Source organism: Chionomys nivalis, chromosome 3, assembly GCF_950005125.1.
Source record: "Chionomys nivalis chromosome 3, mChiNiv1.1, whole genome shotgun sequence".
NCBI classification, from domain to species: Eukaryota; Metazoa; Chordata; class Mammalia; order Rodentia; family Cricetidae; genus Chionomys; species Chionomys nivalis.
In genome coordinates this window covers 107265584-107337672 of record NC_080088.1, presented here as the reverse complement: position 1 = coordinate 107337672, position 72089 = coordinate 107265584, and positions in this window count along the sequence as shown.

Below are 72089 nucleotides of genomic sequence, written 5' to 3'. Positions count from 1 at the left end.
GTGAGTCCTGGCTCACCCTCACTCCGGGCTCCCTGGATGTCAGGCGTCAGTCAGATCATCAGGGCCATGGCGCAGAGAGATGCAGCCACATCTTCCAGCCTAGGGCTGCTGAGATCAGAGAGCTGGGGTGGATGTGGAATATAACTCCAGAAGGTGGAGTATCATCTGTCTTGCATGTATTTCAGTATCAAGTGCCCAAACTTTCATCACCGACTATTAAGCAAAAGCACACATGCCCCTCCATCCAGCAGGTAGGGATGTGGGCCTTCTTACCCTGTGACCTGACGCTAACTCCCATCTTCGTATTCCATTGTGTTTGTTCATAGGCGTGACCACTAACACCAGAGGTTTCTGGAGTTCCCTGAGAAGGGACACACCTCTGTGGGAGATTCTCCAGGGCTAATGGATGAGAAGTGTATGATACGGGGTATGTGGTTAGAGGACAACTTTCAGGAGCTGGGTCTCTTTCCATTTGTGTTTTGGGGATCACTCTGGGTCCCCAGGCTTGCATAATAGGTGCTTTTGCCTGCTGAACATTTTGCCAGTCCTACTCTGGACTCCTCTCTCTCTCTCTCTCTCTCTCTCTCTCTCTCTCTCTCTCTCTCTCTCTCTCTCTCTCCTTTTAGTTTTAACATCTTAAACATTTATGTGTCAGTTAAAACAAATTTAAATATCATTGTGTCTTTACACAAGCCTATATTTTCTACCTAGTTATAATGATACATAATCTAAGACTTAACTTTTCAAAGATACATTGTTTCCATGCATAAGTAGCACTTAGTATCAATTCACTACTTATACAATTTTCTTTGGATCATTTGGATTTTTTTAAACCTATGTATTTTTATTACATTGTTAATTATTTTAAAGTAATTAAAAATTATTATTTTTTGCATGCAGTATATTTGACCATATTCTTCCCCTCCCTTAAATCCTCCTAGATTCTCCCATTTCCCTATCCCAGTAACTTAATATTCTTTCTCTCAAAAAAAAAACCCTAAAAATAAACAACAAAAAAATCCATAAAAACAACCAAAAAAAAAAAAAAAACCCAAAATGATTTTCAGAAAATCAGCAAGCATAGCAACAACAGAAAGCACATAAAAAAACACAGCATCCATTTTATGGTGGCTAACTACTTTTGAACATGGGGCCTGCCCCACAGTATGCTTTATGTACCCAGTGAGACTCCACTGGAGAGAACTCATTTTTCCTTTGCAGTCAGGGAATAGTTGCTAAGAGCTTTTTGGTTAGGAGTGGGACCCCGTGTCCACTTCCCCCTCTCAGTGCTGGAACTCCATGGTTGAATTTGTGCAGGTCATCTGCATACAGTCACTGTCTCATTTGAGTCCATATTTGTACCAGCTGTAATGGTCGGTCCTGTCTCTTTAAGAGACAAGCCATGCCCACTCCCTCCCCTGTCTACTGAGGCAGGCTGATCTTCAGCTTCCAGCCTGAGTTCCTTCCCTTTTCCATTTCCCTCTCAAAGAGGCAGCTTCTGCCTCTCCCCACTTATCCCATTTCCCCACTTTTGTCTCTCCCTTCTCTCTCCCTCGCTGTCTCTCTCTTCTCTCTCTTTTCTCTCTCTCCCTCCCCCTCCTCTTCTCTCCTTCTCTCTTCCCCCTCCATAACCCACTGAATAATATCCAACCTCATTCTGCATGGTGTGCCTCTCCATGTCTCTGTCTCTTGCCCACCACTACCTGTCTCCCTGCCCTGGATCAGTTACCGCTTGGGGACCTGCAGCCATCCTGCCTGGGACTGGCTGCTCTCAGGGCCCACTGCCTGCAGCCACATGGCATGCTGCCACCGCTTAGGGATCTACAACATTTCTGCTGCCTGCCACCGATGAGGATCCGTAGCATTTTTATTAATCCATTTCACCAGCTATGCCCTGTCTGGAAGACCCTGTTTCTATGGTGTCATTGTTAGAACCTCCACATTCAAGAACGAGGTTCTCCCCATCCCCCACCCCACCTTCTATCACGCTCATCAATACAGGCCAATATGACAAGTCATTCTAAAGGCCTTTGCAACACATTTCTAAGTCACCATTGTTAACATATTTTCCCTATGCATATCTTCCAGACCCTTACCCCATAAAGTTCACACCATCACAGCCTGCTGTCTCCCTTGGTCCTTATGTCCTTCCCTTCCTCCCTCCCTCCCTCCCTTCTTCCTCTGCCCCAGTCTATCTCTCTATTCCCCCTTAGAGGAGCCCTTTCATGTCATCCCCCCCCCCACACACACAATAAATCTTTCCTTGAAGTCTGTTGTGTGGAGTGATTTTCGTGGCATTCCTTCACCTTCCTGTTGCCAGGATAGATTCCCTTTCACTGCAAAACACAGTTACCCACCACCCCTGGCTCTGACATTATTTCTGCCCCCTTTTCAAGTAGATTTCTGAGCCTTGATGGGAGGGAGGTGTTCAATGGTGACACCCCACTTAGGACTGAGTGCTCCAAGCCCTCTCACTCTCTGCCCACTGTCCAGTGTGCTGTGGGTCTCTGTGTTGATGATCAGCGGGGTCTCACCATGTAGCTCTGGCTGGCCCAGAACTGGCCATGTGGATCAGGTTAGGTTGGCCTTACACTCAGAGAATTCTGCCTGCTCCTGCCCCCTGAGCACTGAGGGTAAAGGTGTGCGCAATCATGCCCAGCCACTCTGGATTATTGATACTTATGACAAAGATCATGTCTATTTTTACAGCCAAGTTCTTAAACAGTGGGGAAAGGATGAACATTTCTCTCCAAAGGTGGCTTTTCTGAGGCTCAAAAGTTGCTTCAAGATGGGTGTTTGAAATGTTCTCTTTGGCTAGTGATATTAGCCAACCAGAAAACAGATACAAACCTCAGGGCTCTGTCTGCTGTGTCCAGACAGTCATCAAATTCTCATAAGTGAAGAACACTGACATAGAAACATCACCGTTGCTTTCTCATGGGGTGGGAGAGTGCCCTACAGTTAAGCGGTAGCAGCTTCATGTTATTTAACAAAATTAGCAGTTGCCCCTTGTGCTGGAGACTGATTACTAGATGGAGTGTGGGGCTAATCCTCTTTCAGGCTGATGTGTGAATGGACTCTGGGGTTCATGTGCAGGGCTCATGTGACTGAATATGAGCTTAGATGGGTGACAGTGAGTGTGGGGAACACTGCTGAGGATGAGTAAGGTGGCTCAGACTGGTTTTACCCTCAGAGCCAGACCAGTGACTCTGCAGTGACCATCACCTATTCTTCCCGCCGTGGAAATCCGCGTGGATACAAGGATGCCACAGTTCCTGACCTGAGATGTTCGCGAGCCCACATAAAGGCATTACTAAGATGCACAGTTGCAACACCCCATTTACATTACCCAGGGGCTGCTGAAACTAGTCACTGTTTAAAGCTGGGTGAGCACACCCAGAAGCCACCGTGGATCCTTCCTGTCCATCCTCCAACCCAAAAACTAAAGGCAGAGAAACCTGGGACCATACAGCAGCTGCCTGACACAGCAACAGTCAGAGTCAGCCTCAGGCTACTTGATGTGATGCTCTTCTGGAGCAGATATGACCCTGCTGAAGGTCAGCTGACTCTAATTAGCAATCAGCTTTGGGGCAGTCCTTCAAGTGACTGCTGGATGTGAGTGGGAACTGGTCTGGGTCCAGAAGGAACAAGATGCATTGTCTTCAGGAGTGTGTTGCTAAGTTTGTTCCTCTGTGCTTTCGCGGTCAGTCTGAGACTCCAAGATTTCCTGTTGAATGAGAGAGTGTGAAACTCTGAGGCCACTGCAGAGGGACCTGATTTTTCTCATTAATTTCCCTGCAAATGCACAGTCATGGTTTTCCAAAGACCATCTAGCCCAAGCAATCATAATCCTAAATAGAGAAAAATGCAACAGAAATGAAAAATTGATTTTATAAATCAGAAATATCAAAAGTTCTCCACATGAAGAGGGAGAAATCTATAAACAACTAACGGTGCATATCACATAAATAGAAAGAAGGCTTTTGATTCTGAAACTGCACACCACACTGCGAATAGACCCCATTACCATCCATTCCTATCGAATCGATATAAAGATGCGGGAAGTCTGTGCGAATTCCCACCCCAGGCTCAAGGGGATGGCCGGTTAATGGAAGGCTATGATCATCAGGTTTTAAAAATATCTTGTCACTAATGAAAACGCATTTGCTTCATGAGTAGGATTTGGATAAAGTGGGTTGGGTCAGGAGAGCATTGGAAGTATCAAGTAGAGGCTTTATTGAGCTCAAGAGGAGTAGTTCAATTGCTTTCAGCGTGCTTCATATTTAAGAGATAAATCTTTATAGTGCAGCCTTCCTGCTTGATGGAAGTTTCATTCAGCCAGGGACCAGCTACCGAAAGAGAGAGGCTTCTTTTGTGGGTCCCCGACTGGAACCCTAAACTGAGCTGGTCTCATTAGCCCGGGTCTGTAGCATGAGGTGTTGAGCAAGAATTACCTACAAAATAATAAAATGAAGCAAAAACAGATACCTAGACAGTGGTCTGCAGCGGTTATCGGTTGAGTGTATCTGTCCTACAGAACTTTTCTGTTGATGCTCTTACCTCCCAGTGTGAAATTGAAGATGAAACTGAATGAGGGTGCTGGGGGGCGGGGCTCAGCTGGTAAGAGCCCTTGTTACTCTTACAGCAGACCCTGGTTTTAGTTTGCAGCACCTACATGGCTACTTAGAAGCGTCTCTAACCGGAGTTCTAGAGGATCTAGCACCTTCTCTGGCCTCTGTGGGCACCAGGTGTGTACATGTATACATGCAGACACAACACTCAGACACACCTTGGGCACAAGTAAAGGCCACATGGATCAGAGTTCAATGGGAAAGGATTATTCAGACGAGGCCAGGTCTTGGAGAGTGAGGGAGATTGCTACAGGCAGAAGGCAGAGGAGTGCTCTGAGGGACACAGACCAAGGACAAACACTCCTCCATCTCATCCACCCTTCCCTTGTGAGCACACGGAAGGGAAGCGTCCATTTAACTCCCCACCAGCATGGAGAAGGGGCAAGGAGCAATCAACCTGACTACAAGACACTGAAGTCAGCAGAGTGCAATGAAGAAGGATTAGGTAGACACAGCAGAGCTCAGAAGTGGAAGCCTTAGGATGGAACTCCACTTCCAGCAGAGAAGAAAGCAGGAGTGCGAAGCTCCTTTGGCGAATGGAGGACTCCTTACAACAGTTCTCAGAAAAGCTTTGAACTGGCATGAAGATGTGATTTTATAGCTCTCCCTGGTGCTTATCAAAGCCAACACAGAAAAATTAGAGATTCTTCTTCAAACATAGACCTCTGTCTTCTCTTGAGACTAGAAGGTGAGCAACCCTGTCTCAACAAACCTCTGTGATAACCAGAGGCTCGTCTGAGGCTGTCCTCAGCTAGACAGGTAAAGGCTATGGATCATGACGGGGCCACCATGGCTCATGTCCTGTCATGGCTGGCTCCAGGCTTCCTGCTGTCAATCCACCTGCAGCCAGCATGGGGGTGTCTGACCGTGACTGAGACAAGCAGTTTTTTCCAACAGACTCATAGGCTTCAAAGAGAGCACTAGGCTCAAAGGGAGATCTACAGCCCTCTTGCAGAAAGCAGGAGGAAGCCTCAGGGCTTCAGCTGTCATGGGTGTGGCTGATACCTTCCCTGATAGGGACTCTGGTCCAACTTGTATATTATTCTTCACCAAGATCACCTTCCTGGACACCTTAATTACTCAGATGTGTCAGGAAGCTCCATTCCATAAACAATCTCATAATTCAGATTATCCAGTCAGGGAGAGGAGTCACACCCCCTTGTTACATTAATGAGGAGCACAAGACATACAGGGAGATTTGTCTTACCCACACAAAAGCAAATGAGACAGGTAAGATTCTTAAAGACTTAGAAAGAAAGTAAGCATTCTTTCAGATGCCCTTCGGAATGGTCAGGCTTATAAAATTACAGGGAGTGGCTCAGGTTAGAATTTGTGAGAGTAACCTTTAGGGTCATTGTCTTGAAGATGAATATCCCACACTGGAGTCTTGAAAAGAAACGCTCTTCAGATCCAGGGCCAATGGCGGCCATTAATGAAGTTGGTTCTAAATGTAATTAGCGACTTTTAAATTCATCTGTATTGTGCTGGGCTTCTCAATGGGAACAAAAGAAATTTCTCCCTCCAAAAAAACACTAACCATACACGATGGTGCAGGCCTTCAACCTCAGCACCCCGGAGACAGAGCTGGCAAATCTCTGAGTCTGAGTTGTCAGCTTAGCCTACATCGTGAGTTCTAGGTCAGCCAGGGCTGTAGAGTGAGACCCTGTCTCAAAGACGGGTAGGTATTTGGGTGACAAGAGTGACAGCTCTTTCCGTTCTCAGAAATCTCAGAGTGGGTGTTAGTCTCCAAGGCCTGGGGGTGAGACGATAGTGGAAGCTGCAGAATAAACACTGCCATCCCGCAGGGGCAACTTGTGTGCCCATAACAGAGCCAGATCTTCCTAGGGGTCTTGAAGAGTCACTCCCCCTGCTAGGAGCAAGCCTCATTACCAGTGCCAGTCCTGTCTGGTGTTAATGAGACCCCTGTTTGTGGCCAGGTTAGAAGGGAGCCTTCAGAACCTTGGGTGAACCCTCAGCACAAGGCTGGCAGGGTTGAGATTGGACAAACAGTGCCATCATTTGAAGATGCCCCTGGGACCTAGGACAAGACACCTGCTATGTTCCTTCTTGATACCACGTTGTGTGTGCAGATAACATTTAGGAATGCACATGGCAGTGTCTGCAATTAAAATTAGGGCTGTGGGTCAAGTGGCACTGTTGGGTAGTCATGAAAACATGACTCTGCCTACTATGCCCCCTATCCAGTGCTGATCCTCAGTATCTCCTCAGTCTGGTATGACAGAAAGTACCTATCCCCATGGTTTTTTGTTGTTGTTGTTGTTTTCCATCCTGAATATCTTTAGATGCAGTTACCACAGACATAGATTTCATGGAAGTGGCTCTCATCTCCAGGACATCCTCTTGATTCAATGTGTAGCCCAGTCTCTACTCAGTTGTTATAAACGAAGCCACCCCAACCCTGGGGGGCCTTCAGGGATTGACATACAAGGTCCTACCTACCCCTACAGACTCCTGTTGTGCAGGCTGTAACTTCCTTTGCTTTGTTTCCTTCTACGGGATTCTGACCTGGGCAGCCTGATCACTGTCTCAGTGCGGATGCTTCCCGACTCCTGCCCAGTCTCTTCTTGTTTAGAGCATGAAGGGCAAAGCCCGTGGACTGCCCTTTAAATAAACCCCTGTGGCCAGGACTTGGGCCTTCGGCGCCATTCAGCCTTCCAGTCTCAGTCCCAGGGGCACCTCTCTTCTCACTCCCTACTGCTCTTCACTCCGCTTGTGTCCCACGTGGACTCTGAGTCCTGCCAGCTCCAGCCACACTGGTCTCTTGACTCTCTGACCTCCTCCTTCCACAAGTCAATGTCTTCGACTTGCTGTACAACAGGCCTCTGCCTCCTGCTCTTCACACCACCTCCAGGGGACCTTCCTCACATGCACTCCACGGAGCCCAAGCCCTGGTCAGCCCCACACCTACCCCCGTGCAAATAGCAACTGGGCTTTCCATAAGAGGTCACTGGGTCACCTTGTCATCACCCACCTATGAAAGCCTGGTTATCTGACACTCCCATTACATCCCTGATATGTACATCTGTAGGATTTCATCATGCTCACTTGGACAGGTGTACCTGCGTGTCTTTGTACAATGCTCATCTAGACCTGCATACCTGTAGACTTATCTGCAATGCTCACCTGGACACACACACACACACACACATTCCTGCATACTTCTGTGCAATGCTCAAGTGGACCTACACAACTGCAGACTTCTTGTGCAATGCTTTCCTGGACCCACACACACACATGTGCAGACTTCTGTATGTTATGCTCACATGGACATAAATACACACACTGGCAGATTTCTATGCAATGTTTACCTGGACCTACACACCTCCAGACTTCTTGTCTGGACACACTTACACACCTGCAGACTTCTGTGCAATGCTTTCCTGGACACACACACACATGCAGACTTCTGTATAATGTTCATCTGGATACACACACACACACATACACACTGACACACACATATCTGCAGACTTCTGAGCAATGCTCACCTGGACCTACCCACCTGCACTCTTCTGTGCTATGCTTACATGGACACACACACACACATATGCAGACTTCTGTGCTATGCTTACATGGACGGACACACACACACTTGCACACTTCTGTGCTATGCCTACATGGATACACACACATGCTGGCAGACTTTTATGTAATGCTTACCTGTACCTGCACACCTACAGACTTCTTTGCAATGTTTTCCTGGATCTACACCCTGGCAGGCTTCTGTGTCATGTTCACCTGGATACACCACACATACACACACACACACACACACACACAGTGGCAGACGTCTGTGCAATGCTCAACTGGATTTGCATACCTCTGGACCTTTACAGTAGGCTCATGCAGCACTTGCCTGCCCGTGTGACTTCTCTCTAGACTTTGCTCTGCCTGGAGATGCTCTCCTTCAGTCCCCATCTCCTTGCTGTTTCTTTTGCATACTTACAGTCCTCTCCAACTCAAACCTATTGCTCTCTCATCTCTCCAAATTTCTCCTCGTGCACAGAGCTCCCGAAGAGAACAGCATTTGCGTTTTTTTTATTTCCCCAGGACCCAGCAGTGATCACTCTGTACTAACTGCCACTCTTTGACTGAGCTGAGCTGAATGACACCCAGGCGGATACAAGAGCAACTTGAACTAACAGAGTGCTGAGCCCTGTGCTGACTGGGCACAGGACAACAATCCCACTAGGCTAAATTAGCAACGTGAAAAAGAGTGTTGATGGGAAACTGGAGTCCCTGAGAAAAGCATGCAGAGGAATGGGTGGCAGGAGACACATTTCCTCAGCCACCCCAGCCGGTCCTTGTCACTAAGTCTCCATGTAGCTTTGTCATCAGAACAAGGGACTTACAAGCCCCCATTGACCACAGAATGGCTTGTTCTTCAGAAGGGGGTGCTTGCAAAAGACAGAGGTGTCAACTGGAGGTCTCCCAATCAACTCTTCCCATAAGTTGGGGGAGTGGCTCTGGCCCCATAGGAGGTTTGGGGGTCCCCAAGATGAAAGAAAGGCAGATACAAAGGAGATGGGATAGTGAATTCAGACAGGAGCCTCCATCTGAAAGAGAATGGAAAATTTCAATTTAAAAGGGATAGGGGATGTCACCTGAAGACAGGTGGCCACAATGAGACATTATTGACCTAGCACAAAACTGTCATTACCTCAAAACCAGACTATATTACCACTGTGAGGAAGGCTAACTACAGCCCAAACTGGCATTGAAAAGCTGCCTAACTCCCTGAATAGACCCATCCACCTCCTTGGAGGCCTGGGTTCAGTCTCTCTACTGTCTTGCCAGCTATGACATTGCCACTCTGCCTTCTTCATCTGCTTCATCTTCCCCCTCTGCCTATTTTACCAGGGTGTCACCACAGTTTTCTGGTCTGTCAAAAAACAAAAATGAAGGCCGGGCGGTGGTGGCGCACGCCTTTAATCCCAGCACTCGGGAGGCAGAGGCAGGCGGATCTCTGGGAGTTCGAGGCCAGCCTGGTCTACAAGAGCTAGTTCCAGAACAGGCACCAAAGCTACAGAGAAACCCTGTCTCGAAAAACAAAACAAAACAACAACAACAAAACAAAACAAAACAAAAAATGAACAAGCATAGTTTGCTGTAAAAGCCACAAATAAAACTCACTGTTTGAAGGTGAGGTTGTGTGGGTCTCTGCGGTTCCAAAGATCCCACTGTGTGTCATCCTCAGCGGGACCCAAAGGCAAACATGTCTCAGCCTTTGACTCCAGTAGTGCAGAGGGAAAGCAAAGCAGACCTTGAATTCTAGATCGGTGGCCGCGAGGGTGAGGGGACACAGAGTGACTCATAGGAAAAAATCTGAATAAGACAATTCAAACACAGTCTTGAGGACTTCTTCCCAGGGGCTGAAGTTTCTTTATACTACAACAAAGCCTTCTGTATGAGGTCGGGGTGGAGCAAGGAAGAGTGAGTCCTGCAGAGACAAGGCCCCTACTGCCCCTGCTTTCCAGGTTGTGCAGGGATACCTGTGTGAAAAGCTCCCGGGGCGGGGGAGGGGGGTAGTTTTAGGAAAAATCAACAAAGTGCTGAGTTAGGAGTACACAGCTGGAGGTCAATACAAGCAGGGTTAAATGGAGGGATCTGGGGATTACGGGGATTCGTCCTGACCACCTTCCCAAGACAGAGGCCTTATCTAAAGAAGAGAGGTACATTGGTTCCTTTCAGCCTTGCATGGCAGAGAGAGAGAGAGAGAGAGAGAGAGAGAGAGAGAGAGAGAAGAGAAAGCATGAAATTGGGGTGGGGCAGTAAGGGAAGAACTGGAGAGGAGAGAAAGGGGTGGGTGGGTTTGATTAAATGTATTATACACATGCATGAAATTTCCAAACCATAGAAGTAAATATCATGGTTTTATAACCCAGTTGTCTCAAGCATCCAGGCACACCTTTCCAAGTAACTAACTTTATTGTGCCTGCAGGGCTAACGGATTGGTTTACAGGACAGGGTTGGAGAGTTCAACAGTTACCTCTGTACACTGGAGAGGCAGAGAACCCAGTAGTTGCTTAGCACACACAGGTGTTTTCCTCTTCCTGGAATAAATGGCCAAGTGTAGGATTTGGGGGCTGTATGACACCCTGCATTGATTCTTAAAATTTTTCTTTTATTTATTGTGTGTGTGTGGTATGCATATGTATGTGGATATGTGAATGCAGAGGTCAATGAAGGCCAGAAGAGGGTGTCAGGTCCTGGATCTGGAGTCACAGGTGGTTGTGAGCTGCCTGATGTGGGTGCTGAGAACTGAGCCCAGGTCTTCTACTGCAAGAGCAGCAAGTGCTCTTAACCTCTGAGTCATCTCTCCAGCATCCCTTCCCCCGTAATGAGTTTTTAAATCACACGAATAAAAGAATGAACACTAATTCCAAAATCAAAGCATGGGCAAGAGCGAGGTTTCATTTGAGTAACCAGGATTACGCTATACAGTTACAGATTAGAGCCTTGTGCATATACTATGTATGAGCCATTACCCAATCTCTTCTTTAAGGAAAAAAAAATGAGGAGAGGGTATTTTTAGCAAAGAAGAGATTTTTCTCCAAATTGGAAAACAGCACAAGTATAGGGAACATTTCCCAAGTGATGAGAAGACAACTTCAATGCATTTCCAGGAGGCGGGAGGCGAACACGTTCCATGAACCCTGCTCTCGCCAATTCAGCTCAATTTCGCAGTGTGTGATCATCTTCTATTCTATTGTCACCGAGGCACCAGAGAAAAACAAATGAAACAAAGGCAGCCGTTATCAACACATAATAGATATTTTTCTTGCAGCTTCAGGGGTGCATCACACGGCCGGCCGTGGCAGCTGTTTCCCGTGATAGATGGAACCAGGTTTGTGATAAATACACTTTAATTGAACATCCTTAACTGTAATTTATTGCCGTTTAGATTTAAAATAAATCCACTCTCCATCTTTTTTTTTTGATAGTCCATTTCTTTTTTTTATTAATTAATTAATTTAATTATTAAAGATTTCTGCCTCTTCCCCGCCACCACCTCCCATTCCCTCCCCCTCCCCCAATCAAGTCTTCCTTCCTCCTCAGCCCAAAGAGCAAGCAGGTTTCTCTGCCCTGTGGGAGGTCCAAGGACCACCCACCTCCATCCAGGTCTATTAAGGTGAGCATCCAAACTACCTGGGCTCCCACAAAGCCATTACATGCAATAGGATCAAGAACCCATTGCCATTGTTCTTGAGTTCTCAGTAGTCCTCATTGTCCATTATGTTCAGCGAGACCGGTTTTGTCCCATGCTTTTTCAGTCTCCACTCTCCATCTTAAAAGAGAACTATTACCCAAATGCTGAGTGGAAAAGTACACAAAGGGGGGCATGATCTAGCTCCCTAAAGCCCCTTAGAGGAGAGCGTCATCAGCTCTTCCCAGCCAACACCCATCGCTGTCATTTAAAACTGTTTCAGAGACTTAACATTTAATCACAGAAGAGACCAGATCAGCACACTGCCCTCCCTCCAGGCCCTCTGCCCCACTGCAAGTTCTCCAGCTGAGCTCACAAAGGAAGAGACCATACTGCAGGCCCTTTGCTGTGCCAAATCTTGTTCCCAGTGAAAGCTTTTGTTCAAGGTGTTCTGTTCACAGACCTGAACTTTATACCCTTGCCTGGCTGCTCCCCCAGCCCCTTCCACAGCAGATAACAAACTAATCTTCTCTGAAACCACAGGGGGCCTCTCTGTGTGGCATGCTTAGGCCTAGCATCATGGACAAACCAATGGAAAGTCAACCAAAACCCACGTTCTGCCTCTGGGAGTAGAAAATGTGAGAAGCGCCCCAGGAGACATCATTCAAGGCTGTTACTGCCCTGAGAAGCAGTTCAGCAGCTCCCAGGCTGCAGAATGAGACTGTCAGGAAGACAACACCCTACTTCAGGTACTGAATAGCAAGCAGGTAAGGGAAGCCTCACAAGTTACAGGAAGATCTGACAGAGTCCTGGGTGAGGAGGTACTGGGAGCCTCGTCCACTACATACCCGGCTCAGATTTTAGAGCTCACAAGTCTTAGGGTTGCTGCTTCCTTATGCCCCCTAATCAGGCCATAGCTCCCTGCAGTCTCTCTCCCTGGGTAATTTGCTCAGTTCTCTCCCTCCATTTCACAGCTGCCAGACAACCTTGAATGACAACTTCATGCTTTGTTTTAAATTATTTATTTTGTCATTTGAGAGTATAATGTAATTACATCATTTCTTTTGCCAGCTGACTTTCAGCCTAGAGGCTAGGTCAATACGGTGTGGAACGTAGCCTGCTCAGTCCACTGGAATCCTGAAAGAGTGAGAGAGTTTCTCTGTCCTACATAACTGAAGGGCTTGTCTCTTTCCCTGTAGGGTGCCCATCAGACTCTCTTCTAAAAGTCTACCGCATCAGACACGCCATCATGGCTGGCTGTAACCACAAGCCCATCTAACTCTCCCAATTTCATCTTAGTTTTCCTCTCTATAAACCTGCCTTCTCCTGTAATTTATAACAAGATTTGGGTAGGCAGGCTGCAAAGTTGAGAGACAAAGTCAAGTTTAAGAAGCGCATAGACACAGACCCACACAAAACCACATTCAGCGATGACGTTAACTGTAAGTTCAGGGGTCCCCCAAACTACCTTATATGCAAAGACTTTCCTAGAGAACTCAATGCTCCCCAGAGCTCTGTGATCCATTGTTAAAGTTGTCAAACATGAAGTGACGCCAATTAAAATCGCCTAAGGGAAGGTGAGTAGGTTAAAAAAACCAGGAAGGGCCCGGCAGACTTCTGTGGATGGAGGATGTGTGTCCTTCTCATATCAATACTTAACAGTGTGCACAGAGGACATGCAAAGGAGAAATCTCTTCTGAGCCTCAGTGGTTAGAACTCTGACCAGAACTTCTTCATGGAGTCATGATTTGCCCAATTCAGTCTCTATGGTAGCTGCTGCCCGTGGGCTGGTCTTTCTGTAGGATGAGTCTGTACCCTAATTACCATCAGCTATTGCTGATCTTACTCTAAGATACAAGATGGTCAACCTTGCCCCAGGTCAAGATATTCCTCTTCAGCAGATCCTGGCTACCTCCCAGAAACTAGGAACAATGGACAGACATCTTTCTGGGAATATTAATGGCTAGATTCTCAGTTTTTCAAATGTTTATTTTTTAACTTTTATTTTATGTGTAAGAGTTTTGCATGTATGTCACCACTACCATGTATGTACACCTCCTCCATTCAGAACCCTCAAAGGTCAGAAGAGGGCAGCAGGTATCTAGAACTGGAGTTAGAGATGGTTGTGAGTGACCATATGGGCGCAGGGAACTGAACCCTGGTCTTCTCCAAAAGAAGCCAGTGCCCTTTCTTTACCACTGAGTAATCCCTCCAGCTTTAGTAGCTAGATCCTTCACCATATACTGTCTGTCTGTTTGCAGCATGACTGGATTGACTAGTAGAGATGCCATTTCTACTCATTGATAAGATCTGTCAAATAGAGACAATAGTTACTTTAAAAGAATAACTGGTCATGTATGTGCCAAATCTTAAATGCTAGGTGCCATTTGAAGGCATAACTGTGTAGCTGTGTCCTCAGGACTAGAATATTGTAGGGAGATAGCCCCACCCATTGGGGGCGTGTTCGCCTCGGGCTAATGTTTACGGATAAATCTGCCGGGCGGGAGCCCAGCAGCCCTTTTTGTCTTTAGCTCCGCCGCGGGAACCTGTGGTCCTGTAAGTCTATTTCCTTATTAAAGCTGTATATATCTATAAAAAAAAAAAAAAAAAAAAAAAAAAAAAGAGAGAAGAGGAAGAAGAAGGGGGATTAACTGGTTTTTTGGGATGATTGGTATTTGTGAATTACTGTTTATAGAAAATTGTACTGGTACTGTTTCTTGTATACTGATATGTTGAATATTGAATGTGAGTGTTCCTACCTCTATTTTTGTATGAGTATGCTTATAACTTTGTCTATATTGTATTGATACTTCTACCATATTACATTGTACATTTCTACCTCTGATACTATGACATTGTTTACAGTTGAAGATCATTGTCTTCATATATTGCACAGTTGTTTATTCTTTTAGTCTTCAAAGTTAGATAGGTATTGAGAATTATATGTTTGTCATATTTATTTTTAAGTTTATCAGGTCTTTTAGTTACATAGAGATTATATTTAGTATAGATAGTATGATCTTCAGCCTCTTCGAAGAGCTGTAGAAAATGGCCTTTAATCTAACCTAAAATTTCTATGCCAAAGAGACACAATTACTCCTGGCAACACCACTCTACTCCCGAGAGAACGTTGAGCACCAAAGACACTCCACTGGGAGTTTGACTTCTTGGCAGAACTGGCCTTTGGGTCAAGAAAAGCCCATACCTCAACTTCTGACAAAGATACAGAATATCCCTAAGTGGATGAAACAGGATTGTCTTATCTTGCCAAGACAGGGTAGGATAGTCCTAAGAAAGTTCCTTGCCTTTAATAATGGTATGCCAGTTATGTTAGGCCTTAGCCAAATTTGGTTGACTCAACATTGCAAACGAGACTTTGGGTGATTGCCCAGGTAGTCAGTTGTCTCTGTCAATTGTTGCACATTTTGGATATCTCTCGATTGTTAAGTAATCTTTATTCCCTTCTCAGATCTTTGACGGAGTTGAAGATTATATAATTGTAGTTACTCTCTATGTTATTTAGACTCCTTGAGATAGAATGTTTAGCAAAAGTTTTGTTCTCAATATTGTTTGTTATATTTATTATTTGTTATTATTGTATATAGTTGTATTTGGTTTGGTTCTATCTTATTTAGACAAAAGGGGGAGATGTAGGGAGATAGCCCCACCCATTGGGGGCGTGTTCGCCTCGGGCTAATGTTTACGGATAAATCTGCCGGGCGGGAGCCCAGCAGCCCTTTTTGTCTTTAGCTCCGCCGCGGGAACCTGTGGTCCTGTAAGTCTATTTCCTTATTAAAGCTGTATATATCTATATAATCTGTCTACATTCATTTGCTCCGCCACAGAATATTCTCTCCTGGAGAGTAAGGGGCTCACAAGACGGAGAGTAAGGGGCTCACAAGACTCAGAGGGCTCCTCCCCGAGGCTAGATAGGCAACAATGACTGCTGGACAAATGAGGCTCTGTAGTGGATCTGCCGATAAGCTGCGCAGGGAGGTCCCTGAGTTTTTGTGAGTGGTCACTCACTCTGGGGTGAGCTTTTGGGGAATGCGGCTGCCTCTGAGATAACCATGTTCCTGAGAGCCACACCAATAAACCCAGGGCTTCACTAAGCAGCCATTTCCTCCGCCTGTCATCAGTGCTGTATGTTGGGCAGAGATGTTTGTCCGCACATCCTCAGGAAAAGTTACACAGGGGAACTGCATTGCTATCTTTTTATAAACTCTGTTCTGCTTTGCAAACACTGCTAGGATTTGATACATGGTCATCTTAGAGGCCCACAGGAAAGCACCCTGTGGGGCTGGACCCGGCAGTAGAAGAGCCTCAGTGTGATGGACAAGCAATGACTTTGTTTGTGGTTCTTCTGCAGCAGGTACAATTAGATCTAAAAGGGGTTCTGGGAAGCGAATCAAAACACTGCATGTGACTTTCTCCGAGAAGCTACTTCTACTCATGGGACACCTTGCCTTCAGTTAAAACTATCAGCTTGCCTGTATGGCCAGGTGAGAAGTTGAAGCCATGAGTCACTAGGGTGGAAGAAGGGGAACAGGAAAAATCCAGTTTGAATTTTATATGGCCTTTGCCCCAGAGAAAGGCAGTTTAATTTCCATTTCTTTGTGGTCGTTGTTCCCAGCAGTAAGTTTGTGTCTCTGAAATGTGTCCACTTCCTCTTGTACCACAGAGAGTGGTGGAGGTTAGGGTGCCCACCCTTACCCCAGCCAGGGAACACTTCAGGCATTTCCATGCTTGTGGATAGACAGAGGCCCAACCCCTGCTATAGAAGGGTGCATAGACACCTAAAGGCCACTGGGAAGAGGGAAGGAAGACAATAGCCCTAAAGCCAAATGAAAATGCAAGCCCCTTAGAGTCCCGGGATCTCCTCAGCTCTGGGGGTCCCTTATAAACCTAGGAAGACTGTAACATTTACCAGTAGACATCTTTCCTTGGCCCTTTTCCTATCTTTTCATTCATAATTGACAAGGAAAAAAAAAGAGACAGAACCCATCTGCTAGCTGGCATCAAAATTAAATAAAAATATAACACATTGTACTTGAAACCAAGTCCTTTTCAAGTCTTTAGTCTGGATTTTTGCTGAGGAAAAAAGCGAATAAGAACAATTCATTTAGGTTCAAGGGAGTATGCAATATTTCTCCTCATGTATCTGGCTGCAGGCCTTGCCCCTCCGTGCCCCAGGTTCAACTATGCTGCCACAAATGACAGAAGTTTCCTTTCTGTTAAGGTGGAAGAGTGTTGTGTTGTCTTTATAGCTCACATTGTCTTTATTCTTTCAACAATCAGGCAGAGTCTGTAACTTCACCACAACAAACTCAGAAGGATAGAATGGAGGTCACCAGGGACTGGGAGAGTGGACCATGATCAATAGAAGCAATGTTTGGGAGAAACGATAGACATTAGAGAGGAGAGATTAGCTTGATGTGGTTATTCTACAGTGAGTACATTAACGTCATTTCTTATCCTCTAAATATATGTGATGATACTTTCCGATGTTTAATAGCATTATTCAAAAAGCAGCTTTTTGAAAAATTACCTTTAGTGCTGGAGAGATTGCTGAGGGGTTAAGAGCACTGGCTGCTCTTGCAGAAGACCCAAGTTCAGTTCCCAGCACCCACATGGTGACTCGTTAACATCCGTAACTCCAGTTTCATAGGTTTTGGCTCCCTGTTTTGGCCTCCCTGTGTACTGCCCATGTACAGAAACACATATCCATGAATAAGCAATAAAATCAACCCTAAAAGAGCTGGTCTTCTTTTTAATTTATTAATTCATTTCACATGCATGAGTCTGCAGCTAAATCCAGCGTTTACAGAAGCACTTTGGAGGTAGTTTTTCACGTGACTCAAGTCTCATTACTTGTCAGAGATTCCATCAGTGAATCCAGTTGTCTGTCTATGGATCCCAGGCTATACCTGCTTCTTAAAAAGTTCTCCTCCTCGTGGTTCCAAAAAGAGTCCAGATCACACTGATCTTATTCCATTCTATCCTACTATGAGGCCAGAGGTACCATGATCCAAGCACACGAGGGGGCCAGTAGATGTCTTCAGTAGCAGGATTGACTGTCCAGAGGAGCTACCACTGCATGTGCACAAAGTAGTGCCCACCTCACTCAAGTGTGCATTTTTTTTAATTCTAATCCTATTGTCATCTGATTATGTCTCTTTATCAAACCCTTTCTCTATGCATTTTCACAGTGGTAGAGAAGTCCATTTCAATTGTTCCTTCCGTGGGAAAGCCTTACAGATACATCTCAACAGTATTATGCTTTGTTATGTAGACATGTTCCTTCTTATTTATCTTAAGCTAGATAAGCCTCTCATGTGTTATGTTTTGAGCAGAACTGTTACCATCTGAATGGGAAATCATCCCCCACAGGCATAGTTGAACACTTATTCTCCAGTAGGTGGCGCTGTTTGAGGGGGCAGGTATGGAACCTTGGGGGGCATCAAGCCTTGCTGGAGGAAGTATGTCACTGGGGGTGTGCTTTGAGGATTTGTAGCCTTGGCCCACTTTCTGTTCACTTTCTCTGCCTTCTGCTGGTAATGGAAGATGTGAGCTCTTTACTGCCTGGTCTGGCTGCCATGCCTTCCTACCATGACGGACTCTTATTCCTCTGAAACTGTCAACCAAACAAACTCTTGTCTATACAAGGTGCTTTTGGTCATTTCATTTGTTTCTGTACTTGTTTTTTGGTTGTTTGGTTTTCGGTTTTTGTTTTCATCACAACAGAAAAGCAAATGATACAGGTGTGGAAGATAACACCGAGTTTCTCAACACACATGATTTACTTATTCTTTCCCAGACATCACTGAGCACTCATGAAGATGAGCAAGTGTGGTCCCTACAACAGCTCTATTGAGAGGTACGGTAGGCCGAGAGAGGACCCCCAGCGTATTCTAATCCCAGAAACATCAGTGCGCCTTTCTTTAGGAATAGGCCCTAGAGATGTTTTCTTATGAAATTGTTTACTAGGTGAAGCCTCAACCCAGTGAGTGGGCTCATAATGAAAGGAGAAGGCTGTGAAGGGAGGGGCAGCCCCAGGAAGGTGCAGGTAGAGATCAGAGTAATACAGCTATGGAGGATTTGGACAGCTTTCAAAATCAGGAGAGGCAAAGAAAGATCCTTCATAGTCTTTCATGAAAGCATGACCCATCACAGCCTGATTGTACTTCTGGCCATTGGAACTATAAGGGAAGAAATTCACTTTGCTTGAGCCTCCATGCTTCTGACATTTTGATTGGCAGTCACCTGTTCTTGGATTTGGAACACCCTACAAAGGCTTGGAAGGGTGCCCATGGTGCTGTTGGAAGCTCATCATTGGGAGCATGCCCTTGAAGGGGCTTCTGGGACCCTCGTCTCTATCATTTTATTTGCTTTCCATTCACAGAGAGGTCAAAAAACTATATACAATGCTCTCCCTGTACAGTGTATCAGCCTGTTGCAGGGGCAACTAACAGGACCACCCATAGCCCAAAACTTCCAAGACTGAGGGCCACAGCACTCTTATTCTTTTTGAGTCTGTTATTTTAGGTATTTTATTGCAACAATAGAAAGCTAACTCAGTCGCAGGACAACATACATCCCTTGACGCTATCACAAATGTCTTTAGGAGGGGGATAGAGAGAGTAGATAGTAGAAATGGAGGCAGTGTAGTGCTATCAGCATATAACACAATACACACACATGCACACACACATGCACACACACACACAAGAACACACAGGTAAAGTGGTTGTCAAAAAGAACACTATAAGTAAAACACATAAACCCCTTATGCTTCAAGATAATAGTTAACAAATGCCCGCTCTGTTCTTGAGGGGTCAATAGGAGGAGGCTATGGGGTGAGGGGAGAAGGTTGTATTTGTCTCACATGGCTGCATGTAGCTCCAAAGTGATGGTGATCACAGATACTCACCCTGTCTGAGACCCTCTCAAGTCTTAGCACTTCAGGCATGTACATGATTTCAGCCTCCTGGCTTCCAAACGCTGAGCCTGACCACAACAGCAGCAGTGGGTAGGCATGCTGCAACAGGTTCACAGCTTCCAGCTCATCCACTGAATAACATGGCCAGTTCTACCACATACGCTTCCACAGCCAGGGAGAGGGAGAGAAGATGATGTCACTGCCTCACGGCTCCAGAAGCAAAGCACCAATCAGGTTGTTTTTAGGCTGGTTTCTTTTAAAGCCTCTCTTCTTGGCTTGCAGATGACTACCTTCCCTGTGTCCTCAAATGTGCCCAATATGTATGTGAGCATGAATATGTATGTGCATGTGTGCATGGTGTGTATATGAGTTGATGATGTACGTGTGGGATGCATGTGTGTATGCATATGAGTAGTAGGTGTATATGCATATGTGCATGTGCATTTATGAGTATATGTAATTATGTCTGTACAATATATATGTGTGTGCAGTACATATGAGTGTATGTAATGGTATGTGTGCACCATATGCATACATGTGTGCAGTACAGAATACATATACTTGTGTATGTGTGTGTATATGTGTACAAGTGTGGTAATTGGAATTTGTATGTGTAAGTATGCATGAGCATGTATGTACATGGTGTATGTGCACATATACATGGAATATGCATATATGGTAAATACATGCATATGTGTAAATATGTTGGTATGCTGGTATGTATACAGGTGTATGTTATGTGGTTGTGTGTGGTGTGTGAATGTTTAGCATGTGTATATGTTTATGTATGTGTGTGGAGTATGTGATGGATGTGTATATGTACATGCATGCTACATGTTTTCATGTGTATGTGTGTAGGATTGTATAAGTATGTGTATTATGTGTGCACTGTATATATGTATGGTATGTGTATACATTTATATTTGTATATGATGTGTGTATGTGTATGATGTGTATGCATGCTTTATGCGTGTATGGTGTATGCATATGTGGTATATGTATATATCTGTATATGTGTATGTATGTGTGGTGTGCTGTATGTGTATGTTTATGGTATCTATACACATTTTTATGTGTTTGCCTATATAGTATATGAATATCATGTGTGTATATATACATATATATGGCATATGTATAATCTCTGTGTGGGTGTGGCATGTGTGTATCTGCATTGTGTGTGTGTCTGCATATGGTGTGTGTGTATATAGTGGTCATGTCCTAACCTCTATCAAGATTGGGTTGGGACTACCATACCGGCCTTATTTAACTTTAATTACCTCCTTGAACTCTTCTCCAAATTCAGTCCCATTCCCGGCTGTTTGAGGCTGGCAGTTCATGTGGCTGGCAATACTTCCTACATCTCAGCCTTGCGAGAGGCTTGCCCTGCACTGCCCTTTTTATTCTCTCTATTAACTGGAAAATAACAATTTGCAATAACGAGTCACTCAGAGTCCAAGCTCACCAAATCCATCAACGCTGTTTTTATTTTTTGCAAATGATTAAATATCACTTTCTTTCCATTTATAGCATAATCTGAGTGACAGCCGATCCATCAGTTCATCTGCTGATGTTTAACTACAGTGCTTTGCATTCATTATTCCCCACTTACATCATTCTTTTAAAAAGAGGGATAACTTAATCCTGCCTTTTGACAGCAACGAAATTAAACAGTGGGCCATAAAGAGGGGAGTTACTCTGAAAAACAAGACACCCACTGCAGAGCTATAAAACCCAGGCGGAGTGTGTCACCCCTAACTAAGACGCACAAGGACATATTGCTGCTAGAATATTCTTGGGTTGCAAGAAGTTGAGAAACTTCCTAACCAGGTATAACACACAAGTGGCATAGCAATTTGGCAACAGAGAAACTTCAAGGTTCCCCAGGGAGGCATTCCTACCTATGGAAGTCAGGGATTGTAGTATCACATTTCCAACTGTACCTGACACTCATTGGTTTTACATGTATAAAGGTACATGGCTGGAAACACATGTGTTCATACACACACACACACATGTTTTTGTCATCAGGTAAAGTAGACAACTATACTCATTTATAGTATTGGCTTGAGGGGAGGGTAATGCATCCCACAGTCTAAAGATATCCTCACATCATGAGTTTCTCATGGAATTGGCCAAGACTGCATTGAGTCAACGGAATCATTCCAACAGGAGGCATGGACATAGAACTATGAGAGGCCATGTCAGGTGGCTTACAGCTACCTGTAACTCCAGTTTCATGGGATCTAATGACCTCTTTTGACTTATGCAGATACCTGCCCCCCAACACAGATACACAGACACACAGACACACACACACACACACTCAACAAAAACATACATAAGCAAACACATACATAAAGAGCACTAAGCGTAAGGGTGTCTTTCCCAACACTGCACAGATGATAAAAACCTATGGAAGAACAAACCTGCTGTGATTTTAAACACATAATTTTATTTATTTTTTCAATAAATGTATTTAATTTTATTTGCCATTATCATGAGTATATGCATGCAATATGAGTATGTGAGTGGAGTGTGAGCACAAGCATACAACAACATTTGGAACTCAGTGAGCTACTTTCTGGGGTCAATCATTCCACCCACAGTGGATTCTGGGGAGCACATGCAAGGCTTCAGGCTTGCCAAGCAAGCTCTTCCACCCACTGAGATCTCTTGCCACCTCTCAATAAATACGTTATAGAAACTCAGAATTCATTATTTAAACAAATCATTTTAAAACATTCATTTTATTAAACATACAAAATCTTCACCCTGAGTGTTTATATGAACAGATGTATTATAGGGCGGGGGTGAGGGACGACAGGCACACACGCCATAGAACATGTGTGGAGCTAAAAGTACAGTGTGGGGCACTGATCCTCACCATGTCTGAGACAGGGGCTCTTATTAGCCGCATTTGGAGATTCTCCTGTCTCTTCCTTCCTTCTCGCAGTAGGAACATTGACCTTACAGACGGGGGCCAACACTCCTAGCCTACTTGGGGTCTAGGGACTGCAGCTCAGGTCCTTATTCGTACACAGCGAGCACTTTCACCACAGCCCCTAAGTACTTTTATTTACGTCTTTGTTTGGCTTTCACCCACTCTCCTCTGTCTTTAGTCCTTTTTCCCAGTTTCTTTTTCTGTCAGATAGTCTGAATGTTTGCTGACCTTTTGGATGACGCATCGTACAATCTAGCTCAGGAAATCTCACACACGGCCTCTTGCTAGAACTCCTGATGGCATTTTAAAGTACAGACCGACTCGCTGCTTATTGCTGGCTGCCATGGCGCATCCATCAGGCAGCTGTCACCTCTCCCTCACAATATTGCAAGGTGAGCTCTATTCTTTCAGTTCTCTGAGGCTGACCACGTGGTACCCAGAAACCCAATTAAATTTATTTTAAAATGATTTTCACCCAGACTCATATTCATAGAGTGCCAGCTGCCTCTCTGAGGTAGATGCAAATCCTCATATGTGAGGGCTTAGGGACACCTGGTATCATTCATGTTGTAAAGCAAGGCTTCTCCACCATTTAACTGAAACTATTTCTGCCAAAGGCTCTCGGCTCCTGGTCTCTCTTAGGTGTTGGCTCCCATCATCCTGTCTCCCTCCCATCCACATATCCATTACACTCTATCCCAATAAATGCACCATGTTTCTAACCCATTATTTGACTACCTCCTCCTCCTCCTCCTCCTCCTCCTCCTCCTCCTCTTCTCCTCCTTCTTTTATTTACATTTTTAATTTTGGGGGTTTTGTTGTTGTTTCTGTGATTTCCTTATCAAAGTGAAATTTTAACTCTTGCCATGCTGATCTTGGTCCACATTATCCATAGCTGCTCTACTGGTTCAACCCAAGCAACATGATGGCACTATCACCATCTAATAATCGATCCCCTCAATCCATTGTGCAAGGGAACCGAGTACACAGAACCCTGATGCCACCACTAGTCACCCCTCCTCCAGGCCCAGCTGGCCCAGGCTGCAGAGAATTGAACATTCCCAGCCTTCCCTGTGCCATGAAGAGCAAAGGGCCAGGCTCCTTCAGTCACTGCTTTTACCCCATTTATTAAAGCAATGCTGAAGAAAAATCGCTTCAGTACGTCACAGTTCTTAATTCAAGCAAGTCGGTGACAAAGAGGCCAGCAGCAGCTGAGTATTTCTTCCCAATGACCCCCAAAAGTTCTTGTGGCTGCTGGACTTCATACTACCACTTTGATTTGCTTGTAGCATTAGCATAGGACACAACCTTTACCAGGGGACCTGTACTGTTTTGTATTTTCTTTGTGGTAACTTCTAGCGCTTAACACAGAGAGTTTAAGGAGACGCATTTGTCCTCTGCAAGGCAACTACATGGAGCAGTTATCTCGAGTGGTAGTAAGGAAAAGGCTATTATCTCATGGTAAGTGCCAAACCACACAGTTTGATCAAAAATTTCCTTTAAGTCAGTACTTTTAAATTCTTAATTTTAAAGTAATTCTTAGAGAATTCCATATAATATATTTTGGTATTTATTTCCAATCTTCTTCATAACTCCACTCAGATACCCCCCACCCCTCTACCCCCTCAACTCACATCCTCTCTGTTGCAGGGAGGGGCTGCTTGTTTGTCTGGGCCACCTGGCTAGCTTAGACCCGAAGTAACCACACTGAAATTGTATTAATTAAAACACTGCTTGGCCCATTTGCTTTAGCCTCTTATTGGCTAACTCTTACATCTTGATTTAACTCATTTCTATTCATCTATATATTGCCACGTGGCAGTGGCTTACTGGGAAAGACTCAGCATGTCTGACTCTGGAGACTCCATGGTGGCTCTCTGACTCTGCCTTCTTCCTCCCAGCATTCTGTTTAATTTCCCCCACCTACCTAAGTTCTGCCCTATCAAGGCCAAGGCAGTTTCTTTGTTCATTAACCAATATAAGCAACACACAGAGGGGACTCCCACACCACCTCTCCTCTTTTTTTTTTTTTATTACATTTAAGAGTCACTATTTTTCTGTATTAATTTTTATTTTGTGTGTGTGTGTGTGTGTGTGGATGGTTTGCTTGCATGTGTATCTGTGCACCATGTGTGTGTCTTGTGCCCTCAGAAGCCAGAGAGGTGTTAGTGTCGGTGTAACTCCCTGAAACTGGAGTTACAGATGGCTGTGAACTGTCATGCGGATGCTAGGAATTGAACTGAGGTCCTCTGCAAGAGTACCCTGTGGTTTTAACCCCTGAGCCATCTCTTCACACACACTTAAAAGTTAACATCCTACAATCTCCAATTTGTGCCCACCCAATACTTCTGAGTATGAGGTCATACAACTACAGCATAATTGAGTTAGCAGGAACCACACCCTTAATGAAAACTGACCCTCCCTCCCATAGAATACATCAACTGTCCATAGTTCTCTAACTGGATTTAAGGCTTTCTACACAGGAAGAAAATCACACCAGGTACCATACATCTGGTCAAGAATCCAACGCTGAGGTGTTCACAGGCACCAAGTCTAAATCTATTACTATTATTTTGCTAAATGTGCATTGTATCAAATTACTTTAAATTTGTATCTCTAGCTGGGCCATGTTGGCACATGCCTTTAATCCCAGCACTTGAGAGGCAGAGGCAGTTGCATCTCTGTGAGTTCAAGCCCAGCCTGACCTATAAGAGCTAGTTTCAGGACAGTCAGGGCTGTTACACAGAGAAACCTCATCTTAAAAAAACAAAAACAAACAAAAACTGTATCTCTATGTGTGGTACAACTGTCACTTACGTCACAAAACACAATGGTGTTGTTTGAAGATGATGGCTTACATTCCGCCTGGGCTGGTCTTAGCTAAAAACCAAAAACTTAAACCCCAACATTTCTCAGAAGTCCTCCACAGGTGGCTATCTGTTTATAACCACAAATGTCACCCACGCCTGAAAGTCACCATGCTAACCCCTTGGCTGTTCCAGCCCTCTAGCTGCCCCCTCTCCTTTACCCATATAAAACCCAGCAGGCTTTTGTGCCCAGCTGCTGCTTTCTATTCTCTGAGGCATTCCAGCAGGTTATCTTTGATAAACTACTTTTCTCTCCACGGAGTGGCCTTGTTCTGTGGTTTCTTGCTGTGCCTGCTTACACAGAGTTTATCGAGAAGTTTCTTTGGGCAGTGGACAATGGTTAACACAGGAACAACTGGCCAAAGTGCAGAGAATAAGTGTGTGTTTAACGTTTGGCCCTAAGTAGGATATCTGTATTACACATACACGCGCATGCGCGCGCACACACACGCATCACACAAATACACCTCATCCTTCCCACACCATACAAACACACATCACACACACACGTGCATGTGCACACACACACACAGACACACTCACACTGCAGAAACATGGCTCAGGGAACAGCACAGAAGAAGGGAATACAAAGTTTGGGTGACCAGAGCAAAAGAGTATCTTTGGGACATGGCCGCTGTGGCTGCCTGCATAAGGTCAGTTAACGCGAACATGAAGTAAGAAGAGATTCATGGGCAGCCACTCTTCACTGAGGTGCACCATCCTTTAAAAACAATGATCACAGAGCAGCAAAGGTGTAGACAGGGACAGTGGGCCTAGCAATGAGACCGCTGTTAGCCATCTCCATGGCCAGAGCCTGAGAGAAGTGGGGCTATTCACATGCATATCGGTTCCCTCTTGCTGCTCTTTCAAGTTACTACAAGCTAGGTGACTGAAAACAAGGAGAATTTATTATGATTACCATCCCAAGTGGTGCCTTATTGAGCCAAGTCCCAGAGGTCAGCAGGATTGGCCTTTCTGATAGCTTCCTGACCTCTCCAAGGTCCTTCAGGTTACCTTTATTCCTTGGCTCACTGTCCCTTTCATCTTGGAATGCATTGGTGGGCTGTCTCAACCCATAGCCAGCTTTCCTTGGTCTTTCATTCATAGGGACACTGGTGAAGGCATGTTTTATTGACAGTCTGGTCAGGAGTTAAGGTCAAGTAATTAATACAGCAACTGCTTAGAGGCTTCCAAAGGAAGAGACTATTCTTATTGTTGTTGTGTGACACTTTCCATGGTCACATGAACAAATGCCTACTCACCCCAGATAGGGAACAGTGACAGATGGAAGCATGGATACCACCCAAATCTACCTAAGTGAGCCAATGAGCTTATCAAGGTTATTTACAAGAACATTGGTGAGGGGTAACTTACAGGAGCAGAAATGACTCAAAGATAGCTTTATCATCATAGTCCACCCCAGCATGGGTGACAGATCACAAAAGCCAGGTACCTGGAGCACAGTGCACAGCCTGTAGGCAGCTTGACAAATTGACAAGTATCCTTTCCTGAAGGTTCAGTTGCTGAGGCTCTCCCGGGTAGCTCAGCTGATGTCTGTTTCTTCCAGGTGGTGTAGCTTGCCTAAGACGGCCTCTCATCAATCTTTATGCCTTACATATACCTGGGGACAGAAGAGGTTAGTGAATCTGGTTTCAGGAACTTCTTCAAGGCTTTGAGTTGTTTATCTCCTGGGTGGAAGAAACTTCCCTGTAGAGTGGAATGTTTACATTTTGGAGAAAACTGCTACACAATTATTTAAGAGAACAAAGCCACTCTGGATCTTTACTCTGATCTGATCCCTCAAACCAAGTCCACACCAGCCAAAGGAAGTGACTAACTGGAATACTTGCCTTGGAGTTCCTTTCCAGAATCAAAAGCACACCACTGCCCAGTCCTATGGGAGACACTGTGTGAGAGGTACTGTTTTGATTTATGCTGAGGGAAGGAATTCAGGTCAGTCTGAGGGTTCCCTTCCCTGCAGGGTTCTAGATTCCCACCTTTAGAATTTCACACAGGGAATTCTGGAAGGGAGGGGCCAGAATCCCATTCACGAGAAGAGACAGCCAACTCCAGTGACAGAGAGCTTAGAAATATCAGTGGGTGGCGAGAGGACATCAGAGGGCAGTGCTGGGAGAGGCAGGGATTGGTGGTGGGTAGGGAGGACACCGGATTTTTCCTGTCTGATTATGCACAGAAAGGGGACCAACCTGTTAGTGTGGTGTTTAACTTTCCTGACTATGCTGTGCATACATACCGAGAAATAAGACAGGACAGAATGCTCGTGGATTAATAAATATGAATAACACCATAACAAAAGTAAACCAAACCTCCTGCTTTATGGTCTAGTTTTCCCAAGGGCATTGATGATAACTTTTAATATGGAATATGCACTAGTGTTTATTTTTCCCAGCCCCATTTCTCCCACTTTAAAATCGAGTTAGATCTCTCCATAAGAAGCTGCTTGGCTCTTTTCTTCTCCTGTCCCTAGCAACATGTGGCCTAAAGATGGGTTCATAGTGCTGGACATCAGACCCCTAGGGATCCTGGCTGGTAAAAGTGTAGATGATATAAGAGAGTCTCTAGCCTGCCTGTCATTGCGGTTTTTGATTGGGAGGCGGGGGTATCTTTAAGGCTGTGGGAACCTCCTGCTTCACCTGGAAAGATGCTCAGTCCGGTTATACTTTATGCACAGCATGTTATTGTGGTGTGTGTGTGTGTGTGTGTGTGTGTGTGGCGGGCGGCAGGCGGTCAGGTGAGGGGACTGAGTCTCCAGAACCGGTTGCTGGAACCACAAGGAGCAGTGAACTTCAGGGAGGATACATGGTGAGAGGGCTGGAATGGACGGAACCCTGAGAGCCAGAGCTCAGAAGAGGCTTGGAAAGTTGTCTGGATGTATCCTGGCATCAAGGCTGCCCAGGGAACTGCAGTGTGAGGTGTAGGCAGGGTGAGTGCAGGGACAGGGTCGGCTCAGGACCTTAGGGATTGTCTTTCTTTCTGCAAAAAGAAAATCTGGTTGCCTCATTTTTGGAAATGTGTCGGGCTCTACAGATGTGTTCTAGGTGCAGACTGGAAATCGACAGGCGGGGGTTGGGGTGAGACAGCAGCCGGGGAAGCTGGTCACATCCTTTCTCTTTACTGGGATGATTCACTCAAAGGTGAGTCCCTGCGTAACATGGCTGCTTCAGCATCATGAGGTGTGGCTAAGGAAAAGCCTCGTTTATCCATTTTATCCATTTGGCTTCCTGACCCAAAGTCAGACACATTGTAACTCTGGGAAGGGGAAGGATCTAACCCCAGGCTCCCGTTCATAGAACCTGGGCCCTGGCCCCACCCATCTCTGTCCACCTGGGCAGGTGAAGAAGGAACTGAACTTCCCACATAGTCCTATTCCCGGAAGCCTGTTACTCCATCCCATCTTCTTACCAGAGTGTTATGGGAAATTAAGGGTCTGACTGCAGACAGGGCACTGCCACTGGCCATTCTAAGCTAGACTGGCTGTCTGCCATTCTAGTCTTTATGAGGTACACAGGTGACTCTAACAAGCAGGGGCTGGAGTCCCAGGCAGGTGGCCTGGGGAACTCTTTTCTGCCTCACGCATGCTCCCTTCAGGTTCAGGACAAAGAACCACATCCTCTGCCTTCCAAATCATTCTGTGTCGATTCCTGAAGAAAAGTTTTAAATGCCTTGAGAAGTCTAGTGATGCTGAAAAGTTGCTTTGACTCAGTAAAGTCAATAGGCACGCCCGAGAATTCTCCTTTAGGTTGAAGGTTTGCAGATTGGACTCTTCTGCTCCCTCTCTCCTCCATCTCCCTCTCTTCCTTTCTCCCTCCCTCCCTTTCTCCCTTCCTTCCTTTCTTCCCCCCTTTTGAAGAAAGATTTCTCTGAGCTCATGAAGAATAAAGCGATATGAACGAATAGCACACTGAAAGGGCTGAACACACAAGGCTGAAGTTAGAGCAGAGAGTCCTACCCAGGTGAAGAGACAAGCTGTAAGGGGTGGGATGGGGCAACTGGAAAAACCCTGGCATGCTGGAGGAGAGTTGGAGAGAAGGGAGCGGGAGATCAACTGGGGCATACACTGACAGGCCAGTAACACTGGAGCTGACGCTGCCCCCGCCCCCGTGACCGTTATCTCTGGCCTGCCTCAGGCACCGACACTTTGATTTCTAGTTTCAGAATATGACTGAATGTCCTAGCTCCTCCTCCTCTTCCTCCTCTTTCTCCTCTTTCTCCTCCTCCTCCTCCTCCTCTTCTTCTTCTTTCTCTTCCTCCTCCTCCTTCCCCCTCCTCCTTTTTCTTCTGAAGGGTGTGGCTCCTAGGTGCTCAAATTTTCTTGGTGTGTTCTTAATATGTGGGGTGGGGGCTGTGCAGTCTTCATTATTTCTTAGTAGCTAGAGGGTGGATGTAATGACTGGAGTTATGGAATCCTATACCATGAGGTGATTTAGGGACAGAATTTATTTTGATTTTTAAGTGTAATTAATGAATTAATTTTGTGTGTATGAGTGTTTTATGCTTATGAATGTATATGTCTGTGCACCAGATGTATTCCTGGTACCCAGATAGGCCAGAAGAGGGCACCAGATAATCCCCTGGAACTAGAGTTACAGATGATTGTGAACTGTCATGTGGGTGCCAGGCATTGAACTTGGGTTCTCTGTAAAAGTAGCCAATGCTCTTAACTACTGAGCCATCTCTCCAGCCCCTAGGTCCCATTTTAAAGGTTTTAGCTGCATTGACAGACCAAAAGTGAAGGGAAGATGATTGACTGAAGGCTCCAGCTGCTCTCTGGGAAGAGCAGGGGGGTGGGTACAGGGTTCTATTTGGAGAAGATGGTGTATTTTGTGTTTGTCAAATCATAGGTACACTTAAAAATCCACTCTGTAGAGATTAGATGCATGTGGATATGTAGTCCTTCCTCCAGCAAAGCTACCGTCACAGCAAAGCATAGGGCATCCCATCACCCATCAGTGTTCTCTCCCACGTGACACAGCCTCACCTCCCACAGAAACATTTGCTTTGGTTTCTGGCCATCTGAGTTAGATTTTTCTCCTTTCGTTCTAGAATCATACTAGAGCTGTCTAGCTTCTTTTACTGTGCAAATGGTGTCAAGTGAGAAACTGGCTGTTTTCTCTTATGCAGAATCTTGAGGTATGTGTGGGGGAGGGGCAGATATAAAGACAGAGACAGAGACTGGGGGAGAGAGACTGGGGGAGACAGGAGTATGAGAGGGAAGTGTGGGCAGAGGTGAGGGGATGTGGGATTCAGGTGACATGGCACAGAAGGAGGGACTACCTGGTGTTAAGAAGGAGACCAACATGAGGAGGGAGGGGTGATGATGGGGGGGGGTAAATAAGTCAAATATAGTGAGGCAGATGCATGGGCAGGCCGTCATGAAACCTGACACTTTGTGTCCTGACTTTTAAATTGCATGAAAAATAATGAACTGAAAATGAGCAAATATCTGTTGGAAACAATTTCAGGCTTATCCATGCACCTTGGTCTCTCTTCCCGCTGCTACGATAACATCTCCTGGCAAAGGCAAATTAAGGAATAATGAGGGTTACTTTTTTATTTTAAAAGATTTATTATTTTAAACTATGTGCACGTGTTCATGTATGTGGCTGCGTGCACACGTTTGCAGGTGTCTGTGGAGGACTGGTGCATTGGACAGAGACACCAGACCCTCTGGAGCTGAACTAACAGGCATTTGTGAGGTACCCATGTTGGGGCTGGGAACCAAACTCTGGTTCTCAGAAGGAACAGTAAGAGGGCTCAACCTTTGAGACATCTGTGCAACCTGGAGGATCTGATTTGGGCTCCCATCATGCCATGGAGGCCAATGCAACAGGAGCATGAGGCAGCTGGTCACATGACATCCACAGTCGGGAGGCAGGACCCCAGCCTATTAGACGGTGACACACGACATCAGGGTGGGCTTTCCTGTCTCATCTAACCTCATCTAGACAACCATTTACAGACTACTGGAGGTTTGTCTCCTACGCCATTCTGTGTCCTATCAAGCTGTCAATCAATATTAACCACCAGACCAAAATCATGGTGTGAATTGGAAATTCACTCTCCCTTTTCACAGCTGACTAGCATTTTATTGTTGGGTATTTATTGAAGGTTATTTATTGAACCTTCATGTCTTCATAAGCATTTAGATTGTTTCCAGGTTTGGGTATTATGATTAAAATTGTTACAACTCTTTGTGTTTAAGTTCTTGTGTATGTAGTCTGTGCTTCCATCCTTCTGGTAAATTCCAGTTGCGGAATTAAGTGGGCAGCAAACTGATCAACATAATGCCATGTGATTGTCCCTGTATGTTATCACTGAGGACACAGCCCTGGCTGTGTTCCTGTGCCAATACAACAAGCTTAACAAAAAGCAAACACATGTCACAGCGGGCTGTGGGGTACCTGATGAGTCTGCCCAAGGAGACACAGGCATGAATTCCACACGGGAGTTTCCAGAGAAGCTTTTCAATTACACATAGCTCCCCCTCGGAAAGATTGTCCCAAGAGCAGGACTGTCTAGGAAAACCTCTCTAGACTCCAAAACTTGTTAGCAAGCCAGCAGTCCAGAGCTTGCTCCTCCCTGTCCTGATGCTCTGTGGCTGTCAGTGGATAGGTTGGGTTGCTCTCGGATTCCCGTTCTGCTTCACAGCAAATATTTATCTTTTTGAAAAAAGACTATTTTATTTATGGGCGTGTGGGTGTGTTTGCTTTCATGATTTTATGTGTGCCACAGATGCCTTGGGCGTTACAGATTACCGGGAGCCACCATGTGGGTGCTGGGAATGGAACTGGTCGTCTGCCAGAGCGGCGAGTGCTCTTGGCTTGCCGAACCATCATTTCAGCCCTCAGCTGTTCATCTCTTGAAACCTTTTCTGGAGACCTGGAAATAAATATCCGTGGGAGGCACTGCCGTCCCCCACCCCTCACCAAGCGTTTCTGCCCTCAGATTTGTGTGGATGCTGGATCCACAGCAGAAGGTAAACAAGACCCGAGGTGCAAAGGTTCAGAAGCCGGTCCCACTTTACCCAGAGAAGGGACTGAAGGCAGGGGCTGGAGTCAAGCTCAGGTGTTAGAACAACTGCATAGCACGAAGCCTGGGGCTCCGTGCCAGTCTGGCACAAACCGCTGCCCATTGGGGGATCGGAAATCCAAGGTCATCCCTTTACACAGAGTTTGAGGTCATCCCAGGCTTCACGATACCCTGTCTTTAAAAAGAAAAATGAAAGTAAATGGAAGAGTTAAGAACCGGGCTTGGGCCATGGCTGCCCGCAGAAAGCAACCAGTGACAGGTGAATCTCTGTGAGTTCGAGACCAGCCTGGTCTACAAGAGCTAGTTCCAGGACAGGCTCCAAAGCCACAGAGAAACCACCCTATCTCGAAAAACCAAAAAAAAAAAAAAAAAAAAAAAAAAAAAAAAAAAAAAGAAAGCAACCAGTGACAGACAAGAAATAAAACCGTATTTCAACACACTGCCTACGATTATTTAGGCAGATAACACTTTAAACCCATTTGTAACTTGGCAACTTTTCTCAGGGTTAATTATGGGTCACGCAGAGTCTTTCACTGTTGATATGACATTTCAAACTAAATGAAGCTCAACACAGTTCGGATTTTATATTGCTCGTGTGTCAACAGCTTGACGACCTAGGCAGTTTCCAGGGGTCCCATTCGTAATTCTGCCTTTCTGTCCGCTTTGGTGATTGAGTACCAAGGGACCATTGTCAGCATATAGAGATGTGCCTTGCCAGGACCTTATCTGTCTGAGAGCTGTCATAGGGGACATGCAGAGATCCCATTTTCCATAAGGGAGCCTTAGGACTCAAGCCAGCCTTTAAATACAAAGCTGCTAGGTTTCCCCAATATTACATGCTGGCCATGGGCTGTTATTACATAAAATAGCACTCCACCACACCTACTAAAGTAACCTCAGATGATATAGAACCAGCCATTAAGATAACGTGGAAACTGAAAGCCTGCATTGCGAGAGAAAATCCTTTTGAACTGACCTAAAGTTCAGTCTTCAATTCACATCAAGGCAAAAATTCATCATGGCTTCACTGTGGAAAAATCACGCAGCTGTCCTCTCTCTGGATGGAGAAATCCTCTGAGGTTCTCCACATGTTCCTTCTCCTGTGAACTGTTCTCTCTCTCTCTCTCTCTCTCTCTCTCTCTCTCTCTCTCTCACACACACACACACACACACACACACACACCCTGTTATTAATTGACCTGTCCACTGCTGTTCTAACACTATAGGTGATTTCAAGTAACATTTCAATCACTTTTAAGAACTTGTTTTTTTTTTTTTTGGTCATGGGGAGAGATGGGTAATGTCTCACTGTGTAGTTTCAGTTGGTCTAGAATTCAATATACAGACCAGAGAGCCCTGGTTGGCTTCAGACTCATAGCAATCCTCCCGCTTCAGCATCTCAAGTGCTGGAATTATTGGCACAAACCACTAAGTTCAGAAAGACTGCTTTAAAAAGATTTATTCATTTTTTTTTTTACTATTTGAATGTTTATTCGAGAAAAGTAGTTGTTAGTGTTGGTGTTGGGCATCTGACACAGAAACTTACATACACGAGACAATAGCCTGCGTCTGAGCCCTCAGCATCTCAGCATCAATATAAACAGTAGTAGGGGCTGTTTAAATTCCTTTTGTAGTAAAAGGTCTATAAAAAACTGTTGAACTTTTAACACATCTCAGCAAGCTTATTATGTGGCGAGCTTGACTTGCTACAGCAGCAAGTGGACAGCATATGTGCTGTAGATACACAAGGCAGTTGAGGTCCGTTACCAGCAAGGCTAAGATGTTCCCACAAAGCTCCTACTCATGCACACATAGTTGGATTTCTCCCAGTTTTCAAAAGGATGCGCTGTCGTCAGTAGCAGAAGGAGAGAGAGCACGAGCAGGGAACTCAGGACCGCATCCACACACTGAGACAATGGGGATGTTCTATCAGGAAGTCATCAAGGTCAGTTGGCCTGGGTCTGAAAAAGCATGGGATAAAACCAGACTCGCTGAACATAACGGACAATGAGGACTACTGAGAACTCAAGAATAATGGCAATAGGTTTTTGATCCTACTGCACGTACTGGCTTTGTGGGAGCCTAGGCAGTTTGGATGCTCACCTTACTAGACCTGGATGGAGCTGGGTGGTCCTTGGACTTCCCACAGGGCAGGGAACCCTGATTGCTCTTAGGGCTGACGAGGGAGGGGGACTTGATCGGGGGAGGGGGAGGGAAATGGGAGGCAGTGGCAGGGAGGAGGCAGAAATCTTTAATAAATAAATAAATAAATAAATAAATAAGAAACTACAGCTCGAGGTAGGACTGGGGATGTGTCACGACGACAGCGCATCCTTTTGAAGATTTATTCATTTTTATATTACGAGCATGAGTGTTAGGGTACATGCATGTATGCTAGCCATGGCTTGTAGTACCTGAAGACGCCAGAAGAGGGCATCGAATCCCAAGAAAATGAAATTGTGGATGGTTGTGAGCCACCATGTGGGTGCTGGGAACTGAACTCAGGTCCACTGTAAGAGCAGCTGGTACATTTTTATTTCAAAGACACCAGAAAATACAGTTCATTTTCATTTCTCCACAGATACAGGCTTTCCCTTCCAAAGGCTGAGAACTGAAAGATGGCTTCAATTTGACAATACAAAGGGGAGACTCTCAAGAGATTAAGTTGCAGGAATGAGCAAGATTCAATCTTAGAACTCCACTATGGGAGATACAGTCATTTTAGGTAAAAGCCTAAAATAACCTATTTCGAAGGAGAAAATGCCTCGCAAGAAAAGAAACAGAAGCCCTTGAATGTTATGGTCCTGGCCTCAGGAACTAGTTAGAATAGAGTATGCTTATATTCACCATCACATAGGCATGGCTTCCTTTGCCATTTTGATTAGGATTGTGACCAGAAAAACATATTTAAGACTGGGCATGTGAAACTGATAGGAACAAAGGGTCCAGGGCAGGAATCCCAGCATTTTTTTTCTTCAAGTCTCAGGTGCTGGTGAGGTTTGGATGGAAATTTGGGGATGGGGCATCTGGAATCCATGGCATAACAAGTTTGCAGGACAGTTATGGACTGTAGCTATCTGATTGTGAGCCTAGACATAATAATTTTTTTATTGATTTTATTGAGCTATACATTTTAATCTGCTCCCTTCCTTTTCTCTCTCCTCCCCTTCTACCCTCTCCCATGGTAACCATGCTCCCAATTTACTCAGGAGATCTTGTCTTTTTCTATTTCCCATCTAGATTAGATCCATGTATGTGTATGTGTATGTCATCTCTCTTAGGGTCCTCATTGTTGTCTAGCTTCTCTGGGGTTGTGAATTGTAGGCTGGTTTTCTTTGCTTTATGTTTAAAAGCCACTATGAATGAGTACATAAACCTGATTTTTTTATGATTCAAAATCTGACATGTAAGAAAAGAGTGAAGACCAACATATGTGCCCACTATGATGCTTAAGAAATAAAATATTACTTGTGCCTCCATGGCCCTCAGTGGTCACAGCCATCGCTGCTCCTGTTAGATAAATCACAGTCATACACAGTGCCTATCATTCCTGTGTGTTTCTCTTTTTTAATTTAAGTGAGTTTTTGTTTGTTTTTAGAAATTGTATAGGTGGGTACTGCACTTACTCATGTTTGAAATTGTATTTAAAGAACAACAATAGGATGTTTGAACATAGCACAATCAGTGTATTTTTACTTCAAACCATTTTGCATGACTCAAAAACTGCATAAATGGAATAATTTCTATAAAATATCAACTTGCTTCTATCAGTAGCATTGCATTCGTGTGGCTCATTTTAGTAAATACATGGGTCTTATTTCATTGATGTTCCCGATAAGGTTCCATATCATGACACCTTACAGTATTTTGTGGAAAGAAGGGCTTGCTATGTAGCTCAAGATTGGTCTTGTACTTGCACCTTTCCTGCCTTAGTTTCCTGCCTCTAAATGCTGGGATTACAAGTGTATCTTAGAACTTCATTCATCTTTCATAGGTAGATAAAAAGAGATCAGTCCTTAAACAAGAGGAAGCCACCAACTATGCTGGTTATCTATTTACTTTTTTGTTTGTTTGTCAACTTGAGTTGTCGGAGAGGAGGGACCCTTAATTTTTTCTTAATTTAAGAAAAATACCTTCAGCTGGGCAGTGGCAGTGCATGACTTTAAGCCCAGCACTTGGGAGGCAAAGGCAGGTGGGTCTCTGTGAGTTCGAGGCCTGGGCTACAGAGTGTGTTTCAGGACAGCCAGGACTACACAGTGACTCTGTCTTTGGTATGTGTGTGGGGAGCCTTTATGAGATTGGCCTGTGGACATGTGGCTGGGACTGTTTCTTGATTATAATGATTGATACAGGGAAGGGGAAATCCAGCTCATTGTGGTGGTGCTGTATTTGGGTAGCTGGTCCTAGGTGCTCTAAGAAAGCAGGTTGAGCAAGCCAGTAAGCAGCGTTCCTCCTTCTCCTGCCTCCAGGTCCTTGCCCTGACTTCCCTTTGGGATCTATTGTGATGGGGCTGTGAAATCCTAACAAACCTTTTCTTCTCCAAGTTGCTTTTGGTCATGGCTATTATCAGAGTAGCAGGAAGCAAACTAGGATGCCATCTCTGCTAAACAAAGGTTTGTGTTTGAGAATGTCCCATCTGCTTTGGGCTCCGCCTCCTACCATCAAATGCGCTCAGAACTGGAATCACTACTGTATCACGCTTTGTTTCCTCCTTGCAGGTTTATGTGCTAAGCATTTCCAAATTTTCTTTTCAGATGGTTCACTTTCATAAACCAGAACCTGGAATCACCGATGACTAGGTTGGTATGTCCTGCGCTAATGACACAGAAATAGGACTCCTTTGTTCTGCCCTGGACTCCCTCGAAGTCCATTTCTGGAATCTTCCTGGGCCTTGTGCATCTTGTTTTTGAGATAGTGTACCTTACACCAGCCCTCAGCTGCCCAGAGGAGTTACTGACTTCACATCCTTCTCTTTCTCCTTGTGGTTAATTTATCACAGAGACTAATTTGGTTGGGAATCCAAATTAGATATATCTTCATAGTTGTCATTAATCACACCCCTTAAAAGTGTCTCTGTTTCCCAGGGCTGGAATATCTCAGAATGTCTGACAAATGCCAGATGCTACCGTGTGTCACTTTCTTTGGGGGAAGGGAAGATATGGTGACAGGGACTCTGTTCTCTGTAGGATGCCCACCCAAGTAAATAGCTTCAAGATACTCTGGAGGCCTGCGGACATGGAGAGGTTGGACTTTTCTGCCCCAGAGAATCTGAATAAGGATTTTTGGGTATCAAGGGTGGAAATATGTGCAATCCACTTGCTTGCCAAACAATCATGGTAAATCCTGGTACATTGCATCTCAATATCCCCCTGCTCCCAACATGGGTCTTTGGATGACCATTGAGCTAAACTGACTCCTCTAGTGTCTTGACCCCCATTGAGCACACACATCCTGCATTTTAAGAACTCCTTAATTCCCTATGATACCCACATGGTTGGGTGACTCTAGACACAGATTCACCTTATTCAGAGAGAGTTGACATCTTTTTAAAAATATTTTATAAAATATTTTATTTTTATTATTCTAATGTGTGTGTGTGTGTGCATGTGTGTGTGTATTCGAGGCCAGAGGTATCAGATACCCTGGAGCTGGAGTTATAGGTAGCTGTGAGTCACCTGACACAGGTCCCGGGAGAGCAGCAAAAATGCTCTTAACTGCTGAACAGTCTTTCCAGCCCCAAGAGCTGGTACCTTACAGATCAGGCAACGTTTATCATGATTCCCATAAACCCGCTGGGATACACTTCATCTTCCTTTGAAGTGTTGTAAAGCAGAGGACATCTCTGCCTGCAGCCCTACTCAAGAGTATCACTAACTCCTCAGCCTGCATCAGAACTGTAGGGAAGGTGGTTAGAGCTCAAAGACTTCAAGGGGTGGCAAAACACTTCTCATGGAGGAGGCCAGCATGACTGATGGTGTGACCTCTGGGGAGTGTGTGTGGGAATTGCTCTAGGAGAAATAAAGGCCATTGTGTTTTCCCAGGCAGTTGACACATTCCAGGGCCCCACCTACGAACCAGTGTATTGTATGCCCAAAGCTTGCAACATCCCCTGAAATTCAATGTTACTGTCATTCTTATTTTTTGAAATAATAAAAAAAGTAAATTTAGGAAGTGTTCTCCTGTGCCAATGCGTTCAAGTGTATTTCCCACTTTTTCTTCTATGAGGTTCAGTGTGGCTGACTTTGTGTTGAGGTTTTTGATCCACTTGGACTTGAGTTGTGTAGTAGAGTTTGATGCCTCCAGAAGTTCCTTTATTGTTAAAGGGTTGTATTGGCTAACCTGGGTAGGAGACCACTTCCTAAATATAACCCAGTAGCACAGACACTGAGAGAAACAATATGGGAGCTCCTGAAACGGAAACGCTTCTGTAAAGCTACTCTCACTAACAAAAATAACTGCAACAAAAAGCACAGCCGTGGTATCCCAAGGCTTGACACCTTGGTATCATATCTAGCTTGACACCTGTCTCTGTCACTGTGGTTATAGCCTTTCTTTTATTGTGCTTACAATGTGAGTTCAAGAACAAGACTTTCTGGGTTCCAACTCAACTGTGAACTTGCCTTATAAATCTGATGTAATTCTTTCCTTGAAATATTTGTGTGTGTGTGTGTTTATGCCATGCAAATGCAGGTTTTTGCAGAGACAAGAGGGTGTGGGATCCCCTGAAGTTTGAGTTGCAGGTTGTTGCGAGCCACTGATGTGTGTGCTATGAGCAGAACATGGGTCTCCTGCTAAAGCAGTATGCACTCTTAACCACTAAACCGTCTCTCCAGCCCAGTGCATTCTGATCCTACTTGCTCCTCTTTCCAACCTCCCAAGGACCCCCTAACAACTTTGCTACCCCTTACTTCCCACTTCACCTTCTATTTAAAAAGATTTATCAGTGAGTGTAGTTAATTCTACCATTATGTGCATGGGTGTGGGATCACCTGTCAGGAAATGGCCACCCCAGCAGTGGTCACAACCAAAGAAAAATCACTCTCCCTCCATGAACAGCCTTCAATTGTAAGTGGCTCCTCCTCCAGGAGCGCCTTCTGGTGTAGTTTCTTTTATTCTTTACCATGCCCCATGGGGCATTAGTTACGAGAGTCCAGCAGGCTCGTGAATGCAGAGGATGAGGTGTGGAGAGAAGCTGAAGGTAGGTAGTGGGTGGATGCTGATGGGGACAGGCTAAGGGTGGACCACCCTAGATATCCATTTCTTCTAGGCCCCAGTATCACAGGGGAACCCACTGTGACTCTTGGCCTCTGCAGAAATCACAGTCTGGGTCTCTCACAAACATCTCTGGATCTAAGGGGATACACATTTTTCAAACTTTTGGATCAAGGGATGAGATTTTAAATTTGTATGAAGAGCACAGATGGTAGTTGTTTTATTTTATGAGAATAACATTCTCATTATTTTTAGAAGGGATAAGAATGATTGCATAAGAAAAGAGTACTTTTATGTAAGAAACTCACATAGTTAGCAGTTCTCTCATTTCTGTCTCTCCCTTCTTTTGTTATTTCCCTTTTTACATTTGACCTTGTGTGTGTGTTCAAATGTAGAGAAGCCAGCATGTGTCTATCTAATATCCCTACCATATGAATAAATATTACCTATTTTTATCATTTTTGTTGAATTATGTTACCAAATGAGATGTTAAACATAGCCTCGTGGGACATCTCTGACGACTAGTAAAGCGAATCTATGAATATATTCCTAACAAAAGTGTCCCACAGATCCCGCGGTCTCTGAATTCTGACAACTTTGGGCGGGTTTGCTCTAATAGAATATAATGTACACGCTGCCTGCGACACTCTGATAAGAATTCTGAAGGCTGTTGAATGTAAGGGCCCAGTGCACTGGGCCAGAGGGACAGAGAGGGTCTTGATTTAAAACGTTTTAAATGTTCATTAGCAGGAAATGTGCAAACGAAGATGAGAGCCATGCGATTAGGAAGGAGGAGGGAAGAAACTGGGAAAATAAGCAAACTCAAAAGTAAGGCAAGCATCAGCTAGTTGTTGAGAACCTAGCAGGGACACTGTTATTCCCAGGCAGGTGAGATGGGTAATTTCTTAAGCAGTCATGGTTCATGCATCTCCTTGTGTGCGGTTAAATGTATCTACAAATGGGCTTCGGAGTCAAAGCATGTGTGTACCTTCAGCTCAGTCAGATGTTGCCAGACATTTTCTGTATGTGGTTCAAAAAGTAAAAGTTTTTGATTCTTCTTATCCACACATAAAACAGTTTTCACTGTAAGCAGAGCAAGAAAGGGTTTATTCTGAAGCCAAATATCAGTGGCCACAATTGGGGAACACGGGTGCAGGTTACCCCAATTCCATGTTCCAACATACAAGCAGTTTTCAATTTCATGATGCTTTTGTAGCATTAAAAAAGAAAGAAAAGTCAAAAAATGAAGTAAAGTAAAAGATAAAAAAGAAGACAAACACATTGATGGAAGTGTAAAAGGCAGTTACAGCCAAGAGGAGCGATCCCTAGGCCTCAGATGCTCTCTGATGACACTCAGCCTTTTGACTGATGGAAGCTGGTGGTTTGCTTAGTTAATACATCCCAAAAGGTTTGATTCTTGGTCCCAAGATAACACAGAGGTAGGCAAAGAATGACTATTTGTGGGAGGTGATGGAGGAAGGTCATTGGTTAACTAATAAAGAAACTGCCTTGGCCCATTTGATTGGCCAACCCTTAGGTGGGTGGAGTAGACAGAAGAGAATGCTGGGAGAAAGAAGCCAAGTCAGTGAGTCGCCATGATTCTCCCACTCCAGACAGATGCAGGTTAAGATCTTTCCTGGTAAGCCAGCTCGTGGTACTACACAGAATATTAGAAATGGGTTAGATCAATATGTAAGAGCTAGCCAATAAGAGGCTGGAACTAATGGGCTAGGCAGTGTTCAAAAGAATACAGTTTCCGTGTAATTATTTTGGGGCATAAGCCATGCAGGCGGCTGGGTGCCGGGGACGCAGCCCCGCCGCTCTTATTACAACAGAGTGGCGCCCAGCGTGCTAATGAACTCCACGTAAAACCTGAGAGGGCTTAAAAAGGAGAGAGAGAGAGAATATAAGACAGCTTTTTTGCTGTTTGTGGGTTGCGTGAGGCAAAGAAATTGTCCTGACTCAGCAACAGGAAAAAACTGGCTGTTTTAAAATGCCAGCTTTCTGGGCTGTGCCGCCATCACGATCTCTGTCTGGCTTATGCAGGAGACAGAGTCTTTGAATGGAGCATTTGGAGTAAAGTGCTACGGCTTGCTTGATGGCAATGTGGACTGCTGTGTGCCTGGAACTGTGTGTGGCTCAGGGGCACCAAATGGTTCTGAGGCAGGAGAGGCTCAGCTCCGCCTTGCTGAACTGTGCTGGTCTCAGGCAGGAACTACCATAATTACCATAATAACAACGCAGTTAAGGTTTAGACTGGGCAGGACACAGGCAGTACCGTAATACCTCTAAATGGTGCAACTTAGGTTTTTAAGAAGCGCTTAACATTTTAAAAAATGCTCCTGGATAGTAAAAAAATTACAGATTCACAATAGAACAGATTTCAGACATAGAAGATCTATAAATGAGTCACAGTGTTGGATGAGTGTACGTAGGCTTGAGAGAAAAAAAATAGAGAAAAAATAAAGTTAATGCCCTTAAAAAAAGGGGGATAAAGTACTTAAAGAGACAGAGTACAGGTAGTTATAGATTAAAAGAAATAAAGAAAAATAAGCCACGTAGAAATGGAAAATTCACAGAGAGTCTGGATTCTTTGTATTACTGTGTTTTCTTTAAAATTTTTGACTGTAAAGGAGCTAATTGCAGAGAGACATTTCATTATATGGGCTGCCAAGCTAAACCAGAATGGATATAAGGGTATTATGATTTCAGAATATGGGTCTAAGGATATGATGCTTTGGAGAGGGTCTTTTGTTTTCACAGAGGATGAGACTCTGGATTGCATCTATCCCAATATGGTATGATAGACCATGCCCTCCTGAAAGGTTGCTGTGAACACCTTCAGAAAATTACTTCACTCAACTGCCCACTGAGATGACCCTGACACACAGGTTACACCATAAAAGATCTGAATAACAGCGCCCCCATTCAGCAGGAAGCAGTTTGGAGAGAAAAACTGCACCCATGTTTCCAAATATGGTTTATAAATGTTCTTTTACATTTAAAGGGGGATATGATATAGGTATGAATAATTTGCATTGATATGGATTTTAAGGTCAATTTTGTTATATGTATATGTATTTCTGATCTTGATTAAGGTATTGTGATTGTGTAGTTCATTTAAAAATGTAATGTATAATTAGGAAATATAGGTTGCTAATGGATAAGCTTGTAGTCACGTTAGTTAGATTTTCTAGATATATAGAGATATATTTCAATTAGGCATTCTTCATATCTTTCAAAGACTACAGAACATGTCATTTAATGTTTTAATAACTTAGGGCTTTTCATGACAATGAGACACGTCTGCTCCTGGCAGCACCAATCTACTTCAAGAGGATGATGGGCATCGAAGAGGCTCCTTATGGAGTTTGATAGCCATTTGGGCATGAAACTGCTCATGCCTGGACTGTTGCATAAACTGGACACAAAGAACCCGCAGAAAAAGGACTGATGAACTTGCCTAAAGGTGAGATGGTCTTTCAGGGTTCCTGATTCATGAAAGAGTCTATGAGACATTCTGCAGGACACGGCAGAAAGTGACTGAACTGTCTTTGGAATTTTCCTGCTTCATGGAAATGTCTGCTGAAAACTATGGGCCTGTAGGCTAAAGATGGATGCCCCAACAGTACAGAGGAACTTTGGGTGACTGTCCAGGCAGCGAGATGTCTCTGTGATTTCTAGCATTTTGTAAGTTGCTTACTTCTCATTTACTTAGGTAATATTATATCCTTCTGGAGTCTTTGATGGAGTTGAAGAATGGTTAGTTAGTTGTAGTTATAGTTTTCCTTAGTTATGATAAAGATAAAATAGATGTAAATATTGTAATTTTTACTTGATAACTGTTTTGTTATATGTAATTTTGCTGTTAAAGTTAAAGCCTTCTTTTTTTTTGTTTAAACAGAAAAAGGGGAAATGATGGAGGAAAGTCATTGGTTAACTAATAAAGAAACTGCCTTGGCCCATTTGATTGGCCAACCCTTAGGTGGGTGGAGTAGACAGAAGAGAATGCTGGGAGAAAGAAGCCGAGTCAGTGAGTCGCCATGATTCTCCCACTCCAGACAGATGCAGTTTAAGGTCTTTCCTGGTAAGCCAGCTCATGGTGCTACACAGAATATTAGAAATGGGTTAGATCAATATGTAAGAGCTAGCCAATAGGAGGCTGGAACTAATGGGTCAGGCAGTGTTTAAAAGAATACAGTTTCCGTGTAATTATTTCGGGGCATAAGCTAACCATACGGGTGGCTGGGTGCCGGGGACGCAGCCCTGCCACTAATATTACAACAGGGAGGGGCAAAGGGAACCCAAAACAGTTTCCAATTAGGCTGTGTACATGCACTGATTCAATCTCCATCCCTGAAGTTACTTTTCCTTAGTGTTGTGTTTATCATTAATCATCATCATCATAATTATTACTATTATTATTGTGTGTGTATTGCACATGTGCATCCACAAGCCTGTGGACATGCTATGGCATGTACATGGGGGTCAGAGAACAACCCTGCAGGCTTGGTTCGCTCCTTTCACTTTGATGCGGGATGAGGGGATGGAACTCAGGTTTTCAGCCTTGTGCAGCAAGCTCCTTTCCCCACCAAGTCATCATGCCTCCTTATCAGTTAATTGGCCTTTCAGGCGATGCAGTGTAAGGTGAAGATTTTTCTAGAAGCTTTCGCTCACGTTTCCTATCATCCACAGGTCACATCTTCAGATCTGGCTATTTTCTAGTGTGCTGGTCGCTGTGGGACATTCTCACAGGCAAAGCGACATTTGCCCGACTCATTGGTTTTATATATTTACAATTCCTTTGGTGAATAACACATCGAAAAGCCAGCCAGTTCCCATCTAACTTGGGCCATGATTCATTCAAATGCTGGAGACTCTAGGTCTCTGATGCTCTTCGGATAGATGAGACCAGCACAGAATTCCAGAGATGCGAGAGTGAATCCTTCAAGGTGAGCTGGGACTATTAGACTCCTGCCCTGGGGACTACTGACCAAACGAAATGTTTGTGACTATTTCTCTGCTTCTCAAATGTATTTCCCCAAGTAAGTGGGAGGTGCTGAAGTCACAGAAAAGCAAGTTAAAATTCCCCTCTATAAAAAAAAAAAAAAAAAAAAAAAAACTTTGTCTAGGCAAATGGTTGTGTAGCCCCACATAACTTTCTGAAATTTGAGGACAAGGATAACCTTTAAGAAATTACCTTTGTTGGTTAATCTCATCTGGAGCTCTTGATTTGAACACACAAATTTCAAGCTGCTATTTCTAAGAGAAAAATCAGGCAGGGTTACTGAACTTGCTGAGAGTCGGGGAAAGGAAGGAAGGTAGGATGTCCAGAGAAGGGGATGACAGTTTGACATCTGTAAACCCCATTCTGCTTGCACTGGCTGTTGACACCAAGAATTGCCATAACCTTGGTGAGATCTCAACAGGGAGACATTGGCAGGTGGTCCCACAGCTGAGGCTGGCTGTTCTTCCAGAATTGGGGATACTGGCTGTGAATTGCGAGGTTTCGCTTGGCCAGTGAATAAAATGAGAAAGATAAATATGTATTTTGAGTGGAATAAGAAGGTTTTCCCCATTCACATTGTGAGAAAAAATACCTGTGGGGTGTGTGTGTGTGTATACATGATTCATTCAAAATAGAGGCTACTTATAATTTCCAAAGAAGAAATCGCAGTTGTACAAATTTCAGGTGTATTGCAGACTTGTCCACAGGCCTGGAAGGTGATGCACACCTGAGAAATCAGGAAGGTCACATCTGGATTCAGCTGGATCAAATCCTGTTCACGTGACACTGGGTGCCAACACTTATGAGTCTCAGCACCCTATATAATCTGCTGTAGTTATTAAAAATGACCTTGTAGGGCAGGGATGAAGGCTCAGTGGGTAAAGCACTCACCATGCAGTCATGAGGACCTGAGTTCAGATCCCCAGCACCCATGTAAAGTCAGGCAGGGGAGCAAACCTCTGTAATTACAGTGCTCCTATTGTGAGATGATAGACAGAGACAGGAGAATAACCCCAAGCTCCTGGGTCTTGCAGAGAAGAGACCCTATCTCAATCAAGTTGTATGGTGAGAAGCAGCAATGAGGAGGATGTTCTCAGACCTCCACAGGTCGTGGCATGTACAGGAATATACATGCATGCATACACGTACATTTTAAATTATGATCACGTATTTCAAGGGTTTAATGTGGAGTCTAGAGAGGGAAAAGATACCTAATTAATGGTCTTTAAAGAGATGAAATGAAACATTAAAGGCAGTTTCTGTGCAGAAGTTGCTAATACCCTACTAATCTCAGTGCAGCTCCTAAGGGACCCCACCCCACTTGAGCCGGATAAAAACACAGGCTTCTCTCTGTTGTCCGCTTTGATCAACAAATGTAGAAGCATTTTTTAATCTTTCATGATGAGAAATGTGGACATAGTTTCTGACAAATTATAATGAGTATTTTGTGTAAAATACATGCCTTTTAAAGCCGGAAGTGGTTTTTTTTGAGGGGGGGGGAATACAACAACCTATAGATCAAGGAAATGACTGGGTCTTCTTAGATCTTCTTGCATCTCTCCATACTGGCCAGCATGTAGAGATTTTGAAGAGACCAGAGATGGGATTTGGGGCCAGCAAGTCAGGAGGCTTAGGGGTGAGCTGTTTGCCTTGAAGACTTGTCCTTCAGCTCCAGACCCATGCTGTGCCCTTGTAAAGCCAGCCCTGGAGACAGGTGGACCCCTGGGGCTCACTTGCCCTCCATCCTATGTAAACTGGCAAATTCCAGCCCAGTGAGAGTCCCTGTCACAAAACCAAGATGGACAGCCTCCTGAGGAGCAACCTCTCCTCCATACACATAGGTCCAACACAGAGATCGTTTCTATAAATGTTTATGGTCAAATGTGGACTCAAAAATTAATATCCAATCATGCTTCTCAGATGGAAGGAAGGCTTCTTACTTGCTGAGGCGATGTTCTAGCTGGTCCCAAAGAGCCCCTTTTGACATTCAGTGTGTTGTGTCTGACAGGAGCCGCACAACCAGAGACAGTTCTATTCTATTTATTTTCTGCTCTTAAATAAAAACAGTTGTGGAGTCTCTGCTCTCTCTCTCTCTCTCTCTCTCTCTCTCTCTCTCTCTCTCTCTCTCTCTCCCTCTCTGTCCCTCTATCATCCTCCCCTCTCCTCCCCTCTCCCCCCTTCCTCTGCTTTTAATTTTTGAAATTGTAAGTAACAGAGACATCACAATAAGGTGAAGATCAAAAGAATCTAATATACAAAATCACTGGTCTTACACATCTGACTACATCAGAGACAAGACAGTGAGGTCAGACAGTGGGCCTCGGGAGGGAAGAGGAGACCCTTATGGAGAACACATAGTCCCTGACTAGTCTCTTTTCACTTATCTTTGTGTCTGCCTAGATTTGGGTTCTCAGGGCAATGGATAATGGATTCTGATCTCATCATTCAACCAAGAGATGAAGAAGCAGAGACAGGGGAACTGTATTTCTCCCTGTAACCATCCAGTGTCACACAGCGGCCGTGAGAAAATGTGGACAGAGCCTGAAGCCTTGTTTTATTCCTACTTTTATAGTAACCAAAGGATTGGAAAGGGGATGCAAAGAGAGCTTTCTAGGAGGGGTGTGGGCCCGGTGAAGCTCGCCTCTTTGGAGTGCAGCTACTCACCAGTGACAAGCAGCGACGGCATGCGGACGCCTCTCTGCCGCACGCATCTCACTTAGACTGAAGCACAGAAATATGGCACTGCGGTCTTTGTCCTGTAGCTTCACTGGTTTGCTTTCTCTGTGTTTTTTTTTCTAATTTCATAGGTTAGAACAGTATGTGATTTTCATTTCTGCCCTTGATTGATCCTTTCTTTTCCCAGAAGGCAATTGCTTTTCACACTTTGCTGGTGGGGTGCTGGCATATGCGGGCAGACAGGACTATGAGGTCCCTGAACTGTGGCCTGGGTATTCATTGATTTAGTGAGCTACTTCCCTGTGGGAACCTTGTTTCTGTCCACCTAGTTCTTATATTTGTGGAGTGTGTAGGATGAAGGCAGGACCTGCCTACCTCCAAGGGTCTTCGAGATGACTAGACAAAGAGACTCTGTAAACTGTGTTTTAGTGTGTGTATGTTGCATGCATCTAGCACGAATGTGTGTCGTATGCATGTTAGCAGGTGCCCGTGTGTGTGTGTGTGTGTGTGTGTGTGTATGTACTGAGGCCTGAGGTTAATGTCAGGAATCTTTGTCAATCATTCTCCCATCTTATTCAAGTAGTCAAGGTCTCTTAATCAAACCCAGAGCTCACTGATATGGTCAGCCTCACTAGTTAGCTTGTTCTGGGAATCACCAGTCTCCACCTTTCCAGGCCGGATAACAGATGAACCACCACACCCTTTGGCATTCACCTAGGTGAGTGGGGATTTGAACTCTGGTCCTCCCCTGTGGAGTAAACACTTCATTCTCTAAATTGTCTTTTCAGCCCTCCAGCTGCCACAAAATAGGCTCTCAGCCAATATTAATTATAACTAGTGTCCATGTGAATTTTTTTTTTTTGTACTTGAAGAACAGTTCTATCCACGAATATAGACATCAATGCAATTCTGCAATGTCCTGTTGTAAAAAACGCTCTGGGTGGGCTGAGGTAGAGGTTGGCATTTGGGTGTAATAAAAGTAAGGACTGAAGTAAAAATGACCTCTTTTGTAGGTGATTGACATCAGTCCTTAACAAAATCATGAGTTCCCATCATTGTAGGACCCTGTCAATCACTTTTCCCCACCTGTTCCTATGACTACTTGTGTTTCCCCAGCCATGTACCCTGTAAGAACAACAAGCCCCGCAGAGGACGCTGAGTGATCTATGAGAGGCTCTAGAGCAGCGGTTCTCAACCTGTGGGTCATGACCCCTCTGGGAGTCAAACAACCCTTTCACAGGGATAGCATATCAGATATCCTGTATATCAGATATTTACATTATGATTCATAACAGTAGCAAGATTATAGTTAGAAAGTAGCATGAAAATAATTTTATGATTGGGGGTCACCTCAACCAGGGGAACTGTATTAAAGGGTCTCAGCATTAGGAAGGCTGAGAACCGCTGCTCTAGAGAGATGGCAGAACTTTGACTCAGGGACCACTCTTAGGATTCCAGCTTAGCCCAAACCCACCCAGAGAAGGTTGAGTGCAAAGACTCAAGGGTAGACCGTGAAGCCATTGTTACTAGATGGTTCTAAGAAGCCTCTTTGAGGATGCGAGGAGACGGCTCGGTGGCTAAAGCACTTGCTGAGCAAATGAGAGGACCTACATTCAGACCCCAGAAACCTACATACCTGCCAGGTGTGCATGTGCATGGTGTCCGGTTTGAAACTCCAGCCTCAGAAGGCAGAGTCAGTGAGATCCCCAGAGCAAGCTGACTAGAAGTGTCGACATTTTTGAGGATCTCTGAGTTTGATTAATATACCTTGCCTCAGAGAATACACTAGAAGGGCAGTGTCATCAACCTCTGGGCACCATATATGTGCATCAAATCATACATACATGTAAAAATACACAATGATGCATACATACATACATATATACAAAAATAGAAAAAGAAAACAAAAATTAATGCATCTTGGCCTAGTATGTAATATTAAAAACCACAGAAGACTTCAGGTGGGTTCACTGTATCTGCTCCTGCAGGTGGCAGCTACTTATGCAAACATGCAACAAAAGAGGGCAGGAAAACCTGCATGTGGTTGTTCAGTCATCCCCCTCCCCCGCCACCCCAGGAATACGAACACAGCTAATGGCCCTGTGCCAGCCCCCGATGCTGTGTGTCGATTAATTAAGTTTTTCTCATACCGTCATTTCCAATAAAGGAGTTTGAAATGAAACTCATTCACAGCTCAGGAACTAAAATATTTTAGTCACAGAGAAATCTGCTTATTTACGTTGTAGGAAAAGATGTGTAAAAGGAGCCAGGAACCATTCCAGTCTGTTGTGATCTGGAGAAACGTCTCTTTGCGCATTTTGAAGGTTTTCATAGCACTTTTTTTTTTAATATAACATACTCATTCACGCTTTCTTTCTACCCATCTTAACATCTCACCTATTTCATAAATATCTTAATATCCCTTGCGAACACATTTCTATGAATTAGTGTTGCTTTTCAAGTATTAAGCCATTTCATGGTTTTCTGCTCCTAAATCTGGAATAAAAAGTAGACATCCCCTCGCTGAGTCGATGTTTGGATTTATCCAAGCATCTAAACTGGACCATCTGATGGGCGGTATAGTCTTGATTTGCTTTTCTCTGTGTGATTTGCATTGGCTAATTGGATTTTGAAAAATATGATGGGTAGATGTGTGATCCGCATAATCGCTTTTTCCATTTGCTATTTCAGGTTGTTTGTTACACAATGGTGTGAGATCGCACAGGGCTGACCTACAGATGCCTCAGTCTGCAGTCAGAAAGGAGGCTCTAGCTTTACATCAAGACCCGCAGGCCTGGAAACAGGCTAATGACTTGTGCAATTCTGCTTGGAGTGATGGGTTACCCAGCAGCCGTGCACTCCTGACCAAATCTTGATCTCTACTTTCTCCAGTATGTTTTTGCCCCACGTAAACCTGGTGGGGAAACAAGCAGGAAATAACATGAATGTTATAATGAGCAGATGAATATTTATCATTCTATGCATTTCAAATCTAATTAAAGGGATGGAAGCTATTTAAAAATCTCAATTCGAATTTCTGATTATGAAAATTGATGAATGAGGTGAAATATACAATAGTTGCAGTTAATGGATGAACACATATGACAGAATTAAAGAGAATAAACTTGCTGGTGGTGGTGGCGCACGCCTTTAATCCCAGCACTTGGGAGGCAGAGGCAGGTGGATCTCTGTGAGTTCGAGGCCAGCCTGGTCTACAAGAGCTAGTTCCAGGACAGGCTCCAAAGCTACAGAGAAACCCTATCTTGAAGAAAAAAAAAAAAACTAAAAAAAAAATTAAGAAAAAAAAGAAAATAAACTTGAGCACATAACAACATACATCTTCCAACATGAAAGGCAAGGAAGTTTACAGACAGAGATGCGCATGAGTAAATCCTGCAACCCTTCCAGGGAGTGACTCAGAAGAAATGGAAACTGTGGTATTGAAAGAATAATACACAGAAAATGTTCAAATTGAACAAAAATAATAAATTCCAAATCTAAAAAGACGAATGTACAAAGGTTCAAACAACACGATATCTTTATAAGACTCATCATAATGAAGTCTGAACCAGGGATAAGAAAGAAAGAAACATGGAAGCCACTGGCTGGAGTCCTCGTATTGGCTTCCCTGGACACAGAGCAACAGCAGACTGGTCACTGAAATGTTGCAAATAAAAATCCACTGCAACACAATCCAACAGTACTGAAAGCCAAAGTGTAAACTAAATAAACTTGGCACACAGAATTCTACCCAGGCAGTGTCTTCCAAAAATCAAAACAATATAGACTATATTCCAGGCATACAAATCTGGGGTAATTTATAAATAGAAAGCATTACTACAAGATTTTCTTTTTGAGTTTACTTTTCTGAATTTTATGTTAGTTAAAAATATTTACAGGGCAGTGTGTTATGTTTCTATCCGTATTTACCTTGGAAAATAATTAAATCAGATGGATAAATAAGTGCATTATGTCATATACTGGAGTGTTTGTGGTAGCTGGAGAGATGGCTCAGGCATGAGGAGCACTTGCTGCTCTTTCCAGTGGACCTGAGTTCAGTTCTCAGAGTTCACATCAGGAGGCTCACAATCCATGTCAGGGGCATCTGAATAGGAGCCTCTTATCTCTTTGAGCATCCCCTTCCCTACCACACATTTACATACACACACACACACAAAAATTAAAAATAAAATCTTTAAAATAAGCACAAAGTGATACAATTCTACTAAGATTTGTAATTTATAATAACACACCAATGTTAATTCTTGATACTGTTTGTTGCATCTTGGTTGTGTTAGGTTGAGCTAGGTGAGGCTGGATGGGACTATTTTACATTTTGAGGCTAAATCTGTAGCTATCCTATTATAAAAAGGTATAGAATGGAGCAGGCGTGGCCTGTCACAAAGTCCACTCTAGATCATAGCACAGAGGAATCTTGAGTATTGTGGATATAACATCAGTTTCTCTAGAATGGTGGTTTAAGACTGTCTCAGTTGGCTCAGGGGTTTGAACACTTGGTTCCCAGAAGGTGGTGGCTTAAGGAGGTAATAGTGGTTCAGCGGCTGAGAACATTGCCTGTTCTTCCAAATGTCCTGAGTTTAATTTCCAGCAACCACATGGTGGCTCACAGCTGTCTGTAATGAGATCTGGTGCTCTTTTGAGGAAGAGACCTGCTCAGTCGTCCTTATCAACTTAGACCATGAAACCCAATATGGACAAGTTCAACAGAACCACCACAGACCGGCTGCCCATGCATGCTTCAGAAAAAAAAAAAGAAAAGAAAAGAAAACTTTAGCACATGGAAACCAGCTGAAGGTAATACGTTGCTGAGTGTGGGCTCTGAGGGTTTGTGTTCTCACCCCTCTTCCTCTTCTCTCTACTTCCTATGTATGGATGAAAATATGATCTCTCTGCTTCCTTATTGTCAGGTCAGCTTCATGCTCCTGCCGCTCTTCCTTCCCCATCAGGATGGATTCTATCTCTCTGGAACTGTGAACTACAAGAGACCCTTTCTTCCCTGAGATTTTTCTTTTAAATTAGGGTGTTTAGGGCAACAACAGGAAGGAAACTAATAGACCTGGATAGTTAATAACACATGCAGAGTTGAAGGATGAACAGGCACCACCCAGTGCACTAACACTGTTATCCACTGAACTCAGAGTGGATACTGATTTACAGATGTTCACACATTAATTTTAATGCCATCAGAAGGAAACAGACAAGTTTCATAACTCTTGAGAATTCTCAAACATGACTACTACCAGTAAAACAGGACTTTGAATTTTTATTTTTGTATGTCAATGATTGAATCCAAACCCTCACATGATAGGCAAATGTACCTCTCAGGTACACTCTGGTCCCAGTACACTTTCTCTTCAAGAAAGACTGGTCTGTCCCATACCAACACCAAGCATCCCTTGGTGGAAGTGATTATTTGGAGGCAGCCTCCAACTTCTTTCCCAAGACCTCAAACCCTTTGTTTATAACGTCCCAGGATTAGAGTTGAATTTGTGTTGAAAATCTGAATTTTCCTGTAAAAGTTCAATCCCACATTTCTTCTCACGTGATTGAAATTCTTTTACTTTGATCATGTGAATGTCATGCCCCACCCATTTCAATATATATTCAAGAATATTATTTAAATGCATAATAATAGACTGCCAATATTAACAGTGTAGTCTGGGTAACAACATCAATAGGATTATAGTAAGAATTAGTAGAGACGGAATGTGTGCACATAATGAGAAGCATTTCAGGATTATGTTCTTTGCTCTTTTTTAATGATAAAGACACTTTTAAATTATATTTGTATGTGTATTTTATCTGCATGCCTCTGTATTATGTATTATAGGCCTGGTGCCCCCAGAGGCCGGAAGAGGGTGTCATCTTCCTTGGAAAAGGAGTTGTAGGTTTTTGTGAGCCACCATGTAGATGGTAGAATTGAACCTAGGTCTTGTGGAAGAGCAGCCATTATTGCTCTCCAGCCCTCTCCCATCTGACTACATTCCTTTCTTGTAGCTTTTGAAAATAACATTCTCTACATAATTGTGATAGTCTGTACTGGAGAAATCCATAACTCAGTAAATATAAGAAAATTAATAAGAGGATGATGTTCTTTTGAAATCCACTTCAGCGTGTTGGAAAAGGAGACAATCATAATGAGACTTAGACTCTGCTTTGCTTCAGGGAATTGAGATAGATGGGATGGAGAGTCTTAGCTTACTTTTTTCATTTTCCTCTTAGTCTCAAGAAAGTATTCTCAGCCTTCACTACTGACAAGTTGTTCTAGTACTCCTGAGAAATCAGAAACCCTCTGATCCCCTTCTCTCAGAATTCATCTTTGTGGAAAAGAGAGCCTTGGAAAAAAACAACAGAAGTTGAGGGTTGGGTTTGAGTATAATTTTTTTTCCTTTTTTAAAATTGATTTTATTGAGCTATACATTTTTCTCTGCTCCCCTCCCTTCCTCTCTCCTCCCCTTTAATCCTCCCCGATAATCCTTGTGCTCTCAATTTACTCAGGAGATCTTGTCCTTTTCTACTTCCCGTGTAGATTAGATCCATGTGTGCCTCTCTTAGGGTCCTCATTGTTGTCTAGGTTCTCTGAGGTTGTGAATTGTAATCTGGTTTTCTTTGCTTTATGTTTAAAAACCACTTATGAGTGAGTACATATGACATTTGTCTTTCTGGGGCTAGGTAATCTCACTCAAAGTGATATTTTCTAGATCCATTCATTTGCCTGCAAATTTCAAGATGTCATTATTTTTTCTGTTTTATAGTACTCCACTGTGTAAATATACCACATTTTCCTTATCCATTCATCGGTCGAGGGGCATTTAGGTTGTTTCCAGGTTCTGGTTATGACAAACAATGCTGCTATGAACATAGTTGAGCACATGTCCTTGTGGTACAATTGAGCATCCTTTGGATATATACCCAAAAGTGGTATTGCTGGGTCTTGAGGAAGGTTGTTTCCTAATTTTCTGAGAAATCGCCACACTGACATCCAAAAGGGCTGTAACAATTTGCATTCCCACCAGAAACACAGGAGTGTTCCCTTTACCCCACATCTTCGCAGCATCAGTTGTCATCAGTGTTTTTGATCTTGGTCATTTTTACAGGTGTAAGATGGAATCTCAGAGTTGTTTTGATTTGCATTTCTTTGATGGCTAAGAATGTTGAGCATTTCCTTAAGTGTCTTTCAGCCATTTTAGATTCCTCTGTTGAAAGTTCTCTGTTTAGGTCTATACTCCACTTTTTATAGATCCATGTCTATCACCATGCACAAAACTCAAGTCCAAATGGATCAAAGGCCTCAACATAAAACCAACCACACTGAACTTCATAGAAGAGAAAGTGGGAAGTATACTTGAATGCATTGGCACAGGGAACCACTTCCTAAATATAACCTCAGTAGCAAAGATACTGAGAGAAATAATTAATAAATGGGATCTCCTAAAACTGAAAAGCTTCTATAAAGCAAAGGATATGGTCAACATGACAAAACATCAGCCCACAGAATGGGAAAAGATCTTCAGCAACTCCACATCGGACAGAGGGCTGATCTCAAAAATATATGAATTCTTTTTCTTTTTCTTTTTCTATTGTTCACAAGGTCCCAGGTTTTCTAGATCATCAGCCAGGCTCCCTTTTTAAATAAAAATTTATAGAAGAGGTAAATATGACTTCCCTGGGTGTTCCACATTTGGTCTAAGTATTGCAATATAAATTAACAGTCGTTCAGATAGCATATTTGATACTGGCTTCAGATTACATTTTGTTTCTTAGTGATATCCACATTTAGTAAGTTCTACTATGGGACTTGGGTCTTCCTAACTCCTTGTGTAAAGTGGACTTGGATATTACTCAATATCTGTTGAGTTAATGGCATCCTGTGTGTGATTCACACCCATTTCCTGCATTAGCCTCAGCTCTAAAGACAGGTTACTGAGGTTATATATAAGTGTGTGTGTGTGTGTGTGTGTGTGTGTGTGTGTTATACTCTGTTTCCTGGGCTTGGTCTTGGACATATGGCAATAAAATTCATTTCCAGAAGAAGCAGGATTAATATCCACTCAAAGTACCAGATTAGCAAAGCCCCTGAGCATTGTAGGATTGCTCATTTCTCTAAATAACACAGACATGTTTTGTTTCCATCCTAATAATTTTTTTCCTGGAGATATAATTTTGGATTTTCAGATTTCACACGCCTTCTTAAATGAGACTTATCAGTACAGGCAGGAAGCACCTTTTATTTTTACCAACTTCCTAAATTATTAATATCCCCTGAAATGAGAAAACATCACCAAAGCTCCTTCTGGAGAAGGGCTCTTCCTGGATGACAAAGCTAGGCTGGCCACACAAGACAGACATATTGTATTTATGCTTTTCTCATCTAACTACATGACCAAAATATGAGTGTTCAGAGTAATGTTGGCCACTATGCATCCAGATACCATAACTTTTCTGACCTGGGTCAGAAAACAGAATTCAAAAGGGTAATTATTCTTTACAGGTCTGAGGTTCATCCCACAGTATTTACATTACTTTTGACGACTAACACACATCACTCTGCCTCCAGCTTGCTTATGTATAAAACAAGTAGGTCATCCATTTCCTGAGTAGATCCATTGGCTCAAGAGGTCAATACTACTGTGGGTGCAAGGAAAACAGAAGCAAGTGAAAGCATGCAGAAATATTTTAACACTCAGGTTATTTTTTGAACTTTGAAATATTACATATATGCTATTTTATATATTCATATTAAACGTTGTCTTTGTTTCATTTCTCTATTGCTACAACAAAATGCCGACCAAAAACAAGTTGGAAAAGGAGAAGAAAGAGATTACTTGGCTTACGGTGACAGTCCTTAACTGAGGAAATCTAAGGCAGGAACCCAAGACAGAAGCTGGAAGAAGAAAGGTGTGTGTGTGTGTGTGTGTGTGTGTGTGTGTGTGTGTGTCTGTGTGTACACTTAATGGCCTGATTTCCATGACTCCTTGTCAGCCAGTTTTCTTATACAGTTTAGGACCAACTGGCCAGGAGTGATGTCGCCCACAGTGGGCTAGGCCCTCCCATATCAATCAGCAATCAAGAGAATGGCCATTATACATGCTGACAGGCCAATCTGATGAAGGCAATTCCCCAACTGAGGTTTCTCTTTCACAGGTTGCCTAGGTCATGTCACATTGACAAGACAGACTAACCAGTGCATGCCCCCTTACAGACATACCTGGAGATCTGCATAAGTTACCTCCCAGGTGTAGTCAAAGGCTGCTCATTTGTTTCCGGCTGCCCTATATTGCTAACTCATTGGCTGAAACAGCTTTATTCCTTAACCAATAAAAGCAACACATAGACAGAAGGACTTCCCACACCACCCAGGAGTTTCTCAGTCTAGTCGAGCAGAGAATAAACATCATAAATGCCACCTCAGTAAAGACCTCCCTGCCCTCTATGCATCCTTCTTAAAATCACAACCCATCTTCTCTGTCTGTCCCTCACACTCTCCGCTTGTCTTCTTTGCATGTGTTTCCATCTGACATGTTGGGTATTGTTTTCAGTGTGGTCCACCTCACTTCATTAGAGAATAATAGGATTGGAATTTTTACTCTTCTCATTGCTGTGTCCTTGGTGGCAGACACATGCTCAATATTTTCTAGTGGATGAGTAATACCACATCCTATTATTCTGTGCTACTTTGTGGCTACTGCAGAGGTGCATGGACAGGCCCACAGCTGAGATAGAGGTGCAATGTAGAAAAATGATCATCTCTTCCTGTCTTGTTCACAATGGCAGAATGAGCACCAGAAGAATTGGATTCCTATTTTAGAGTGCCATCTCATGGACAAAGAGCAGCTTCAGCTTTTAAAACTGGAGCCCTGATAGGCTCAATCCTGTCTGTCTGTCATCTATCTATCTATCTATCTATCTATCTATCTATCTATCTATCTATCTATCTATCTATCTATCTATCATATATCCACCCATCTATGTATCTATCCACCTACCTGTCTTCTATTTTCTGCCTATGAATTAGTCTGTTATCTTTTTATTCATCATCTACTATCTTTCTCTCTCTCTCTATCATCTATCTGTCATATTACATATTTATCTATTCTTTGTGTATCATCTATCCATGCATCTGTATATGCATTTATCTATGTTTTACGTATGTGTGGATGTATATATGTATATACATATGTATTATCTATCTATTTATCTATCTATCTATCTATCATCTATCACATATTTATCTATCATTTTTTATCATCTATCCTGTATCTACATATCTAAGCATCTTTATATGTATTTATTTACCTGTTGCTATGTATGGATGAATGTATATATGTGTGCACATACATATCTATCTATCATCTATCTATCTATCTATCTATCTATCTATCTATCTATCTATCTATCTATCTATCTATCTATGCTCTATATACCTATTCATCACTATATCACATTAGTTCACAGCATTATTAGAAGTGATGCAGCATAATACGAGAATAAGGTTTCTTACACCCTGCATATGTGCATCAAGGTGTCCTTACTGCTTTCTTGTTCTCTGTTGAGCTCATAATAAACAATAAAAGCTGAGAGGCACAGAGAAGAGCTAGGTTGCTTGGCATCTGGGTTCCCTTCTTTACCACAAGAAAAGGAGATATTAGGAAATACCTAGAACATTTCATCTTGCTATCGAACTAACAAATGGTTAGCAAAGTTGTAGGGAATAAATATAAACTATGTAAATAAAAATAAATACATAAAATATAAGCATTTGTGTTTACCATGTTTATTTCTTTAATCATTTCTTTTAATTTTGAAATTATAATGTACTTACATTATTCTATTTCCCTTTTCTTTTCCCCTCTGACCTCTTGTATATACTCATCCTTTCTCTCTTTCAAATTCATAGCCTTTTGTCATTAGTTTATTTTCTTATAAATGAACTTACAAAAAGCAATGAAAATTAAATGAACTTACTTTAACCTAAAATGGGTTTTTATGGCGTGACTGAAAGGAATATTGTCTAACATACTGAAACCTATTTACTTAGGTCACATAAATCAAAGTATTAAATGACAACTTTAACACACACGCCTCAGACTAATATTTTGTCTTTAATGAGAAGCTGATACAATCAGAAAATGAGCCTCCTCTAGCCACATAACAGAAAAAAAACTCGTAGATCATCTTTTTAGATAAGCTTCAAATATGGATTTTTTTCCACAGACATCCAACTTAACCAATTTTAAAACTGTATTAAATATCAGAGTACCTAGTTGATGAATTTAGTGTTTTTCTTGTCCTGTCTTCTTGGGGACACTATGGCCTGATGAGGAGTGTTGAGGCTAGCAATAGTACTGCCTTTATTACAAAGACCTCAGATGGAGGCGGGCAGCTTGCCAATCCCCTCCCTGCCTGGTCTCCTTCAGTACCATTTGCAGGTGAGTAAACAGAGTAAACAGCTTTTTCATGAGATCACACCTAGGAAGTACTTGAACTGGAGCATAAACAAATAACCTGAAGGCTCACACAACAGACACAATGGTTTTCTGCACACAAGAGAGAGAGATACTGAACCCAGAAACTGTTCTGTCCAAGAAACCACAAGCCTCTGCAACACCAGCCCCACACTGAAGGCCTGGAAGCTTCTAGGAGAGTTTCTTGTGTTAAGTTCATGCTAAAAGGTCAAAACCTCTCTAAGGAAGTCCCGGGGAAGGCAGCAGGAGGGGGTGTGCTCACTCGTGTGTGTGGAGCCTACTTGCATCATTTCTTCCTGTTCTCCCAACACTTCACTATCCAGTATTTCAGACTACTAGAGACACTCACATTCAAGGTAAGTTTTCCCTCCTAAGTTACTGTCTGATGTCTCGGTCATCTCTGAAAACACTTCATTGATACTTCCAAAAGTACGCGTTACTAGGCCTTGGCATTTTCAATCCCCTGAAGCTGACAATCAAGACCAACCACAAGTCCCAAATCCAAAGGCCCTTGAGTAGGAGACATTGGCTCACACTCTATGGCAACAGATGTGGGAATTAAGGACTGTGATGTTATAAACAGAAAACATTGGGGTGCAAATGTATCCACATACGCATCCAGGAAGTAAAGGAGCTCGTTCATGACGGAGTGAAGGCCTATGGGACGCCTAATGTGGTCTGTGTCTGATACTTAGCTGGCAGTTAAAACATGCTAGATACTATTATTTTTATAACTTCCAACCACCAAAGTTTCAAACTTTCTTTATCAGACTGAGAATAAAGAGTCAAGAAATAGCCCAATTCTCCTGGTACCTTTCATCAGCTGTGATGAGAATATGTTTTTTTTTCTCTTATGCCAAGCAGATGGTTGAAATTAAATGTCCTTGGAGCATTACTGTTTCATCCGAGCCATGAATCAAACTTTTTTCTCCAATATCACTCTCATAAATCTTGAATATAAAATACTCACAAATTGACTTGGTTCTGGCTTTTAGATTTGTAACATAAAAATGTTATAATATTCTATATACCTTATTCTTCAATCATACATTATACGCTTGAGGTAAGATTTGGAAAAGGTGGGTAATGAAAGTGGAAAAAAAAAAGGAAATGAGGACCTATTTAGTTTTGGAAGGGAAAGGTGCACGGAAAGAAATAGTCTATAAAGTTGTTATGAAAAATCAGCACACCACTGCCTTCCAGAAGCCCTCTGAATGTGCTCAAATGTAGCCCACATTGACTGGAGGGAGACTGAGAATTTAACCTAATTACCTGCCACAGATTGTTTGAAAATGATTTGTATGGCACAAAAACCATAAAATCGATTTTCCTGCCCACTGGCATTTACCCGGCCAGTGGATAGGTATGTGCTGTGTCCGGGGGTTTCTGAGTGGGCCTTGGGAAAGGGTACATAACCTCCCTGTGTGGTTAATATGGTCAGCTTGATAGAATCACCGAGAGACAAGTCTTTAGGTATTGATTCCCTTAACGGAGGCAGGAAGACCCACCCTAAACATGCAATGTGACCAGCTGCGTCATATTCTTGCTGCCATGGCTCCCTCCCTGACCCAATGATGGACCATACTCTGAACTGTGAACCAAAATAAACCCTTGCTTCCATGGTTGCCTTCATTAGGGCATTTTTATCACGGCAACGGGATAGTAACTAATATGCTGTCCTCTTGTATGAGGACACAGGAAACCTTTCTGATGCTGGCTCATCACCACCCACATTGGAGGTGGTCACTCCTCAGCCTCACACAAGGGAAAGTTCATGTCATCATGGCCTCAACTCCATATTTCTCTTTGGGTATTGGACCACACTTGAATTTCTATCCTTCTCAGAATGATCCCTGTGAGTTCAAAGCCAGCCTGGTCTACAGAGCATGCTCCAAGATGGCCAGGACTACATAGAGACCTGTGTCAAACAAACAAAACCAAGACTGATCAACCTGTTCCTAACTAAAGATGATGGTAGAGGAATGTGGAGTCAAAGGGATTTTGTTATTGTGTGGTTATTTGGATTCATGCTATATTTTTTTTCTTAAAATGTTTTGTTTTTATCTATGCGTATGTGTGCCTCGGTGTTTTTCTGTCTCTGTCTGTCTGTCTGTCTGTCTGTCTCTCTCTCTCTCTTGTTCTTCCTTATGTGTTCCTCATATACACAGGCTCCTGCAGAAATTGTGAGTAAGCACCAGATGCTCTGGATTTAGAGGCTGCTGGGAGTCACCTAACTTGGCAATGGAAACCCAATTGTAATCCTCTGCAAGGGCATTTGTGTTCTTCATTTCGGAGCTTTCCCTCCAGTCCTAAATGGCACACCTTCTTTCTGCCTCACCAAATCCCCTCCTTGTCACCCACAGAGAATTGTACAGCTGAAGCAGACAATGTGTCACAGCCTCTAACTGACCTTTGTCAGCGAAACCTGTATCTGCATGTGTTCAAACCATGTTTGCTATTTCTAGAACCCAGATCTTGTTTTATTTTTCCAAGCAATGTTTTGAACATTGGAAGGAAATTCAAACACAATCATAGGGACACCATAGACTTTTATTTATTTTTCTTTTTAAAATAAAGACTTGAATATTCATATTTGCTAATAGATCTCTGTTCATTGTGGTTCTGTTAAAATATTTCCTTTGGTAAATATGGGGCTGGAATCCTTGAGCAGAGTGATCATAACTAATTTATACATGCTTGTGTGCCTGCACACACACACACACACACACACAGAGAGAGAGAGAGAGAGAGAGTGAGAGAGAGAGAGAGAGAGAGAGAGAGAGAGAGAGAGAGAGAGAGAGAATGCGTTGGGCAAATTCATAAAATCAAAAGTTCTACTAAAGAGCTAGACATCACAATCCTAGAAAAGCTAAGTAATAAGGTGAACCCAAAGAAAAACATATATAGATCCTCCTGGAAATTGGAAGCAGACAAGATCGCCAGACAAAAGTTGGGAGCATGGGGGTGGAGGTGGGGTGGGGGGAAGGGGAGAGGGAGAGAGAGAGAAAAGGGAGAAGGGGAGGGTTGGGGAGAGCTTGGGGGACTGGGATGGTTGAGATGGAGGAAGGATGGATATGGGAGCAAGGAAGAAGATATCTTAATTAAGGGAGCCATTTGGGGTTGGCAAAAGGCTTTGCTCTAGAGGGGATCCCAAGTATCCACGGGGATGTCCCCAGCTAGGTCCTTGGGCAGCAGAGTAGAGGGTGCCTGAACTGTCCTTGCCCCACTATCACAATGATGATTATCTCGAATATCACCATAGAATCTTCGTCCAGCAACAGATGGAGGTAGAGACAGAGACCCACATCAGAACAACGGACTGAGCTCCCAAGGTCCAGTTGAAGAGCAGAAGGAGGGAGAATATAAGCAAGGAAGTCAGGACCACAAGGAGTTGGTCCATCCATTGAGACAGTGTGCCTGATCTAATGGGAGCTCATCAAAGCCAGCTGGACTGGGACTGAACTAGCATGTGATCAAACTGGACCTTCTGAATGTGGCTGACAATTGGGGACAATTGAAAAGCCCAATGATAATGACACTGGGATTTGTCTCTACTGCATGTATTGGCTTTTTGGGATTCTAGTCTATTTGGATGCATACCTTCCTAAGCCTGGATGGAGGAGGGAGGGCCTTGGACTTCCCACAGGGCAGGATACCCTGCCCTCTCTTAAGACTGGAGGGGGAAGGGGGAGAGTGAGTGAGGGAGATGGAGGGAGATGGGAGGAAAGGAGGAAGTGGAAATTTTGAATGGTATTATTTATAAAGCAATAAAAAATAAATGAAAAAGAGCTAGACACCAGAATGCTTCCTGAGTTCATCCCTCTGACAAGCTGACATGAGAGTCAACAGCAGTCTGCCTGTCTGAACACTGCCTCCCAGTATGTCTGGGACTATACCACACCACAAGGATCCACAGAGACATAGTTCTCCCCCACCCTACCTTGGGAGACACAACATACTACTTCAAGAGGACCGCTTTAAAGGATCTGAGACGGGGAAGGTCATATATTTTTCTGTGAGTTGTGATCAAGAGGAAAAGGCGGAGCTTTAACTGCACTGCAGAAATGGCCGCTGAGCCACGTGAAAAGCAATCAGAATGGACAGAGAGTTACTAAGACAGTGAACTTCAACCAAGAAGGAGCAATGACCCTCTGGTCTGAAAGCAGCATTAGCTGCAATATTTAGGAACTTGTGTTTTATGAGAGGGCTCTCACACCTTGACACACTTCCCCACGGCACTGGGATGCAGATCAGTTCTCTAGCTACCATGTGTCAGGTCTCTGACCGGCCAATGAGAGTGCAGTGACAGCAGCTCATCTCTCGTGTGGCTCTGTAATCTCACGTGCTAGAACACTCCCGAAGCCTCCTCCCTCCTAGACAGAAAACTAGACCATTCACCGTCTGTCCTTTAGAAGGAGCTCTCACTTCTGACGGAGGCACTTCTTTTTGTTCTATTCAACCATTATGCCTTTAAACTTTAACCTTATTAGTTAATTTTTTTTTAGTTTTACTTATCTAGTCTTCAAAAATTTTATGCATTTGTATGGTATAGCCCTATGATATATCCACCCAACTCCAGTTTCTCCCAGGCCTCTCTATAATCCCCTCCAAACTTTACATTCTCTTAAAAACAAAACAAAACACCTACTTAGTCACATTGCGGCTTCCTGTATGCTCATGGGTGTGGGGCTCATTCTTTGGAGAATGGAGAATACAAGAGAGGCCACAACCCTGAAGAAAATTAGCTCTCCCTCCCCCAGAACCCATCAAATGCCAATATCTCTCAGCCAAAAGTGGGGTCTGTGAGATCCTCCCTCCTCCATGGTGCGTTTTCTTGACTTGTACAGGCAAACACAGCTGCTGCAAGCTCCTGAGGGCAGTGGTCCTGTTGTGATCACACTTACATTGCTTTGCAGGAGTCCTCCCAGCCTCTGTCTATTAGCACCCTTCTGCTCCCCATTCACTGTGTTCCCTGAGCCTTGTAGGAACGAATGATAGAGAGGTCACATTGGTGGCAGAACACTGTGGGAAGCCGTAGTGGACAAGGTGGCCTGGGTAGTTTTCTGATGTTCAGCAGCAGTGATTGAGAGAGAAGAGTAACAGAAAAGACTTAGCTTGTGAGCCTGCTCAAGTTGACGGACCCTGCAATCTTGTCCCTCAGTAGAAACAGGATTGCTGCCACCCCACCCACGATTCACATGGTGATAATCTTACTTTCAATGTGACCATATCTGAAAATAAGACCAGTAAAGAGGTAATTAAGGTTACATGAGGAAGGATTAAGCTCTAGTCTGATGAAGTCATTGTCTTCACAAAAAGATGCTAGAACAATCTTTCTCCACTCCCCTGCCCCCTTGAGGACGCTGCTCAAAAACCTGGAAGAGAGCTTTCTCCAGTGTCTGTGCCATCCACCACCTTAGTAGGGAGAAATATGGTGAAGCCATCAAGCCTGTGGTATTTTGAGTTTGGTCAGCATCAAAACAGACTGTGAAAATGAATGGGCAGAGCTCACATCATAGAGAAAAGGATCAGATCTGTTCTCTAAGTTTGATTCTCTACACACAAATGCTCACTCGTTTATCCTTCCATTGTACATGTTGTTTTCTGCTCAAAGACCCCAGCTAATGATCAAATGCCCTGCACCTAGGACAGCTGGTAGAGCTGAGAACTGCCCCTCTGTTTCCAATGGAGTCTAACAGCCCAAGGTCCTGTGCTGGTTTTGATGAAATGTAAGAAATATTCTTGTAGGGGGAATAGGTTGAATAGCATTCCTCTTCATGTATTTTTAAATTGACATTAAACTATTCTATTTATTTCTGCTCCTTTTTTAATAAAACTATTTTCTTATTCTATGTCTGTACAAATAGACCCATCATATAGTTTGAGATTATGTATAACATTATATTCTCTGGGCATACACTATTCTTATTAAAAACAATTCTTCCACACTTAGATATCTGAGAATATACTGTTAACCACTGCAAATAAATATACAACCAATACCATTGACAACATGGCTTCTGCAAGGCCACATATGGTCTTGCAGAGGGACTCATGTGGGTCATATAACAGTATCGTTTCATAAGGTTGCTCTAAATTGCAGTCTCACTGACTGTATGAGAGAAAATTTGCTCATTTTGTTACAGAATTTGGGAAGGTCTTTGTAGGAAAAAATGGCCCAAAGTAAGAAGAAAAGTTTCCTTAAACGGGGCCCATGCTTTACTGTCCGCCTCCCTGACTTATAACCTAATGACCTGAACCCATGGCCTGCCTACCTGGCTACAGGTGCTGACCAGCTCAGCACAGGCTTAGCTCTCTAAAGTGCTTTGCAGAAGGAGGGTTGGAGAGAACACAGGTCCGCCATCTCCCCTGCCTTTGGCTTCTGGCCACACTCCTGGCACCCACAGAGAGCTGTAGCTCCTCTAAGTGTCCTGCCCATCGCCAAGTTGGTCAAGTTGAGTTTAGATGGTCCCCTCACCCCCATGCCTGGCTTACCTCAAACAAGCATAGCTCCTAGATATTGTATTTCTCCTCTTGTAATGCTCCCATGGATAAATAATTCCCATATCATTTCAGTCAAGCGATTTCAAATGAAAGTCTGCTATTTGCGGGGACTCAGACTAATGAAGTTGGACACGGTTCTGTAGCACATCAACATTTAATGTGTAGTGTTGTTGAAAGTCTGTGGAAGGAGATTAATTCGTTTAGGCTAATTTGAACAGCACACACCCTCACATCTACAGCCTCCTGGAATTATATTACTCTCAACACCGGGCTTTCTTCACTGGGTGAGCTATGGAGAATTGTCAACTATGTGGTTCAACTTTTTACAAAGACAAGAATGAATGATCAGGAAATGATTACTCCATGCAGTGTTTCCCGCCTTTATTGAGTTATATTTAACAACACAAACTCAGAAAATTATCCAGTGTTTTAATTGTGGGACTTTTACATTGGTATGGTTTACTTTTCTCTGCAGGATGTTCTTAACTGTAGCACTCTTGCATAAATATCCATGGGGTTGTCTTGAATGCAAATGTGCTTTAAAACAAGTGTGTTTTAGTGTATGTACTGTTGGGACTCCAGGCCAGTGCCTTAGAGAATGTACTCAGAGGTCATTGGCCATTGGGAAGAATTTAGTGCCACTATCCTGCCAAGTGTACATTGTGACAAGTTGTCCTCTCAGACATGAATTCACCTCTCACCCCCAATAAGTAAATGGCTTTTGACAAAAACACCCAACTGGACAGTGTGAAGGATAAGGAACTCGGAAGTGCTCAGGGTCCCAATAAGGTGTCTGTTTTACACCTCTCCTCACAAACTCAGGGATCATCACGGGGGATGGGACTGAAAAGTTCTAAGAGCCATAAGGAGCAGATGTCTGCTGTGAAACAGTATTTGCTGGACATGGCAGCTGGAGCCTTTGTACATGAACTCACAGAGTCTGTAACTGCAGACACAAGACCTGTATGTGATTAAGTCAGACAAAAGCCCAGCATGGATGGGGGAAGGGCTCCTGAAGTCACACCCCTTAGCTGAGGAACTTTTGGAAAACAATGGCTTCTGGGCAATGGATGGAAAGTCTGCTTTCACTACCCAGCAGATGATCCTATGCTATTATATCTACAGACAGTGCTAAGTGAATTCAGAGGCTTTAAAAATAGACTAATAAAGTTGAGAGGGTAAAACAGTGGGGAGATAGGGGAGGAAATGGGGTTGAAAGGATGGGATAGAACTGATTAAAACACATTATATGCATTTATGAAATTCTCAAAATTAAAAATATATGTTTTAAAACTTCCAGCTGTCCTGGAACTCTCTATGTGGTTTAAGTTTACTTTAAACTCACGGAGAATCATCAGCCTCTGCCTCCTGAATGCTAGGATTAAAAGCATAGACCATTGCCAAATAGCACACCATGTTGGGATATTTAAATATGTTATTTAGCCTTTTGCAGTGAACTTTCTGGTTATTTATGTTTTTAGGTTTAACTTCCCACTGCAGTCTTTACAGTCTGGTCCAGTTGAGGTATAAAATGGATTTTATGCCACAAGATGAATGCATCCCCAAAGCTCTATAATGGAAGTTATCCCGATGACCAAGTTGGCATCTATTAGAATTCTGTGATCGATTGGTGATGTCTGCCTGGTATACAAAAGTAGGATAGATTCTATGTGTACTGTAGACAGACTTCCTAGACCTGGGGAGATTAGCTTAAATGTCTACACCTTCTAGGTTTCATATTGAAACCTGAAACACAGGATTCTGATTCTGTGAGGTTTAAAGTATCTTGAGAATAAATGTGATTGTTTCCTGCTGCATACGGGCATGAACATTAACAGGAAAGGAATGGTTTTCTGTATCTTTGATGATTAATTCTCCTGTCATATGATTTTTTGCAGATACATGCTCCAAGGCAACATCAACTTCAGTCTTTCTTTGAGGCTGTGTGCCAGAGAGCTTTATGGCTACTGGTTTCAGAATGAACAAACTAGGTGAAAATGGACATTTTGTGCTTTTCTGTGGGCTAGAATGGGCAAGGTGATTTGCATAGAGTTGTCTGCTCAGCTACGTACAAATGGCTTTAACTAATTGATCTATTCTGTTCTGGGCTGAAATGTTTACAGGGAAGGTATGCACTGCGAATACGGTGGTTCAGGATCCAGAAATCGCATTCTACATAGGGTAGGATTAAACCAGGTGCTATGTCAGTGCCATTGCATGTGCTCACCGTGGGGTGAGTGGCAACCCTTCTAAGGTCCCCAAACTAAGCATTATTGTAGTGTGTGACACCAACAAGCATCTTCCACAAACTTATTTCTGCAGTAACCAGAAAGCAGGGCTAATATTCTTTGTGATTTCCTGAGAAATATAAAACACAGCAGAATTGACCCCAGCCATCAGAGTTGAGACAGTTAACACATACAAGAGGAAGAATACACTGCCAGGTTCGGTGGGCCCACATGCTGTCAGGAAAACCCATCCTGATACACAGCTGCCTGAGAGAGCCAGGAAACATTCTCAGATAGGCAAGTTTTCAAGAGAAATTGTTGTTCTTCAGCCGTTAACAGAATTCTGGGTGTTTCCGTGGTAAGAGCAGGACATGGCACATCTTCTGAGATGCCACCCATAGCATTAATATTTATGATGTACTTTTAAATCAGCCAGAGTAGCCACCTTCACAACAGCTAATATCGTGTTGTTTGGTTGGGGGATGAGTGCTGACTGTGGAGGCAAAGGGATAATGTGAAGGGGGTTCAGCTACTGTGCTATACTACAGCTGCTCTAAAAGGTTCTCAGGGCCGTGTCTTCCTTCCAGAAAAGTACCCTCACTCTTAGGAGACCTGGAGTCCAGAAAATCCACGTGCCCACACCCATGTATCACTATCTCCTGACCTTCTAGCTTGTCGGTGCTATAGCCTGCTCTACACCATCCACAGAACATCTCTAGCTTCTCCCGTTGCAAATACAAGTGATGCTCATGGCTCTAAATTCATTTCTTCACTGCTCACTTTCCTTGATGGCACCAAGACAGTTGGTCTGGATCATCAGCTTGGTGGAGCTAAGAAACACCTAGGGCATTAATGAGGCACACTTTGGGTGAGTCTGTGAGGACATTTTCAGAGACAATTAACTCCCCAGGCAGGGAGGAGAGTTGCACACAACACTGCGTGGGCTGAGGGCTGGCAGGGCAAAAGTAGAAGAAAATGACGGGTGAGCACCGTACATCTGTCCCACTTCCTGCTTTCTGTTTTGAGTGAGCCACACTGCAAGTCGTTCTTGCCACCATGATTTTTCTCTATGTGATGGACTATATTTAATCTGTGAGCCCAAATACACTTTCTATTTTTCCTTTGTGTGTGTGTGTGTGTGTGTGTGTGTGGCGGGTGGTGGGAGCAGTGTGGGTGTGAAGTGTGGACAGTGCCTTTGAAAAGGGCGCTGGCTTCCTGGAACTGAAGTGACAGACAGTCTAAGCCACCATATGGTACTGGGAATCAAACCTGGATCCTTTGGAAATGCAGCCAGTGTTCTTAACCACTTAGCCACCCGACTCTCTGGCTTTATCCTCTCCTGATTTTTAAAACAACAACTTGTCATACAGCTCTGAGGAACAGACACTGTGATATTCAGTCCTTGGCTGTGACCTATGTGCCCTGTGGTGATACACTGGCTAGGCTTGGGGAAGAAGTGGTGCCCAGAGTTCCCCACTGTGAGCTCAGTGTAGCTCCAGGGTGTGTGTTCTGACAACAGGCTGGCTTGCCTTCATTCTTGAAGGCCATTGCTTTAATGGGAGCTACAGGCCTTTGCTCTGGATAGCTATCTCCATGTGATAAAAACACCACAAAACTTAACAGTTTAGAGCAAGAGAACCTATTTACTCAGCTCATGAATTTTCAATTTGAAAGTGAGCAACTGAACTGGCAGTTTCTACTTTTTGAAATCCGGGGCTGTTTCTAAGAATCCCTCAAGATTGGTGGAGGTAAAGGTGGCAGTAATAGTTAACTTGGGTGTCGCTATAACTGGATTAAAGGATGACTAGAGAAATGGCAATGTGGGTTTCTGGGTGCTTCCTGAGAAAACTCGTGAAAATTTCAGCAAACCAAGAGGGAAAAACTACTTCCCAGCAGGAGCCCTGCATCCCCTAGGCTGAGGCCAGAAACAAGGGAAAAGCAGGGAGCTTAATAGTTGTCATGTCTGTTCAACCCTCCTGGGGTAGACTTAGTTTTTGCTTTGTTGTCATCTCCAGAAATTAAGACAGAAGGGACTTCATCCTTTGAGTGCGGTGGACACTGGCACCAACCCAAGGCCTTTCTCAGCCCCCTCCTCAGTCTGTGGTCCCATAAAGTCATCCTCTCTCTAAATGTGAGGCCTCCAGATGGTTGAGTTAAATACTATAACCATCTCTCTAACAAGAAAATAACTGCAGTGGAGCTTTGCAGCCCTTGGGATCTTCTGAGCCAGCCTACTGAGCCCCTCTTGCAATGGCAGATAGTCTATCTGTCCTGGTCCTCTGGATAACCTTCACTGACGTAGTGACTAAGCAGCTATGGTAGAAGTCACCAGAAAATTCATTTACTCACAGATCTAGTGATCTTGGTGGTTACGTGGTGCCATTGTCCAAAGCATCCAAAGATGGCCTCTCTGTGTGGGATGGGCTCTCTCACTCCAATTCCAAGAGCTGAAGTCTTCAGAGTCCATTGGTAACCTTCCTCATGGAGAAATTCATAGTAGAGTCACTGTATTCTATTTTAATTAGAAGGGAATTTAGAACTTGCTTGGGAAAGCAGTGTTAACAGAGCATTAAAATTACGGAGAAGATATCTTCAGCACACTTTTGGTGAATGCAATCTCCTTTAGGATTTACTCTGTGATTTCAGAGCAAGCTTAAAACATTGATACCCTGGAGGGAAGTTGCTTATTCAAGATTAGGTAAAAGAAGCTGTAAAGCTTTTAATAAGGTGTGAGAAAAGACCAGGATGAAATTGAAAAGACAATGTGAAGAGCCACCTTAGACCTCAAGGGTCTTCTTTTCTGACCCTCCACTCCCCTGAAACATCTAACTCTGTGAAATATTTATCTTTGTCTGATGAGGCAGCTCACTCCTACTGATGACTAGGAGGCCGCCTTCCCTCCAGGGGACAAGAGCTGGAAGATGGAGACAGTCACTCAGCACAATGAGCTGCCCAGGCAGTAGAAAACCTAATGGGACAGAACACAGTCATTTTCAGAGACCAAGCCATCTTACGATTTTTATATTTGATGAGAGTTCCCACTTGCGGCTCCCTCGAACGCTATTGCCAACTCCTATTTAAGAGGCACCTTTGTGAGACGGCTTGGATCTGCAGGGGGCTGGCTGTCCCAGCAGTACCAGGAACACACTGCTCGGCTGATCTGTGAAGGAAATAGAGGTGTGGGATGTCCCCAACATGGTCCCACTTGACTGCCACATGACGAGACCGTTACCTGGAGAAGTGAGATGTGTTATGCTCAACCTTGATGGTCAAGGTGACTGGAATGACAGATGCCTAGTACCTCTCATAACTGGACAAATCTGTGAGGACATTCCCAAGAAGGATAGACAATTGGAACAACAACCTAGTGGAGCAGATATTCCCTCAATGCTGTCAGCACCATTCCGTATTTTGGGCATGGGAATGGAATAAAAGTAGACAATGGGAGAAGCCAGCACGTGGAAGAAGACACTCAGCACATTCTCTTCGGACGAAATTTCACCTATTGCTGCTGCCATCATCCATGGACATCAGATTCCAGGGTCTTCAGCCCTTCGTGTGGACTCGCAGCAGCCACTCTTTGGGAAGCTTTCAGAGTTGGGTTAAGTCTGTATCCAATATGGCCCCCTCCTGTCATCCACAGTGAGTCTTCTAAATTCCTGGGCCCAGTGGCTACTCCGCTTTTCCTCTCTCCAGCATACAGACAAGCATTCTTGTTCTGCCCAACCTCCCAGTGTGTAAAACAGTCTGATAAAACCCTTTGAAGATTGTAAGTCTATATATCTCATTGATTTTCTCCCTCTAGAGAATCCTAACTTATACAGATGTCAAAGGTTAAATGAACTGGTTGTTCATGCAGAGAAGACAACCACAATAAGCAGGGGAGAAATCTGACTTTGCAAAGCGGAAGCTGGTGGTGGAAGGAATGTAACCTGCTTCATGACTCCTGGTCACCTTTGCTGTCCTTCCTATTCTTGGGGCAGGAACTAGAGGATTTTATGCTCTTGTGAAGGAAAGGGACACCTTGACATCAGAATAAAAATAAAGTCATGTTTGTTAAAACAAAGGCAGTGACTCCAAGAACTGATGGAGGAAGAAGTCTTACACACAATTGCTTGTTGGTAATCCCTCCTGAAGAATGCTGGGGCCACCAGGTTGCCACACAGGCCACCACAATAGTCATAGTTCTTATCAAAATAAAAAAGATCATAGACACATTGATGTGGGATTCCCCGCTGTATACTGTAAATAATTTTTCATTACCACTAGTAAATAAAGAAGCTACTTTGACCTACCACAGGGCAGAATATAGGTGGAAAATCCAAAAAGAGATAAAGGAGGAAAGAAGAAGTCAGGCAGACATCATGTAGATGCCCAAG